Genomic DNA, 55,641 nt, shown 5'->3' on the forward strand with positions numbered 1-55,641 from the left:
AATTTATTAGATCTAAATTCAATTCTTGTTACCATTCAATTCTTAGTTATTAATTAGATTCCATTATTGTTTAATTAAGTAAATTTCAATGCTTTATATTATGTTTAGTTTAAATTTAAATGGAAATGATTGCGGTATGATTCAAGGCTAAACCTCCATTAGAGGGGGTTGAGAAGCCTTGATGAAAGCTTGATTCCGTTTAACGTAGAGTCGCCGTGAATTTCTATTCCACGCCGTAAATAATTAGTTCACCATGAGAACGGGTTTAATTGTTCACATGCTAGTTATAAATTGGTAGAAATGCCATGTGTAATTAGGGATTAGGAAGAACCGATTGTTCGTGTAGCAGTTCACGGGATTATTACTTACTCGCCGCTAGTGGATTAAGTTGAGTTAAGGTGGAATCAATCCCCCTCTAACTCCTTATCATCGAATCAACGTAGCATTCCCTTAAGATTCGATAACCGACTAGTGCATTTCGTGGGTAGTTGCATCAGAAGTCTAATTCCTTCAGAAAACTCTCATTGACTTTAAGTAGAGTATTGAGACTAGAAAAACAAGCATAATGAAAGGACTAAGAGTGGAACGAATCACTCTACTCCACTATATCGTACTATTGATCGAGAGTAGAAGCTTTGATAATTGAGATAGTAAAAGATAGTTATAATTTACTTACGTTGTGAATTCATCACTCATTTCGTAGGTAGACTATTCATTTTATAGTTATCAAATGGCGCCGCTGCCATCTTAGTTTCACTTTCGTATTGTTTTCGTAGTGTTAGTACTGTTTTTAAAGTCCCATTTCACCCACCCACCCTTGTTGAATCATACTGTGGTTGTCCATTTTATAGTTGAAAAATTTCGGGCAATTTTTTAATCGATGCTCCTCGCGGCGAGCCTCACTTCTATGTTATCGATTCTTCGGACCGACCGCCCCCATATGGAGCGACCACCCTAAAAACATCTTGTAATTTGAAAATTACCGAGAAGCCCCGAAGCCGTGTTAAATTTTTCGATTTACGCTTTTGATTCAACTTTGCTCTTTCATATTTTTCAGTGTTCTAACCTCGCTATATACACCGAACAAGCTAAAACAAGACGCTTATTCATAAGTTTAAGCAAGGACGAATCAGGTATTCCTTTCTTCCACACCTCGCATCTCCTCGTTAGAGTTTTATACTAGTATATCGTAATTGTTTGGAGTGTTGCATGTTTAGTTAAGCTCGACTTAGTCTTGCATGAGATTAAGGTCTAGTAGAACAAAACACCAAACGAATACACAACAACAAAGAACAAACAAGTCTATCTAGTATACCACACACTACACCTCTAGCTACTATTTCACACACACCACCGATATAATGGGGAAGAAAGAGAGACTCCTCTCGGACTTACAAAGCCTCGAGCGATAGCCCCAAATCTTGCATCGCTCTAGCAGACAGGGCCGGGGATTTCTGATCCCTCCAAATATTTTTAATTTGTTACCCGCTTTTCATGGTTTAGACCATGAAAACCTTATCAAAGACACGTAGGATTGAACAAGTCTTAACAACATTCCACCATCCTACGGTTGTATGCGAACAAATTAAATTAAGGGTATTCCCTTTCACCTTAGCCGATAAAGGCGCCTTGGTTAACGCCCAAGCTTTAATTCGTGGACTTCGTGGGCTAAACTTGTTCATTTGTTTATGGAACATTTTTACCCACCCCTAAAGACGGATGAGATGCTTTCCAAGATTCATTTCTTTCGACAAAATCCTCATGAATCATTTTCGAGAGCTTGGAATCGCTTTCACCGATCCGCTTTATAGAGTGTCCACACCATAACTTAGCAAAAGACACGTTAGTTCAGGCCTTTTCAAAGGACTTCAACATCACCATAAAGAAGTCCTTGACATAATGAATGGGGTAGTTTCTTAAGTAAAGGAGCCTGAGGCTTATAAATTTTTAGAGGATCAAACTAAGCTTAAATAACAACCGGGGTAGTGATGATATCCCCGGCCCGCTAGTTCTTCTTCCACGCTTAAGGCTACCAAGATGTTTGAGGTTAAATCGATCCTCGAGCTTAAAACTCTAATTGAATCCCTCACTAAAAGGTAGATGCCATTTCGTACAACAAAAGTCAATCCCCGCTATGAATGTAAATTCAAATCCATGTACTTTTCGTTTGAGCCCCGAAAGCATCCCGATTCCCAATCGGCCCTATAGCCTATGAACACGGGCTTGTTCCATTAATAGTGAACCTAACGCCCTTTGGAGACAAAATCCCAACTTCGTTGGCGGAATAACCAAAACGCCACACCTCGCGGTACAATCATCAATATAGGCCAATAACGCAGAGCTTTAACCAAGCTCCACTACGACAAGGATTGTGGTCGTGGTAATTTTAATAATTATAACAACCAAGTGCAACTCGACAAGGTCAAGCACAAGGTCAAGGTAATTATAATAATTATAATACTAATAGAGGTATCGCTCCGTAAATAATAACTACCAAAATCCACCCATAAATAATTCACGGAAATAGTTCGATACACCCACCGCGGACCACTACACCCATACAATCGGATCGCCTTGACACCTTTATACAAGTGAGCCAAAAACTTTTCCAAACCATGGCTCAATCCAACCAACAGCTTCTACAATGTAAAAATAATTTAACCCAACAGTTGGCTCAGATAAAGCCCAACCCAAAGGTGTGTTTCCGTAACGCAATACCTAATCCTAAAACAACAAACACAAGCTTTTGAGGTCACCGATAATACTAGTAATGAATATGAAAATGTAGGTGAGATAAATGCCATCACCACTCTCGTTCGGGCAGAGTGGTTGATAACAAGGTAACTATGCCTATATAAGTTACCCCACCAAGAGTCTCCCTACACCTACTATTTTACTAGATACCGAAATAGAAACTGAAGAGCCTACCACCGTAGAGGTACCGGTTACAACACAACCTAAGAAACATAAAGCCACGGTTAAACATCCGTGTGATACCATTGCTAAAAATATAGACGTAAACCACCGTTTCCACAAAAATTAGCCATGTTAACTAGGGATACAAATTACGAGGAGATAGTGGACGTTTTCAAGAATCTAACTATAAACCTTCCCTTTCGAAGCTATTAAAAGCTACCATATCATGCTAAGTTTCTTAAGGAATGTGTACTACTAGGCGAAGACAAAATATACCAAAAGACGCTTTTTTTAACGAACAATTCCCAACCTTATCCGAACATAATGGAATTGTTAAGTACAAGGACCCCGGTCGCCCTATCAGATAATGCACCTTAGGAGATTCCTATACACATCACACAAGTTATTAGACTGGGGCTAGTGTTAACTTTACTCCCATTTTATTTGTATAGACAAATAGGTCTAGATAAAGATGCAACCCACTAAAATGACGCTTTGCAATTAGCGGATCGGTCTATTAAGTATCCTAAGTGGTGTAGTCAAAAATGTGTTGGTAAAAGTTCGTGATTTCTACTATCCGGCTGATTTTGTAGTCCTCGATACAAAAGTCGCTAACGACTGGTGTCCCATCATTCTAGGTGTCCTTTTTTGGCAACCGCCAATGCGCCATTAATTGATGGATGGTTCAATGTCCATGTCTTTTTGGCCATCTTGCCGTTGAAGTCAATGTTTTTAAAACAAGAACTCAGTTTACCCGATTCGTCTATGGATGGAGAGGTTAGCATGATCGAGAGCTTTGCTCGAGATTATTTCAACAACACGTTCCCTGATAATCATATGCCAAACATTCTTTCCTTTGGAAAGTCAGACTCCAACATTTCCATTCCTACACTAGTCAATACACATATTAGTGATGAGGACGGGATAGATGACTTTCTCAAAGATGTAGTAGACTACCATAGTAATGTGGATATGACCAACCTTGATGAGGAATTCGATGAGTTTCTTCTCGAGTAGGTGACAATTCACCCTATCAAGAACTAACTTGCACAACATCCACCTCGATTCCCCTCCTTCCACCCTTTCAAAGGAATCTCGAAGTTTGCACTCGATCCTTTTTGTTTCTCCCGCTTCATAATTTTTAAATCCTCCTAGCAAACGGATACTTCCGGAAGGACAAACTACTTGACACCTTCATTTTTAGAATTGAGATACCCCTACACACAACAATGAATGAGTTCAGCTGCTAAAACCACATCCTCGGTGGTAAGTGCTGCCTTTTCTACAACTTATCCATATCCACCATATTCTCCACACCCATTCACTTTTCCACACTTATTTACTAGAACACCCACTCATTCAAAAAATTAAAAAGAAGGTGCATGATAGGTTACACAATAGGGTAATCCGACTTCCCTTTCATATCACTAGGTTAAGTCATAGGGAAAATTGGTGTTTGATTGTGTTTGGATATGTTTTTCCGGGATATTTATTTATGGAATGATCCACAACTATTTCGATTGTTGATATATGATCAACGCATGTTCATACATATGTTTTAGATAAAGTCTTGAGTATCCCACTATAAACGACTCAAATTTCTGTGTTGGTGCATTTCCTTTCATTCCAATATATTGGTGAGTGCACCATTAAGGTAACCGGCCCTCCCTATGGAGTGTGTGGCTCAGAAGTACCGGATCCTAAGTCCACGGTTCACATAGTTCACGTTTTTCCACTCTTGCATGTTTTTCTCGGATTTTGAGTCATGTTTCTCTATATGGTGAATTATGTCTTTATTGCTTATTGTTTTTCCTTCTAAAAATAAATAAAAAATAAAAAATAAAAAAATAAACATAGTAATCTAGGAAGTCCCTGAATCGACTTTAAAAGACCTTTATCGCTAAAACAAATTTTCTAAGCTTCTCGTTGTAAAAAATTTGTTTGGGGTGGGGTGTTCGTGGTTTCCGCATACTAAAATGTTTTTGTCCCATTAGAGTTGCTTAGGCCGTTTTATTGTATTACTTATTCGGATTGACATAATCTATTAATTTAGATTTCATTCGTTTCAAGATAACTTACGCCATGCGACGATTTGAGGCGTTTTCCACTATCACGTATGTCATCTGAAGTCGGAATAGAGTGTTTTATGGATCATTTGATAGGAAATTCTCTCCTGATCATTTCCATATCTCATTCGCAAAAATCGGACCGGTAACTAAGCGGAATTTTGATTTGAAATTCATTAAAAAATCGAAAAAAATCAAAAATTTCGATTTTGGGCCCAACTCCGCCCACCAGCCACATGGAGAGCGCTGAGCGGGAGAGGCCACAGCTTTTACCTTCTCACGAACAGTTCATCGCGTTCTTCATCTTCCACCGCCATTAACGCCAAGCTTAAAGCTTAAACCTAAAACAAAAATCAAATAAAAAGAAAACTAAAACAACCCATGCCAAAAATCAAATCCCAACCCCAATCGACTTCCAAACACCAATCAAAACAAACTCCACCAATTTAACCCAAGAAAAACCAATTAAAAAGAACAAAAATTGGTGCGCGCTACGCCACCACACCGCCACCACCATCGTTTCCTTCAACGGTCAAGTTAAACCACCACTACCACACCTTCTACAAACCCCAAACCGTATTCAAAACTTCAAATGGCTCAACAACGCCAATCATACCGAGCAAGTTTCATCATCGACCATTTCATTTCCGCTTTTACGGTGACGAATGGCTAGTAGAGACTGGAATAGTCTTCGGTACTTTCGACCGAAGACTTCTACCATGAAGACTTGGTCCGACGGGTTCTACAACACCGTGGAGTCGGGAAGAGAGTAGATTTTTTGTGTTGGTGGTGAAGAAGAAGAGGAGGGAGTTGACGACGGATTTGTTATTGAGATTCTATTCGCCTAGAATCCATCCGATGCCACTTTACGGGATCCTCGCTTTGACGGGTAGAGCCGCTTGATATGGCTATATCGGCATCAACGGAGTTACAATCCAAACCGTTATTGTGGTTCGCCAGTATCCTTTCAGACCAAACCAACCGGCTACGTTTCAAAATGGATTGGTCGGAATGTCCTAGGCAAGGACAAGGTCATTGACATCGGTCCGACCTCGCCTCCATCGTCTTATTGGTACTCCGGGAGCGTAAGTATGATTTCTCGCGATCCGGAGTTTTTGGCCGGAATTATTAGGGGTTCGAAGGTCTTTGGCACCTCTTTCGGTTAATCACCAAGATCATGATTTATACATGGCAGACAACTGTTGGTAATTGATACATTTAATACAAAAAACTGTTGTCCTATAGTACTGATTACAAGAACTGTTGTACTATAGTACTAACAGAAAACAAATAAAGAAGAATGACCTGGTTCAAAATCAATGGATTTACAATGGTACAACTAGGATTAGGAACTCATATATCTACATACTGAGTGCTGGTTATTCTAGTCTGTAAGCTTTAGGAAAGAAGTGCTTTCACTGGTTTGTGATCAGAACTATGAATATGATCAAAATTGATTCAGGAATGTAAGGTTGCATCGACGTCCCCAGACTTTTCGATCTTGAACAAAATTCGATCAGTCCATGATGGTACTCGTACCTGGAAAGCAATTATGGGAAAAGAAAAACTAAGTATATACCGCTATGGACGTGTAACCAAACAAATCGAAAGAATGAGGAAACATGAGTATATATATATATACCTGTGGCGGATTATACCGTAGTTGTTGGGGATTACACGTCAGTCGGTTCCCATTCTGTGGATAACTTGTATGAACAACACTGACTCAGGATGAATCTCAAATATCACAAATAGCATACTTATCATTAACTGCATTTCAACATTTATTAACAACGGATAATAATGTGAAAGCGAGCAGTTAATGAAACCACAACCAAAGATTTACCGTATTTACCCAATGACGATGATTTTCTTGGCAATGGGTTCTTAATAAAATGGGAAGGAAGGATTCAATCTATAAACTCACGGTCTACCAGCGCTTCTTAGATCACTTTCTTCTCTTTATTGGGTTGTATCTCGTAAAGGTTTCTCTACTTTTGCGTTTGGATTTAATCCGCGAATTTGTTTGGTTACATTAGGTTAAGGTTTTCCAAAACCTTGATTTTGGTTTTATCTCCAAAAACCAAAATTGGCGAATGCTTGTAGCAAGGCCCTGAAAATATGCTGGCCAATTTCCTCTGTGAGTCGTCATGTTGAAGGCTGGACAGAGGCGCGCTTCGCTTTGGCCGGGTATGAATTAGCCACTATGTTCTTGGACTCTCGAGAAGCCGAAGTCGCATACTATCGGGCTTGCGTAGCCTTCGACTTTGCGATGCGAATTTGCCGTTCATCGGCTCGGTTTTCTCTCACGTGAGGGATAACTCAACAATCTCCCCCTCGAGGCGGTGGGGGCTACCTCCATGCAATTGCCAAATCAGCGGGGAGGTGTCGCCATTAAAATGATAGCGCGACAAACATCAAACTTACCTTCGGTAAGACTTTGGTCATCATATCCGACGCGGATTTTGCCGGTATGGATCTTCTCGATACACAAATGCTTGTCTTCCAAGTACTTCTCTTAATCGATGATAGCTTGCGTGTATGTTTTTGGGCGACCTAGAATGAAAACTTCGGTTAACGCTTTCGAGTGGATGGGCTCGTGACATCCACGTAGAACTACAAATTTGTTTTCCTTTATAGTTAGTTCCGAAGAACCTCTTCATCCATAGCAACTCTTTGCAACACTCGGTGGCTGCAATGATATCTAAACGCCGTAGTGGGAGGGCAACACACTTTTGCAACTTAGATTGCCAAGAAACGCTCCCCCCCCAAAGTAACCCGGATAACCGGAGGTGGACTTCATCAGTCGGCATCACTGCCATCGATTAATCGATTAGCCTGGTAAGTACTGCACTTCCACCAAAGCACAAACATGATTTGGAAGTGCCTTTGGAGATATCTCGATATCCACAACACGCTGATGTTCTTTACCGGTTGTGAAGAACCGCTTACCACTGACCCGAAAGCAATGTCCCGGTCCTGAGTACACACCATGGCATACATCAAAGCGCCCAGCTGGCGGATGCATAAGGAATCTTTTCCATCGACTCTTGCTCATGCTCACCCTTAGGACCGTCTCTTTGGTCATGCGGGCTGGCTGGCGGACAAGCGGTGAGCCGATCAAGCGATCCATTTGAATCTCTTCAACACCTTACCGATGTAGCTTTCTTGAGAAAGCCACAACTCCACTCTTTACATCACGGTGATCCGCGATCCCAAGTATCTCCTTTGCTTGACCCCAAATCTTCATCTCAAAGGACTTACTCAAGTTCTTTCTTGACTTGGATATCTTGTTGATGTTTGGGCCAACTATCGACATATCATCCACATCTGACAATAAAGACAATGAAATCTCCATCCGGAAATCTCGGGAACAAAAGCGCCTGATGATGGGAGCGGACTTCTTGTATCCTTGCTTCACCATAAAGGAGTCAAACTTTATGTACCCTTTATCTCGATTGCTTAAACCCATCTGAAGCTCTTTTATCGGCTTGCATACTAGGTCTTTCCTTGCCTTTTGACCTCAAACCCTGCGGCTGGTCCCATGTAGATATCTTCTTCAAGGTCTCCATGAAGAAAAGTTTGTCTTAACATCTAGCTGCTCAACCTCAGAGTTCATACTTAGCGGCCATACAATACCACCGGATAGAAGTCATCTTCACTCACGAGAAAAATCTCATCAAAGTCAATCCACTTTTCCTTTGACCGAATCCCCTTCACTGACAAAGCGAGCTTTGTGCCTTGGGTGAGATTGTTCTCCCTTATGCTTGACTTTGTATATCCACTATTCTTGAGAACTTTTCTCCCTGTGTGGGTTTCTCGACTAACTTCATAAGTGTGATTCTTATGCAAAGAATCCATCTCGTCATCATGGCCTTCAACCACTTTTCTTTGTCTGCACCTTCAAGTGCCTTCTTGATAGTACATAAGGTTCTCCACCATCCGATAAGAGCGTCGCGTATGTGGTGGATACCAGTTGAAGCTAGTCTCTCTCAATGGGAGGACCTCTTGCCCTATCTGGCGGTGCCTCGAGGAGGATACACTTCGCTTGCGCTCGGTGGTGGTTCATGCATCTCATCTGCATCTTCTATACCAATAGGTTCTATCCATCACGAAAGTGATAGGATTCTCATCACGGAAGCTTCAAACTCATGGTTCTGCGCATTCACCGATGCCCTACGGTGACGTTCCACGGTAGGAACTTACGGTTCTCAATCGACAAGATCATTGGTGAAAGCTTGTAGCTTCTCGCCCTCCTCAAAGTCACTATGGTTTGGTCTACTAAAGAACCAACATCTCGACTTCGGATTACCTTCTTGTTAATCGGATCATAGAGTTTGTAACCAAACTTTTCATCTCCATAACCCAGAAAAATGCAGCTTTGCTTGGCTTTGTCATCAAGCTTGGATCTCATCTTCGGAATATACCACAAATGCCGCACCCAAATACCTCAAGTATCCATAATCAACATCTCTGCTGACCATACTCTACGGATAATCACGGAGGCTTTCACGGGTGACGAGGTTGATCACATACATGCACGGTAGATTTATCGCGTTCTACCCGGTAACCACAGGTAGCAGATTGAGATAGCATGCATCTTATCCTCTCTACGATGGTACGGTTCATTCTGCCTCTCTATTCCATTCTCATTTGCGGTGTCTTGGGAGCGATTCGCTCTGGCCAATCCGTGACTCTGTGATACTCTTCAAATGGTGATGTACTCACCCCCATTATCGACGGCGAATACACTTCAACAACTTCCGGTCTCTCTTTCCACCATCATGTGGAATTTCTCAAACACGCCAATTACTTCATCCTCGGTCTTCGGGACTATATAGACCCATATCTTTTCGACGCGATCATGATGAATGTCAAAGAATGCAACTTTCCTGGTGGGACTTCACTCTCATAGGACCACATAAGTCAGTGTGCACTAGCTCGAGGGCCGATTGTCCTTTCGTGAGACTCCGAATCTTTTGGAAAGACACTCGCAGTATTTGCTCTACCTGCAAATGAGTGAGTACATGTATTTAAATGTGTACCTTTGATGTGCGGTATGGCTTTTGCTTAATAAGAACTTCCATCCTTTTATGCCCGTATGACCACGATCCTCGCATTGCCCACCGATTCGGATGAAGTTTTCTTCGGGTACGATTCGCCGGGCTTTACACACAACTAGCCTTTGTTTTGTAAAGAAACAAGTTTCTAAAAGACGCCGCTCTGATGGAACCTGCAATCGGGTTTCCATACCCGTTACTAAACGAGTTTATAAAGCCATCGTCCATCTAATTTTCCAAAATTTAAATTAGGCTTAACCGTATGTGGGGGAACATGTCTTACATCCGCGAGTGTCAGGTGTGTAGCCGACATTAGTTTCTGCACGAACATCTCAATGCCTATAATCTTGAGACTCCATTTACCCGTCCCACTTCACCATATTCACCGGTGTAGGTAGTGAAGAATCCCCGATGCGGTGTGGCGTGATAGGATGCTCTGTATCTATCACCCTCGTATCGACTACGAAGGTACTAAGGCAAAGACACACCACGATCGACACATTCCCACTGGGTGATTCGACTAGATGCGGTGAAATATCTCTGCTGTGTTTCGTTTCTGCACCATGTCTTCATGTACCGCTATTATTCTTCTCATCCTCTTGGTTCCGTGACTTTCATCTCGAAGTGGCCTTTGGCATGATAGTAACATTGCCTCGCTTCTTAGGAGTTCTAGCTTCACCCCTAGATTTACTTTGTCATCACCTCTGTAAAGCGAGATGGTTTTACGCCCGACCTCTCCCCGTTTCTCTTGTAAAAGGACCTGCGAGTTAGAAGAGTCGCTTCTTTGCACTCCTTCAGTCTCCTCATTCAACAAAGACGTGGTAGCCATCTCCATGGTAACAATTCCATCCTTGGGCCGCTCCATGTGAAGCGCGCTAATGTCTCCCAACTTTAGGAAGAGAGCCTAATAGAAACAAAGCCTCAACTTCGCCTCCCAAATTGATCTTCATCAAATGCATCCGATTGATGATATCAATACTTCATTAAGATGCTCGGACATTGAAGAACCTTTGGTACTTCGCGGTTCCAAACCTTTAACGACTAGCACTTTGTTTCCACCCGACTTCCTCCTCATAAAAGGTCTTGAAGTTTCTTCCATAGGTATCGTAGTCTCTTAGGCCACATGGTGAAAGACAGCCGCCGCTATCCATTTGCCGAATGTACCCAATAGCTTTTCTCGGCTGCTTTTTCCATTAAATTTTCGTGTCTTTTCCGGTTTTACTCCTCATTCTCAACGGAAGTGCCAAGTCCTCGCGATTATAGCAAGTCTTCCATCTTGGCTTTCCAGATGGTGTAGTTCTTCCTATTCGGACTCATCATGCAGTGTTCACGGAATGGTCCATCTCTACAAGTTATTTAACCTCAAATCTTCTCGCCGGGAATTTGGCCAAACACCTTCGACCAAGATTCGGATAACACCCCTGGCTATTCTAACCAAGGCTCGATACCACTTGTTGGGGATTACACCCAATACCAATCGGTTCCCACTACACGTGATAACTTGTATGAACACACTTCAACTCGGATGAATCTCAAATATCACAAACTACCTATACTAACATACTAACTTCGCTAAACAACTATTAACAATGATAATAATGTAAAAGGATTAAAAAGCAACAAACCACAACACAAAGATTTCACAGGTGGACTTAACGATGCTTTACTTCCACAAACCCGGTTCTTAATAAAATGGGAAGGAAGATTACAATCTCTCTCTTTTCTGATCTCTCTCACCTACTAGATCACTCTTATCTCTTTCTGAGGGTTGTATCTCGTGTAAAGGTTCTCTCTGCTTTTTAGTCCGGATTCCAATCCTTCGACTTGTTTGGTTCTCGTTAGGTTAGGTTTTCCAAAACCTTGATTTTGGTTTTATCTCCAAAACCAAATTCGGCGGAATACCGTAGCAAGGGCCCACGAAATATGCCTGGCCTTGAGGCGCCGCGCACTGGCCCGAAGTCGCTGGCGGGCGTCTGGACAGCGGAAGGCCAAGGGCGCTACCACTTTGGCGCCTCTATGTTACCGAGCTCTGAAGCGCTGCGAGGCGCCTATCGAAAGCTTGCGGGCGCTTCGACTTGAGGCGATACGGGTAATTTGCCCGCTCGGTTTCTCTCATGTGAGGGATAACTCCAACAGTAGTTACTACTTCCAACATTATACTTGTACGTTGGCTTGAATTTTAAATTTCCTTCGCAGTATCCATCAAATATCTGTCCCCTTTCAGCTTCCTGTAGGAGTTGATCTTTACTGGTGAGTTCCTGCGGTTGTCACAAGCAAGGCCCAAAATTTTGATATCGGTTAATATATCGGTGTACCCAAAAACCGAGATATATCGGATATCTCGGTTTTTTTGGTGACCAGTCCAAAGTTTCTAAAATATCAGATATTTCACCGATATATCTTGGATATCTCGCCGATATATCTCGGATATATCGGATATTTCAGAAATTTCAATATTAAGTTATTAACAATTGGTCAAAAAATCAACTGATATATATTGATTATCTCGGAAATATCGATTATATCGGCGATATAAACTTTCATATCGGAAATTGATATATATCCAAAGGAAAAAAGGATTCAATATTAGGTGGATATATATCGGAAATATCGATATCGGTGTACTAATTTATCGAGATATATCGACGAGATATCGGATATCTCTGGCCATATTTTGGGCCATGGTCACAAGGGAAACAGATTAATTAGTTATATGCATTTGTGTTTACGTAAAATTGGGTATAGTTACACATAATCACATAAATTTTTATGTTCAGAGGAAAAATAGCAAACTTTTTTTTTGTTTTTCCTCCATAAAACTGAAATTTGACATCCATCTCAAATTTGAGGCTAACTTTACAATTTTGACCTCTTTTTTATTAGTCTGACTAAAAGCCTTTTTACCAACAAACCAAAAAAACTACTTAACTAAATTCTTACTAAAAAGAGTAGTAGGTTAATCAAAATAACTAAAATTCATCCAAAATCTACAAATTTCCAATTAAAGTGAGATGAATTTAAGAGACCAAAACAATGTGAAAACATCAACTTCAAAACGGAAAAATGTATGTTGATTACAACTAATTTCAATACAAAACTTAACAATTTAAATCATCTCCGATAATTTTGAATATCATCTTTTAAGCTTTGTTTGATGTAATTCAAAATTGAAATTGTGAAAGGAAATGAGTTTTTTATAAGACAATTGTATTATTTGATTGCAAGACATCTTTGAGCAATACACACGCACCTTGCCCTGATGAGTGGCCTCGATTACGACACACACACACCCAATTTAAGACATTTAGATTTTCAGTATTATTTATTTGTGGAAGAAATTAAGAAGTTATAAACGAAAGGGTAAAAAGGAAAATAAAAAGTTTTAAAAACAGTTAATACACCCAAAAGTGACATGTTGTTAAAATTGGAGTAGAATCAAAAGATAATATTGGTCTTTCTCTGACAAAAAGACACTAAAAGAAAGTGTCTAGAGCCCAATTTCTAGTCACTAGAATTCGAAGTTAGCCATCAGAGGAAAATGTACTTTTACCATTTTCATTTTCTGCCAACTAGCATATCTTAACATCCATTTACCATCCGAGGCAAATGTACTCGTTTATAAACTCGAAACCAAGAAGAAAGAATTAGGTAGCAGAAGTGTGCATACGATGAAGCTGTTCAGGGGAGGCCCTGAGGTTGTGGGGGCCCAAGACAAACTCCACATGTGGGGCCTTTATATGTCAAAATTAATCAATTGATTTTGTAAAATTTGCGTGAAAGATGAGTCCAATTACGGGCATTGTAGTGTAACACATTCAGGAAACCAATTGGCTAAGAGTACTGCATGATTGAAATGAGCACAAATACTATTAGTAGAGTTAGTAGTGTCTGTTTTGGTAGGACGGGGCCCAAATTTAGTGTAACAATTTGGGAGCCCCAGACGGTCGCCTGTGCTCAGGGCCGCCCTCACATATCATTATGTATATGTAACTATGAAACAATGAGCTTACCTTATGAAGGTCTCTTTTGATCAAATTTCTGACCGGAAAAGTGTCCATTCCTTGTATTCTGTAGTTGAGATCTCCTAACCATACTGTAATTTGAGAAGGTCTTGCATAAGGGTTCGGATCATTGGAGAACAGCGAGTGTGAAATGTGCCGCAATTGAGCATTCCTTTCTTCCACATGACGTGCATGAGCTGCCAATAAAATGTATTATGTTTCTAATATTCTCTGAAAAGGTGTATGGAAATGCAATCTCTTGTCATAGTCCTAGACTCAATAGTCTGGATATGAATTGTATATAGTAATTATAGAATTGAAACAACCAGTTTCTGAGAGCCAACTTAAATACAATCCCATAGTCCTTCCATTGTTTCATCTTTTCATTGAATACTTCATATCTGGGTGGAACTGGATTTGCATACCGATCCGCTCAGGTTTGAACCCAACAGTAAGAGCAATGCGGCATGCCGAACAAAATGAAGCCTATTAATTAACTACTTTTGTCTTGTATTGGACAAACATTGTCACTATCATAGCAGCTTGATTGCTCGAGTTTAATTAGATGGATATGATGACTGAGTGTAGGTACTACTTCTTTGCACAAAACATGGGCTAAAGTAGACAAAAAATGCTGATAAATATAGTCATTATGGCAACCAGAAACAGAATTAGGCAATGGCAGGCCTCATTAAAAGAATGTCAGGAAAGAAATGTATTCCAATATAAACCTTGATATATACACAGACTAACAGAGGTCTCTTGGTTCGCAGGTATGAAAACTGGGTATCTGGCCAGAGACGGGGCCAGGAATTTGACTTTGGGGTGGCAACTCTTGTGTGTGTGTGTTACGAAAAAAATCTGTGGGTGTGTGTTGGGGGAAGACCTTTGTAGATTCAAACATTTTTTACAACAGTTTAACTAATTCTACTGTATAATAATTGTTTTTCCAAAATTCTGGGGTGGCAGTATCCATTCTTGTGTCTGGGTCATGATCAAAGTTATAGCAAGCAATGACCTAAAGCACAACAGCAACAACAAGAAGAAGAAGCCAAGTGATTCTTGTTCCGGGCACTACTGTTGGGATTGACAGGTTGACTACCATCGTGTATACTTGTTAGTGGCGGAGCCAGGATTTTTTTTAGGGTGGGCAAAATAATAGACAAAAAAATGATTCATTAAAAGAAAAAGACTCAAAATTCATTACACCAAAAACTTGTAAAAAAGACGAACTTCCAAAAATCAAGAAAACAAATTTAGAAAAATCTATTTCCAAAGATATGAACAACAATAATTAAAAAAAGAACTATGTCCAATTTAAGTTGAAGATTTAAGGATTATGATTTGAGATATAGGGTGTACCATTTGAGAATTTAGAATGTAGGAAAGAAGTGCAAATAAGGGAAGAAGATGAACTTGTTGCAAGACTGCAAGAGGAAGGGGTTTTTTGAAAAAAGAAACTGTCCGAAGAAGGTATTTCTTCTTTCTTTTTACTATGAAAAAATGATACGCACACTCTTCAGTTAATACATTTGGGGTAGCAAAGTTTTACACCATATATATTTATTTTTTTAAAAAAAATCTAATCATCATTATACTACTGTTTTTTTCCTGCCAAAGTTCAGGCTCCACGCCCTTGGCTCCGCCACTGCGTTGTTTTGTTTCGAGTAATATCTTTTTCTTTACTGATAATTTATTACATGCATGAAAGTAAAATTAATGTACTAAATAACATATTAGAAGTTTAGAACTAACCTGACAGATGACAACATATGAACACCAAACGGATTCCTTTGAAACTAATGCTGATTGCAACAGCTCCCTTCTTTCGCCTAATAAGTCCTCCCAATCCTCCAGTTGAGTACTTGTCTATTTTTTTATTTATTTTTTCAATCAGATCAAAGATGAACAAAGAGGTTTGAAAAAAAAAAAAAATTAGAGAAGCAAATGGTACTTATTTACCTCAAAATTTGGAGCAGAAATGTAACCGTACTCACCTTTGTTGATCAAGGGATCAAAGTTCTTTGGTCCAAAGACAAATAACTGTAGAGATTGCATGATTGATTCCCCTAGGAGGCTGCCCGATTTCAGAAAGAAAAATAAAAACAAACATTAGAAACAACCACGTACAATCCGCAGTCAAGATTGCTGACAATTCAATAAACTTTCTTCTTAAATTAAACTGAACGTATAATATCAGCATTTTAACAGAGAGACTTATATTCTTCTTTTGTTCGGTTTTTTTTTTTTTTCATTTTGCTTGATTGTTCTGTGTGTGTGTTTCATATAAGGGTGGAGTACCTGTGTGTTTCAACTAGAACTTCCTGCAATAGCTGAGCAATGTTGCATCTCGGAACTTCTTGCAAACCGATGACGAGTAAATCATACTTCTGTTCATCACCGACAAGCTGTGCTAAATCCCGAGACGAAACCTTGCCATTCATGTTCCAAGTCACTATGCAAACACGAAGTACTGAATTCGCTGAAAACTTGCCAGGCTTCTCCACCTCAATCGTTTTTATACCCTCATGAGTTGCATCATCGGTAGTCATGCTGCTAACCACTCTTTGCTCCGATTTATATTTTGTCCTGCAGAGTCATATTCCATTCCAGTTCAGAAAAGGGTTTCTGCCTCTATGCTACAACTTATATATTACTTTTGACACTGACAATGACGGTGATTAGGATGATGAAGACGGTAATTAAAAACCGATAGTGAGGGGAAATATTGCCAGTGCAACCATGAAATACAAAACTACAGCTAGGTCTTGAGCAACAGCACATTCTTGTGTGATTTACAACTATCAAAGAAAACGCTGTGATTGATAGTGCATATGATAACTTCTTTGAACAAGATCATAGACTTGAAAAGAAGCCAAGAAAGAAATGACAAATGATACCTATTACAACAATGAAATATATTGAAGTTTTTCATTATGTTTGTTTGTAACTTTCAAGCTGCAGCAGCTATTTGTCTTTGCAGATGAAGATTGATGTTTTTGGAAAAAGGCAAACTCTTGAGAAAGAAAGATATACTTGTAGATTTTGGAGGGTTTGATTCCTTAAGTAGGGAAACCTTTTACTGATAAAGACATCATATGAAAAGTCAACCTGTTTGAAAATCTCTTTCCCTCTCCCATGTGTTAGGTTGGGCTATTGACTAACTGCTACATAGATGTTCAAGCCAATTTGGAAATGACTCCTCAGTCTCCTTAGATATTTTATTGCTAGCCGCTCTTCCTCTAAATAACTGAAGTAGAATGATATATCTCATCCACTATTCCCACTAATTGGAGCTTAATTCATATAATTTGTGGTTATAGATTAATTTTTGTAAAGCTAACCAAAGATATATCCCTGAAAGACACAAACTCTTTTATAGAAAGACCTTTCCGCATATCCTTGGATGACACAAAACGAAAAATGACTTTTCTCTATATTGACATTTAACTTCCAATAATGTGATATGTCCATCCTTACAATGAAAGATCAATGTCAAAACTCCAATGTTTTATCCATATGAGAACTTTGTAAACCCAAAATTATTGCCTCTAATGCCAACATCACATATCCAAACAAACTTCTCCTTTTCCTATTGAAGCTTTGAATATCAAATGACAGAATGGAACACCACAAAAGTGTTTCCTGTGGTTACAAGTGTCGCGTCGAAAAGGGAAAAGACAAAACTATCAAAGGTTTGCCTCCTCTTCTTGACAAGTTATTCTGGAATTCTGGAATTTTCAAGAAGGTTTGGTGTTTAAATGATTTCGTGTTAATTCAGTAATTAAATTTTTTTTTGTCATTCTTTCACACACAGATCTGACATTGGAAAAATATTGTGAAAAGTTGCTATCAAACATGTGGTAGATTGATTATATGGTTGTGTTCAAACTTCAAACTACGTTGACATACACCCTTCATGCACGATGTTTTGAATATGGATAACAGTCTACTTCAACAAGTCAAAAAACTTAGCACGATCAATGACAAGATACGCAAGACCATTCCAGAAAAACAGATGTGTACAATACTACTTTCCATGATCGACTCCATGAGCAAGTAGTGAATAGTTTTCCAGAATCTTCATTAACTTACCATCTTTAAGTTGAATCAGTGGCATTATTAATTCACCAACTTTCAGTAATACTGGCTTCTCCGAGAATCAAATAGCTGTCTTCATATTGTTAATCTTACTTTTACTAGCTTCTCAGGTTTTAGTTGGTTAATTGTTTCAGATGATTTGATTTGCAGGCTATGCTCAACAGTAGACATGTCAAGAAAATATGTAAAATACACGGGTTCTGTGCTTGAGAGTTATTTTTTTATCCTGATTGTATGCTTCGACTTCGACAAGGTAATCAAGAAAATAAATAGTAAGGTTTTGGGTCTAAGAAGATACACAGATTTCCTCAAGCAACCAGTAACGCAATTTTTTTTAACCTTTTATACACAGGCTTGAAGCATAAAAGATGACTTCATTGCACATTAGTCATTTACTTCCAAACATAGCAATCACAACATAAAAACTGGAAATGCTACAACCTATCCTTTTTCTTCCCCTTATAGCCCAAGGAATATCCTAATAACTCAAGGAAATGCTTATGAGTTATACAACATAGCAGTACCTCTCATCCCACTGTGTCAGTAATAACAAGAATATACTGTCTTTCGGAGAACTGGAACTAGCTAGCCGTCATGCTGTCCGACTGGAGAAGACTTCCCTGCTGCTCTACATGAGGCCTGACAAAAGTTCTCCTCCACCAAACTTCAAATGCTCTTTGAAGATTTGGACAGTTGTCACCTGCCTTCAAGAACTTGCCAAGCCATTCAAGCAGAATACTCTGTTGCTCTTCCAGTGGAAGTGTCAGTATTGTCCGACCAATTCCTTCCTCCACAACCTTTCGATCAAATGATCTGCAACTGTGTTGTAACCAATAGTAGTCATCGATTAATGGCTGTAACCATGTTTCTAACAACAATTGTCGAGTGTCCTTAGATGGAAGTATTTCCCCTCTTCCAATCCCAACAAAGAACCTTGCAGTTATGCAGCTCACAAGGTGGCGAGACACAGTTGGCAGCTTTGGGTGTAAGCTTGCCAGCTCATTCTGGTTAGCCCACATTACTGCAAACTCGTCTGCAGCCTGTCTGTCAGCCAAAATGTCTAGCAACCAGAGGAGGTTATCTGCTTCAAGAGCTATCTGCTTCGCAACAGGACCTCTGCTGTCCATTGATTGATCAATAAACCCAGGTTGCGAAGCTGATTTGAATAGAATCAACAGTGAACCCAAACAGCATTTGCAAGAGTTATATATACTTCCATTGAGAACATCAGCAGAGCTTCCATCACCGAGAGGACTGTTGTTCTCCCTTAAGAGCCTTAATACCAAGGATTTCATCTCTCTCCGCCCCTCGCTCTTCATTGCTCTTGAGAACCAGCTCCATTATGTTGGCAAGTGTGTCGTTCAGGGGATACGATATTTCAGAAGTTATTCGTTTTAATACCGGAGTGACTCCAGTATTATCACTCCTTACCCGTAGGACGGACGAGACCACCTTTTCTTCTTCCTCTTCACCAACCCATGGAACTGCTTCCAAGTATTCCAGACATGACTCAATGCATCTCTGGAAGCCAAGTAATTCAGAGATCTGCAGATCATTTTATTCACAAATGGATTAAAAGAATTTTCATATGATTTCAAATTTCTATTGCTAAACAATAAAAACTATTCCTTCAAGAAAGATCACTCGACACTACAATCAAAAGAAACAGAAGAGACCCATTTATTTGCCTGAGAAAGTTATTAAGCTCTAATCTGTATATCTGAGTGTTCTCATTTTTCCGAACGGGAAGTGAACTTGTATAAAGGTTGTAACTGTGTCACACAAGAGTCTAAAAATACTCGAAAGCACTACCAAGAGCTGACAATTTCTTTCTTCCAAATCATGTAATTTGATAACAAATATATTACTGGGCTTGAGAAGATGGCCTTTCTTGGTTTGTTTTTAGTTATTATATTTTTTTCCCTTTTCATTAAGAAAGTGCAACTCAAATGGTTAGCAAACTATGAAGCAACTAGCAGAGTAACCCTCTCATCTTCCAATTTCTAGTTTCACACTCAATCAACATACCCTAAGCCCTAATGATCCACGAGTAACAAATTCTGAACCCCAGAATGCCTAGCCTATTCCAATCAACACAACTGAAATTGATCTGTGCATGAGCAGTTAAATGGATTTCATATTAAAACGAACAATCATCAACCCACAATTCTTAATTCTCAGTTAGAACACCAACACAGAGAGCGGAGGACTACAGAAACTAACAAATCACAACCACTAAATAGAGGAACTTTATCAAGTATACTTCCTTGGAAGAGTGCCACCATCACTCAATCATGAACCCATGAATAAATCAAAAGTGTGGTAAGAACTATGTGCAGTATTCATGTAGTAGTAGCACACTTTACACCATTGCCTACTGTTTAGGGTTGGGATTGAAGGACTCCATATAATTTTTTTAAGAGACAACAAAAATCCCAGAGTGTATCCATTGCTTTATTAGATCGTGCCCATTCTCTCAATCATATGCTTTTAAAAAAGGTAGAAAGTGAACACATTCAAATCACTGAATGTATGCCATGTACACTTTCAGATTCAGTGTGTGCCCATGCCATTACCTGCTACGATCTTGTAAGTTAATGATGCTTTGATATGTGTGGAAAGTCGAAGCTATCCAAATTCTTTTTAGTTACTATTTGCATCATTAATAGTTTTAGAATTACTACTGTATGAAAATATAGTGTAGCATTGTTAATAATTCTTTTGTTACTATAACAATAACTCAGTTATATACTTATATCCATCAATACTTGCAATTTGAGTAAGTATCTTGACCAAATTCATATGTTACTGCCTCGAATTGGAAATTATGTACTACTATTTTGTCGGACATGAAAAAGTTCTTAATTCTGGGAAAATGTTTCCGTCCAATAAAGAAACTAAGAAACACTATAGTAATGCTCAAACGTTTGTCAATGCCGAGGCTTGAAAGGGTCACAGAGGATTAGACTACTTAACTTTCAACAAAAAAATGGTATAGACACAAGAAAAGATGGTATAGACACATGCACTTACGTAGATATCAAACTAATAGAAGACAACAAGTGAATATAACAAAAAGTAGAAAACACTCATATGTAAACTTTCTAGAGAGATAATGCATTAACTAAGTAACCATGGTGTATCCATAATAGGAACCTTTAAAAGCAATTGGATATAGCTATGCTGCATGTGCTTCTCCAAACGGTGCTAATTTGTGTGGGACAGTTATTGAACACCAACACCCCCTTCCCCCCTACACCTTCAGGAAAACTCATATTCTGTCATATAATTTAAAAAAAAAAAAAACTATATTGAGATGGTTACAAGATGAACTTTTTTCTTGATAATTGAATCAACATTGATCAGTTGCAGTTAAAAAATTGTAGTATACATACCACAAAGTCCTATTATAATTTTTTCCCTATCAAGTATGAATGGAAACAACAACGGCAGAATTATAATGAAGGTATAAAATACCTTGAGGACACGGAGTACCCTAGGAACACTCTGCTTAATCAGCCTCTGCTTCATTTCTTTGCAATACATCAATCCTACAGTGTCAAGATAAATTTCCACGTCTTCACAATCACCAATTTGAAGGCAGGACAACGGAGGCTCTTGCTGAGATAGCTTATTGGCGAAAAAACTGCTATTTTCAATAAGCACAGTCCTGTGAACACTCATCTTCACAGAAAATCCTTGCTTCCCAGTAAGAAAAAGCTTTAAATCACTGGTTCCAGGATCACCAAACACAATCGAGACCTTCTGCCGTGTACTATCATTGTTTGGCTTTGGCGTTCTCTCGGCTACCACAGATGGACTAACACTAGAAGTATCTGAGCTTAAATTTTTTTGATCATCAGAAACTAATCTTGACCTCGACGAATTAGGAGCTAGTTTTCTCTCATTTTGGGAATTCTGCTTCTTTTGCATAGATATTTTTGGAGGTGGGGATGAAGATCTAGACTTGTTTGGGAGATTTTGAGCTTTGAGTGCCTTTTGAAACATGACGGGCGAAGGACAGCACCAAAATCCTTCTGGTGTTACAGCAATTGGAACATTTCTGATCTTTGTATGACCTTGATCTACTCTTGAAACTTTAGTTTCAGCCATAAATACAAAAGTGCCGATGATTCGCAAACTAGATCATTCACCAAATCACTTAAACAACATCAAGAACCATGATCAATTTTCCAAAATTTTCTCAATTCATGAATTGGTTTCCTTCGAAAGTCACAGAACTTCAAAGTGCTGCCAGAAAATCATCAAGTGCATAACAACAGTCAACACTGATTACTCTTTCTCTACAAACAATTGCAAACTACATACCAAAACATAGTTTACACTTCACCATCCACTACAATTCAAGTCCATTACCCAAAAAGTGAATATCAACCAAAAGATCCAAACTTTGAGTCAAATGGGCATCTCAGAAAACCTCATAAATAGCATTCTTACCCAAAAAAACAGTGATACTAGACTACCCAACATCCAACTCCAAAAGGAATTTCAACAAACTACCAATTACAACAAACTAGAAACAAGAATTTCCACTTGTACAACAACTTCAACTACAAAATGGTGTTTCTTAAATAATAAAAAAACACACTTACCAAGCTATACCATAACTAGCATTTGCTTCAAAATCTCTTAAGCCCCTTCTCTTTAAATTTACCAAATGAGTGTCTTTATAATGATTGTATCAAACTTGGATGTTAAGCATCAAGGAAACCAAATATAGAAACGTTCAGAGAGAGAGATGATTGAGTGTTGTTAAGTGAGTTTTGAAGTCTAGTGAAGTTAGAGAACCAAGGAGGGAGAGAGAGAGTGTGAGTAAAGGGTGTTGCTTTATTACCAGCTTGGAATGTTTGTTTGCTTTTTTATTATGGAGTGTGATGAGCTGAGCATCACTGCAAATATTCTTTTATGATCATCATCCTCAACCATCACTGTTCAAATTACCACGCTTGTATTCTTTTTCATCTTTATGGTTTCTAGTGTGATTCTTCTTCTTGGCTGCTTTTTCAGTACCGTTGGAAGGTTTTCTATACCAAAAAAAAAAAAAAAATCTATCAGTGTCAGTGTGTCACGAGATGACTCTTTGAAAATTGGGACTAATCTACAGACTACAGGAGAATCTACGTAGATAATTTACTCGACTTATTTCACATGTCACTGTGTCAGAATCAGTGTTGATTGTTCGTGGTGTTCCTGATAAGTTATTTCGCACTATAGATTGGACAATTGAAAAGTTGATTTTTTGGGATGATATAGTGTAATCCACCGAGGAATTTTCCAGTGATTCTAGTTGATGTGTCACCCCACCACAAGTTGTTATTAAATCACGATAAATTCTTTCGTACAAATATAACACCATACAAAGATATTTTCTGTTTGCTTTATAAATAGAGTTGGTCGTCTACTTTGTGGGTGGTTTCTTTTTTTGATAATTTATATTGACATGAATATATGCTCTTGTCTGGTATAGACGTATAGTGACTTCTTACGGTTGTGGTCTTCTAGAACATCGGCCAAGGTTGGTTTAACAATACATTACAGTTCGAATTTCAAAGTTCAAACAAATGATATGGTAAGATCGTGAGACACAAATTATTGGGTGGTCCTTAAGATAAGTGTACTGTGTATTTTAAGGGTAGGGACACAGCAATGGAGAATCACAAGAGTACTATTTTGCAATAGTAGAAGGATAACATAATCTTGGCACAAGAACAAATAAAACTTGATATGTTGGGTAGCTTTGGTTACTTTTTGACTTTGCTTTGCATCATTGTTCCCTATGGAATGGGGCAAGTCTCTCAATAATGGAGCTTAAAATGATTCTTTCAGGACAAAGTGAAGAACATTACTTAGAAAGAAAGATAAAGTGTAAAAGGAAAAGCAGATAACCTCTGTTCCAGAGTGGAAGTGTCTCTCAATTCTGTCTCCTAGTCGGCTAGTATAATTTTGATCATTGAACATGGACTTTAATTTAACGGGCCAGAACGTACCAAAAACTGAAAAGACCCGGCCCAACCAAGCCCAAATTGCATGAAGAATGAAGATGTGGCATTGTGGGACCCATCATATCTAAAACACAGATGAACCAAACAATTTACACACACACACGAAAAAAAAAGTCACATTCCCTACTAGCAATGGAGCTCTTACTACAACCTTGTCCATTAACTAGTCTACCATCTTCTTCTTCATCATTATCAAGGAAACTTTTAAAGGCAAAGCATACATTCCTCACTGCCCAGAAACTCACATTCATCTCTAATAATAAGAGTTATTACCCAAGTGCTAGAAAGCTGGAAGTATCTCATTTTAGAGCTCAAGCTTCAGGTATGAAACTTACCTGGAATATAATATGAATTTTTATTTTTTGTTGACATTGCTATATCCAAGACGAACTAAAAATCTTTAGTTTCTGAGACATTTTGGCTCCTTCTTTTAATTTGTGCCGCAGAATCTGCACAAGCTAGCGCGAAATCTATTTCCGTAACAACAGATGCCATCAACCAGGACATTGGCTCAAAAGATGAAAATCTTGTGTTTGTTGCAGGCGCAACGGGCAAAGTTGGTTCACGCACTGTGAGGTTGTTAGACTGTTCTTTTCCATCATATGAATGTTAATAGTGAAATGTCTGTGCCTAAATATTAAAATTCTGAACAGGGAGCTTCTAAAACTTGGTTTCCGAGTTAGAGCAGGCGTGAGGAGTGCTCAAAGAGCAGAAACTCTGGTGCAAGTATGTTCTTCATAAGTAGTTATGTTCCTCTACCAATTAGTCATGAAAGAATGTCAAGACATATGAAACAAAATTTCATTTGTTTGCAGAGTGTTAAACAATTGAATATTAGTGATGGAGCTTCAGGTATGAGAACTCAGGCAAAGCATTTTTTTTTTTAATCTTTTTGTTTTATTTTAGTGACAAAGATAGAATTTTACATGCATAGTTTCTCTTTATCTTTGTTTCTGTAATACAACTGAACAAAAGAGCAGTATGGATGTTAAACATTTTCTGGTAATGTAATGTCTTCACAGTTCTAGTAACAGATAATATTTGGTCTTTAGCCCAGCTGTAGAGAAGCTTGAAATAGTAGAATGTGACTTGGAGCAAGATAGGATCGAACCAGCAATTGCCAATGCATCTGTTGTAGTATGCTGTATAGGTGCCAGTGAAAAAGAGGTTTTGATGTCACTGGACCATACAGAATCGATTATCAAGCTACTAAGAACCTTATTGATGCAGGTAATTCATTTCAGGACTACTGAATCCTATTGTTGTTATCATGATACCTGCCCTTTTCACTGTTTAAGTGCTGTTTGATTTGCTCCACCCATGTTTGTATTGAGAAGCCTGGCATTATAGGCAATGAAAAAGTTAATCCCTGTACAATAATGCATAGTGCTTATAACTTTGCAGCAACTGTAGCTGGAGTTGATCATTTCATTTTGCTGACTTCCTTGGGAACAAACAAGATTGGATTTCCTGCAGCTATTCTAAAGTAAGTAATGGGCTACTTCATCAATTTTGTAAAAAAAAAAGTACTTTGATCATTTAACTTCTTCTCTCTCCATCATATACTCTTTAAGAGAATTGGCATTTTTGGATAGGTGGATCGTTAAACCTCTCCTATCCAATGAGATTGCAGGTTTCTTCGGAGTTCTTATCCCGATTCTTTCAAAATTTTCATACAAAATGATAATGCAGGCTTCCTCCTGGTGCCTATCCCTGTCTGTTCTCTCAAATTCATATGATATATAAAATCTCATCCTTGCACTTTTAAGCCCCCTAAACCTCTCAAGGCCCATCATTCGGATTGTTCTTTTTATTTTTTGTTTTTAGGTCAGTTGTCCTCCTATTATCATTTAACTCTCAAAATTCATGCGTAATGATCTTTACGTTCATTGTATTTCTCATAGAAATTTACGAACAGACTTGTTTTTTTCTGAACAATATTGTGCATGTTTTTGTATTGCTATTTAAATAGCTCAGCCTTCGACAAAGGTGCTCTAAGCTAGTGCATTAGTTAATATTTCTTTAGTGCTATATATTTACCTACTTGTACTGCTGCTTGCGAAGTTTGTTTTGGGGGGTGCTCATATGGAAAAGAAAGGCAGAAGAAGCACTGATAGCCAGTGGTCTTCCTTACACTGTGAGTGCTTGTTCACATAATGTAGTAGATGTATGAGTGTGCACTTTAACTTCAATCTGATTGGACTCGCTTTTTGATTAACATATTTGCTGGTTCTCAGATAGTGAGGCCTGGTGGAATGGAACGGCCTACTGATGCTTACAAGGAAACACATAATGTTTCCCTTTCCAAGGAAGATACTTTATTTGGTGGCCAAGTGTCAAATCTACAGGTATTACATTGTCTATGTCATGTATTCTTAATTATTTTCTGGGCTTCCTTCATTAAAGATGCAATGGTGCATGTCATATTACGCCCCTTTCTCGGCAATGCCTTCAGCTCTTATTCTGAAAGTTGAGATTCCAAAAGAATTTTATGGGAGGGTCAGGACAAACATTAGGTTGTATTGATCAGTTCAATGGACTTACGTATATATTGGGTGAAATACTTGATCTTTTAACGTCTCTGTCTCTCTCTGGTAATTAATGTTATGTCAGAGGGAAGAAAAATGAATTTTGATATCCATGGCTCCTAAGTACTATCCAGTTCCATAAATTCAATAAATGCTGCAAAAATCTACTGTGTTTTTCTCTTATTAGTTACTCATCAATTATGATTGAGTTCACAATTATAAAAGTTAGAAAAAAAAAAAAAATGAAAAATGAAAAATGTGATAGTGTTAGCCTGCTATGGCAGCGAAGTTATTAGCATTTTTATTTTTTCACTGGGTTCATTTATTACTCTAAAAAATTAACAAAAATCTAGTGAGTCTATCTTTATTCCTCAGCTAAATTGGCAATCCTGTCATTGGGACCGCATGGTCACACTGCAAAACCCAATGATCCGTTAATATAATGATGTTCTTGATGGGAGTGGGTTGAATACTGAATCTCATTCATTGTGTTTCAGGTTGCCGAACTCATGGCATTCATGACAAAAACCGAGACCTTTCTTACTGTAAGGTGGTGGAAGTAATTGCAGAAACAACAGCACCATTAAGTCCATTTGGAGAGCTTCTTTCCAAAATACCATCTCAATGGGTGGATCGCTCCTCAGTGAAGGTAGTCTCTTCATGCTCACGGCTCACCTATAACCATCTGTATATCTTTTTGTGCTTCCTTTATTTGTAAATGCCAAATGGCTGATTCTCACATCAGATTCCATGAAAGTAGTGTTGGTGGAGAACTTTTTCCAAGATCATCACAATTATGTTACTCATGATTATTGTTATTATAATATTAGATTTATTCTTCGGAAGAAATAGAACTAGTCATTTTCCAATTGAAAATCATTTAGAGTGATGAGTGCACATGAGGGGAGATTTCATAACATGTAATTGTCGTGAGGTGTCACTTGGCTGAGGATTTGAGAAGAAAGAGTGACCTGTTGCATTATAGGTTTTAGTGTGAAAGGCATAGGGGAATTTTGGAATGTTTTTTTGGGATGTGAAGTTTTCATTGTAATGCTAAGCATGTCATCGGCAGGACACCAAGTGTTGATAGAGTGAACTTTGTCAAAGGAACGTCGACTAATCATGGGGACTTAGTTAAATGGTCTTACTTTTAAGAGTGCCAAAGGCAGGAACAACAACTTGGATATCAAAAAAAAAAAAGAGGAAAATTAGAAAGTTCAGTAATGCTCAATATTGAACCTGTTTTCGGATTCTGGTACAGAAAACTGAAGGAAAGAAAAGCTCAATTATGAATATTATTGATTACATGTTTACATTGTTTTTGTTTTTAATTATGAAGCACACACTGCAAGTGGGACTTACCCTGCTTCACTGCAGAGTATTGTTCCTACAACCACAAGCTCTGTTGTTAAGAAGGGGGCCACCCAAACAAAAAAGAGGATTATGACGCCATCTCCCTATATTCTGTGAGCCACCCAACTTATGTTGCCTCCCATGCACTGCATTTTTCCTCATTCTCATGCAATATATGTTTCTTAGATATGTAGATTTGAAACCACCAACAACTCCTACTTCCATCCCAAGCATTTCTCAGACTACTATAAAAGATACAAGTGATAAGGTGGCTGAGTCAAAGCCCATCCCTTCTTATACTCAGGACAGCTCGATAAAAGAGGAAGAAGTAAAGCCTGTCTCTTCTTTTGCTGAGGACAGCTCGATAAAAGAAATAAAGAAATTGAAGCCTCTCTCACCTTATAGCGTGTAAGAACATTTAATTCACGACGTCCTTAGTATTTTTTTCCCCTTAAATAATTAAATCTCATTTTCTCTGAACTGATAGAATTGATTATCTTCAGATATGATGATCTAAAACCACCCACGTCACCCTCTCCAACAGCACCTACCCCTGGTACAAGCGGACATGTAATTGTCATTACAAGCAGTATCAGAGCCCGCTATTGCAGCTAGTCAGATTGATGTTTCAGCCTTAACCACCGAGGCAAGATCATCCACTGTAAAATTGCATGACACAAGGCCTCTTTCTCCTTATTTTGTGTAAGAGTTCATCTATATCTGTCCTGACTATTTATAGTAATGAAATGGTGTCTTTGTAATCTAAGATAATTTCTTTCAGTTATGAGGATTTGAAACCACCAACTTCTCCAACCCCAACCTTTAGTGCTCCCAGAAGAGGATTTGTTGTTGCTGCACAACCAACGAATGAAGCTGTGCCCTCATCTGAATATAGCAATATAACAGGAGAAACACCTACCAAGGTGTTGGCTGAAGTTCAACTCGAAAACAAGTTATCTTTCACCATATCCTGTGTAAGTCTTTAGTAATTACTCATTACTTTACTTATTATTGTCATTTTTTGCAGCGTTATAACCCTTTTCGTGGTACAATTTTTTTTATACTTACTTGTTTTGTTACTTACCCACATGCAAATCATTCTCAACGTTTGAATGCCAACATTTTATGATGATTTCATCCTCAATTTCGTACCTTTCTTTGTGAATTTTATCTAAATGTTAATTGCATTTTTCTTGTTTCTGGATTTAAAATGATTTGTTCTAGTTGTTATAGTCTCGGCTCATAATGGACATGGCTGTCTAAGCAACTTTTGATCATCAGACTAGGTCAAGATTTTGTAAATTACGGGTTTCCTATTGACCCTTTTCAGCTTCATACTATGCACTGTTTACATCCTAAGTGAATGAATCTGGTGCAAGCATCTTCTTTTGGAGTCTTTTTTTAAACGAATGTTTTCAGATATGATGATTTGAAGCCTCCCACTTCTCCATCCCCTTATGCGCCAAAGGTTTCACCCCTCTCAACATCTACTACAGAAGCTGGATCCCTGTCATCTCCCAAGCAAGACACAGGTATAGCCGAACCTCCAACGTCTGATAAACTGGTGGAGACAAAGCACATAACTGAATCAAAACCAAGGCCTCTTTCACCTTTCACAATGTGAAAAGTTCTTCTTTATCTGCTGTAGTTATTGTTACTAGAGACTAAAGTGTCCTTTATATAAGCAATATTCAAGGTTAACTAATCTTGGATATGATAAGCTTTGATCAAGAGAACTCATTCCTACAAGCTTTAAAATGAGAATTACTTTTACTCATTCAGATGGAATGACATTATTCCATCTACAATACCTAGTTGGAGTTGTTTACATATATGCCATTGTGGGACAATATTTATGCTATATTTGTATTTTATCTTCTTTTAACAGGTACGAGGACTTAAAACGCCCATGCTCTCCAGTTCCGTCTCCAAAGCAGTGCTAAAAAGACCTTTTGTTGATCCATTGAGGTATGAAGCATCTCGAAAGTCCGTTTAAACGGGTTTTTGGTACCTGTTTATGTGTTTAAAGGCCTTGACATCGCTTTAAATGTTGCCCTGGGATTGCTTAGGTAAAACATGACAGCAAAAACCATTTTGTTAACTTGTATCAGCTCCTTCAGACTTTATTATAACAGCATCAGGCTTTCATAGGATTTTCGGCTGAAGAAGAGAGTCCGAATTTTTATTGTTCTTGTTGTACTCTTTACTGGTATTTAGTATATTGGAAATGGAATGGTGAATTTTGTTATACTGGCTTTTATATAAAGCGTAAGAGATACTTTCAATTTCACGGTTGCATATGAACTTTTTGTTTCTTGTTCTCCTCTTTTGTCTACCTCCCTTGTGCATCTTGCCATCCTTTTTCCAGTCATGGAAAATGATTGAAATCCAAATGGATGGATTATGGAAGTAAAGTATCATCGTATAAGTGTCACCCTCGATTTACACCTTTGTAGTCCTATAAAGTTATAATACCTTCAACATTTGCATTTCTTCCAATACCGGATATTGCATTTCGCCATTACCAAACACTCCCGCAATGTTGTGAAGTCAAGAGGAAAGTATGACTAGGGCGGTAGTGTGCGTTAGCAACATCAAGTGAAATGCTAAATTTGTCGTTTATAAAATAAAATTGCATTTTGCAATTTGCAATTTGCACCACACTTTGGCAAAAGCAGCCCTTATGGCATAAATTACAGTGTTGGATGAAAAAATAAATAATATAAAGTATCATTGCTCTCGTGCTTTTGGCTGTTGACAGTGATGGATATGGGGGAGGGAGGGGGCAAAATTTTGTAAAAACAATTATTATGCACTAGAATGAGTTAAAATGCATAGATTCAAACATTTCTTAGACCATATATTTATAATATTCTTTGCTCCGTTCCGGGCTGAGTGGCTGTTGAAGTTGGAGATTACCTCGTGAATCGAAAAAAATACAATAACAATCCACGGTCCTTGGTATTCTGCCTTGTCATCTACTCCCAAGTAACAAGGAAATAGTAGGGGCTGATATTTATTACTCATAGATTGCTATCCTTCTCATATCACAAATCCATTGTAGTCCAGCCCGGTCAGGATACCTGGCTTTCACCCAGGCGACCCGGGTTCAAATCCCGGCAATGGAATTTCCTTGTTCTTTTTTATTATTTGAGGGTAATGGACAGGTTTACGTCAGCTTCAAAAAATTGTTGACGTATGTGAGTGAGTATGTCCAACCAAATTATCTGGGCCCCTCTTCCTGTTTGCCTACATTAGTTCATTAGTTCTGCCCTACCAGTGTTAGTGCTCGCTGAGTCACATGAGACTTGAGAGTAACACTTGCTGCTCCAGAGCTCCAGTCAAGTTAATTGGGAGTTTGGGTGTGTTAATATCTTTGTATTTAACACTTGCAATCTTACTTCAAATGCATTGCTTCGAGTTTATCCGGGGAACATCACCAGTTTTAGGTGTTCATTTGGTTTTCCATCACAAAAAAAACATCCTTGCATAAGTTGCATTGCTTTGTGAGTTTTTATTCCCTCTAAATTATTTTGTAATCCTTTAGTGTTTGTACTTTTAATATTTTGTATATGTTCTACTTTATAGTGGTAATAAATTTTGGAACTTAGTTACTACTTGTTTCAGTTTTAGAAATCTAATTACTAGTTGTCTAGTTGTTAATATGATGTCGTACACTTGTACTTGTTTCATGGTACTGTTAACTCTCAGAAGGTGTTGCACTTAGTAGAAACAATGACCAACGTTAAGGAAATGGACATATGGATATCTCTTAATACATCTTGCAAAGAAGGACCTACGCAATGAACCGAGGGTTTGTTTTCTGTGTGGAGATGATTTTTTTTACCATGGAGATCATCCCCATGCATGAAAAATTAGCTTATTTTAAGATGTCTAACTTGATGGTACAAAGCGCTGGTGGTTCTTGCAACCCTCCTTTGACGAAGTTGAAAATTTTCGATTGAGATGATTTTTTTGGGAATGAAAGCCATGATTAAGAGATCATATATATCCACAAAAAATAGTGCTAACTTCTTCGTTTAGTATTTAGGGGCTATTTGTTTTTTTGGGTTAATTTATAAGAGGGTCTTATAAGACTATGTGTTATAAAAGGATCTTCTAAGATGGTTTTATAAAGTGGTTTATTTTTCATTTTAAGTTCATCTTATAATCACTTGTAAAAATAGAAAAAACAAATACATGACATCTTATAGATGGTTATTTGACAAATATAACCATGTTTCACATCACATTTAACTTGAATAGATTAATTTGAAACAAGTGTATAATTTGATTTTCGGTTTCAAATCAATTTTGATAATTAGAATATCGATTTTAGCAAACTACCTTAATTGGCGGCGGTGGTGGTAGTGGTCTTAATAGCACTGTGGTGGTAGTAGTGGAGGTGATGATATTGGTCTTAATAGCACGGTGGTAGTGGTGGTAGTAGAAGTGGTGGATGTCTTAATAGCACGGTAGTGGTGATGATGATAGTCTTAATAATACGGTGGTAGCGGTGGTGGTGGTGGTAGTGGAGGTGATGATATTGGTCTTAATATCACAGTGGTAGTGATGGTGGTGGTGGTGGTGGTGGTAATAGTCTTAATAGTACGGTCGTAGTGGCGGTGGTGATAATAATGGTGGTGGTAGTGGCGGCAGTGGTGGTGGTAGTTTTAATAGTTTGGTGGTGGTGGTGGTGGTAGCCGGTGGTGGCTAGGACAATAAAGTTATTTGGAGAAGAAGATAATGAAAAGGGAATAAGAGATAAATGAGGCTATGGGTATATAGACGGGGTGTTTGAGTCATTTTTCAAGTTATAAAATTTATAGAATTGAAGTAGATCCAATTTTGGTACTTGTAGAATTGGAGTCTCTTATAAGACATTTCTAGTAGAATGCCTCTTATAAGAGGCAAAAAACAAACCAAAAAAATGTCCAAAATCATTGGGCCACATCTTATAAGAGGTTATAAGACCTCAAGGTCTTATAAGAGGCAAAAACAAATGACCCCTTTTTAGTTTCCTACTTTGCAAGTAGGGATGTAAATGGGCTTGGTCCAGGGTGGGTTTGCCTTCCCCATCCCCATTCTGGATTTCAATGTCATTCTCCATCCCCACTTGAGAGGGGGGGATTCTCCATACCTGCCCCACCTAGGTACCAGATTTCTCATACCCGCTCCACTCCCTATTAACCAGTTTAGGGTGTGTTTGTTATGATGGAAACACTATGGAAATGAAAGAAAAATAAGAGTGGTCAACTTTTTCCATAGTTTTTAAGGTGCTTGTTTACCTAGGAAAAGAAAATAGTTTTTCTATAGGGAAACAAAATCATAGAAATGGAAAAGATTTTGTGTAATTTAGCTAACCCTTGGAAATTTTGAGGAAAGGAAAGGAAATGGATAGCTAGAGACTCCCTACTAGTACACCCAACAATACAATTATTTATTTCCATAGTTTTTGCAAACAAATATGATATTCATTTATTCAGTTTTTACTTTCATTTTTTCAGTTTACCAAACACATACCATTTTTAGAATTATTTCATTTCTATTCCATTCCATAGTGGACCACTAATTTTATTTCCTTTTCTTTCCATGAGCTAAAACTTAACAAAATCACCCTTAAAAATCCTTATTTATACTCATCTAATTAAAGAGAATTTATGAATTTGGCATTAGCCTAGTGGAAAGATAGTCATGGTTTCAAGAATGAGGTCGTGAGTTTAAATTTTGCTCTTGTAAAATTTTAACAAATATACATAATACATGCATATTATATACACTAAATACTTAAATGGGGCTGGGGCGGATAGAGGACCCTATTTCCTGTACCCGCCCCATCTCCGCTTGGATGGAATCAGGGATTCTTCATACCACCGCCCCATTAAGGTCGGGTCTCCATAGAGCCCCGTCCCATGGGTATTTTTTACATCCATATTTACAAGCGAACTCAAGTGGGACCTAATGGGCTTTCTGCTTTTTTATTTTAGGTTGGGTGTGTTGAAGACTGACTTAAAGTTGATGCAAAAGTTTTTTTTTTTGGATTAAGGAGTATTACCCCCTCCTAAATGAGCCAATTAGGATTCTTCCCAATAGATGAGAAATTAGGGTCCCACACCTACACCCAGACCCTAACCCAAATACACAAAAAAAATTTGACTTTTTTTTTTTTTTTTGTAGTGTGTTAGGGGGGAGGGGGGAGGGAGGGATCAAATGTTTTGATATTAAAGAATTGCGGCAAATGTTTAAGATCAAATGTATTGTGCTCTTGGTTACATTGCGGCAAAGTTTTGGCTTAGTTCACCTCTGTTGTCCTAGTACAACAATATCAGACATGTAACCTCGCTTGACTCTTGCATCACAATCTATCAAGCTAATTTATGCAACCCAATGCATTATATCTGTTAGTGTGTTTTGTCAAACTAAAAGAGTTGCTTCTTGGTAGTTTACGTCGATGTTCTTATACATGCTACAAGATTTTGATATTTGTTTTAATGGTTTCTAATTATTTTTACGAACAGTCCATACACAGGAAATGGTTAGATGTGTTCCAACCCGAAGGGGAGTTTTCTTGCAGAGCTCCGATAGGCTTACAGGTTTACCTACAGAACTCATCAATAATATCCTCACGCTTGTGCCCATAAGGGATGTCGTAAGAACGAGTGCATTATCACGGAATTGGAGGTACAAATGGATGTACATTCCAGAAATAGTATTTGATTCTCGTTCTATCCCACTATTCCCACCTTCAGCCTCACTGCAAGGACAAAGAAACCTTGTGGATTTCGTTACACATGTGCTTTCATTTCACTCTGGAACACTTCAGAAGTTTGGAATGAGTGGTTATTTGGAATCTTCTTGTAATGATGTTGATCGCTGGATACTTCTTTTATCGAGGAAATCCGTAAAAATGATTACCTTAGAATTTCCACAGGGTAACCAGTACAAGGTCCCTTCTGCTCTGTTCTCTATTCAAACATTGGAAGAATTGAAGTTGAAACGTTCCATATTGAAATTGCCGTCTCATACCATAGGTTTCAAAAATTTAGTCGATCTCGATCTTTGGAAAGTAACCCTTACAAATGAGACAATTGCAAGTATTATAGTCGACTGTCCACTGGAAAAGCTTACTCTAATTTATTGTGATGGTTTCTCCTGTCTCAACGTATGTGCCCCAAAGCTTATAATGTTTTTTCTATATAGCCCATGTGGGAGCATCTACTTTGATAATACACCGCAATTAAGAATTGCAAGTATCGAAATGCTGCCGATGATGGTTGGTGGGATTCCGCTTCCAAGGCACCTGGTGACAAGCAGATTGGATGCTCGTCTGACTGGTTTAGTTAATGTTCAAGAGCTTTGTATTTTCAAGAATTTCATGAAGGTAATTGTGTACATATCCTGGACTTAATTTTCGTAACTTGGTTGCTGATAATTATTATAATAGTGCCTTCTATTGATGGAATCTGAAGATCCTGGCTGCTCATATTATACCGGAGAGGTTGTGCTTTACCTATCATATTCTTACCACTATGTTATTGGAGATGAACTTTGAGAGCCTAGTTGAGAATTCTACTGCTCTATGCCTGTTTAGAAGCTCCCCTTGTTTGCTAACATTGCATGTTACGGTGAGTACCAGTTCAGTAGATGATGGTTCTTGCGATAGAGAATTTACTGGAATTTGTGTTAAATTAATGTCCAATTTCTTCCATTATCTTGTATTTTGCAGAGTGATTTTTCTGGACAGCATACCCTTTTTGGGCAATGGTCGTTTTTGGGAATCTATACCACATGAAGAGATCATTTTTGCTCGACTTAACAATCTGGTGTTGAGTGGGTTCATGGGCATGAAGAATGAAGTAAGTTTTGTCCAATTCGTTCTCAGGTGTGCAGTGATGCTTCATACTATTAGAATTACATGGGACGCAACAGTTGAAAAGGGCACTAAAAGAACAGGTACATTGGAGAATATGATGCAGTTCCGAAGGGCATCACCAAGAGCAAGAGTTATATTCTCTGGCTGAAATTGCATTAAGATAAATGGAAAAAATTAGATTAATTTCGTTTTAGATAATAGCTTTCAGCACATTACATTATCTATGTTGCTTTGTTTTTGCGTGGATTGAAGTTCAGGTAAGTTGTAACTAACTAGAAGCTGCCTCTCAGCTGCGTCTAGGAATAGCTCATCATTTCCACTAGCTGCAACCTTATGGTGCATTTCAATAGGTACTAAAAAGCATAAACTCAACGGCAAAAGTGGCTTAAATTTCCTCGTTTGCTTAGTCAATGCAACCTTAGCATAGTAGTAAATGATGGAGTGGTCTAGGATCTTTCATGCGGCACAGGCAGTCTGTAGTTTCAACAACTTATAATGGACATTAGTCTTACTCAACATTGGGCTCATAAGAAATGGGGAGTTAATAGAACATATTTTTCTGGGGGTTGTTGAGGAATACTGCATGTCTATGTTCACCGGAATACCGGATTAGAGCGTACCTGTGGCTGTGACACTTAGTAGTTTTGAGATCAGCAAGGTGTTGGAGTTATCCCTCGCATGAGAAGAAAAGGAGTTCAGCCTGCATGGAGAAGGCCCTGGCCTTCGACTTGGTTTGCCCAAGGCATGCCCGCCCATGCCTATTTAAATGAGAATTCTATTTTTTGTGAACCGCGAGTTTGCAATACAAGTTGGGGTTTTTGGCAAAACCTAACTAAGTTAGAAGACACGAAAATACACAAGAACAGAGAGAGAAACCAAATCTTGAAAGCAATCAAGATTGAGAGATAACCTTTACAGAGAGACAATCCTGTAAAGAGAGAAGAGTGATCTAGTAAGGTGAGAGATTGCAAGGACTGATTGTAATCTTTTTTACCACTTTATAAAAGGATTAGCTCTTGTGGAAGTAGACACCATTGACAGAACCACGGTATATCTTTGTATTGTGGTATGCAGTGGCGGAGCCAGGGGGCCCCAGGGTACGCTATGGCTCACCCTGAATTTGGGTAGAAAAAACAATTAGTATTGGTAAAACTGTAAATTTTCACTTTCCTATAGGGCTTCAGCATACCCATTATGCTTTGAATTGTCAATTATGCCTACAAAGAGTAAAATACAGTAAGTGTATCTAGTTAGATAGGCTAAGGTTTTAAAAGTAATTTTGGAATTTATTAGTTGTTTGACTTGAACCTGACGCATTTGAAACGTTTCACACTTACACTTCAACTGAAAAGATTGTAGTGCACTAGTGCTACTGTAAGTTTGTCATATAAATGTTTGCATGCTCCTCTAACCATCATAGGCCATGTGGCATTATATTTTGACAAAAGAACAACAAAAAATGAGAGTAAAAAAAGGAGTAAAAGAGTATAGACATTTAAATGCACCTTATCAATTAACAAAACAAACAATTTGATGAACTAACCTATGCAATTAATGATCTTGTTTACTCCTTAGGAAGTATATTAGGTGTGAGTTACGATTGTTCTTTTAAATTAAAATTTTTTGTTACGTAAACTTTAATATGATTTTGAATTTGAAAATTGACAAACTAAACTAACAGTACAATTGTTTTTTTTTTTTTGCATTAAAAAAAAAACTAAAATGAAAATTTGACAAATATTAAACTAAAGAAAAAAGTAAAAAAGATACGTGTACACTCGAATTGAATTGTGCTGAAAATTTGTAGTGCTAATCGGCTCACCCTGGAATAAATTCCTAGCTTCGCCACTGGTGGTATGTTTTTACTGCTTTACATTATTATCTGTTGTTAATAGTTGTTTAGCGAGTTGGGCATGTTAGTTTGGTTGTAGGGAATATCTAGATTGTTGTCTGGAGTTGTTATTGTTCAAATACAAGTTATCTGTGTAGTGGGGAATCGATTGGTATTGGTATAAACCCCAACAAGTGGTATCAGAGCCTTGGTTGGATTAGCCTAGGGTGTTATCCAAATTTTGGTCAGAAGGTGTTTAACAAAACTCCTGAGAGAAGATTTGAGTTTAAATAATTTGTAGAGATGGACAATTTCGTGAACACTCGCATGACGAGTCTGAATAGGAAGAACTACACCATTTGGAAAACTAAGATGGAAGACTTGCTTTATTGCAAAGACTTAACACAACCCATTGAGAATGGAGGAGAAAGACCGGAATCGGTTGCTGCGGCTGAGTGGAGCAAGCTTGACAGAAAAGCAATTGGGTACATTTGACAGTGGATTAATGACAATGTCTTTCACCATGTATCCCAAGAGCCTACAGCTTTTGGCTTGTGGAAGAAACTCGAAGACCTCTATGAGAGGAAGTCGGGTGGAAACAAAGTGTTGGTCATTAAGAAGTTTGCTAACACGAAGTACCAAGAAGGTTCTTCAATATCTGAGCATCTTAACGAAGTACAGAATACCATCAATTAGATGCATTTGATGAAGATTAACTTGGGAGACGAAATTGAAGCTTTGTTTCTATTAGGCTCTCTACCTGAAAGTTGGGAGACATTAGCAGTTTCTCTACACGGAGCAGCCAAAGATGGAATCGTTTCCATGGAGATAGCTACCACATCTTTGATGAATGAGGAGACTAGAAGGAGTTCAAAAAGCAGCTCCTCTCACTCAGAGATCCTTGTCACATAGAAACGGGGGAGAGGTAGAAGCAAAAAACCATCTCGTTCGAGAGGTGATTGATAGGGTTATATACTAAAAGCATTAATTTTGTATTAACTCTAATTCTTTATATTTTGAATGAGAATCATATGGGCAAATGTTATGCATATTATATATGTTATTAGTTATATGCATGTGTTTAATACTTTATGTTGTAGATGATATGGTGTGTGGTGACACACAGAAGATCATATCATCAGTACCTTATAAAGTATAAGTAATCGTTCACAACCTAGATGGATTTGGACAAACCATTGGTACGGTTGTAGTATAATCTGGTATTAGTCTATCTTGACTATAAGATTACACTAGTACACTGTGTGTGTGTTGAACAGGACCAAGTGAGGTTGTTTCTCTTTATACTGACTATACTAGAGAACAAACGCCTATGTTATTATGAATGCTTGTCCTCTTAATCTGGATATAATAACTGGCACTTACGTGCATTGTACATTGCTCTAAATCATCAATGAGTGAGATTCATTTGTGAATCAACAAACTCGATGGATTGGGTAATGACATTATATGTAAGGTGTGTTGTTGATTATAGAAGGAATTCGTGTCCCGCAAGAAGTTGGGCTGATGATGTCCCCTTGAGGAGCTCATAAGGATTGTCATGTAAACCCTGCAGGTGGATTTGATCCGACATGACAATGAGGTTGAGTGGTACTACTCAAGGGCATAAGAAGTTGATTAATGTAGTTGTCAGTAACTTGACTTAATCAACGGGCATTCGATATCTTAAACACAGGGAGATCAACAAGCATATAATATGGAGCCCATAAATGCTGATACGTAATTTGGGATTAGGGCGGTAGTGCAACAATGGCCTTTAGTGGAATAAGTTATTTGTTGATGGACTTGGGCCGTGTGTTCTGGGCGAATATGGGAAGCCCAAGCCCGTCAGGAGGCCCAACCTTAATTTCTCCTCATGGTCCCTGTTGTAGCCTATATAAAGGAAACCTCTTTCTTTGGCCGTTTTTTTCTACACAAGAAAAATCAAGGTTTTGCTCAAGAAAAATAGACCCAGAAATCGGCTCCAATTTTGTGAGTGAGAGAGGCCAAGAGAGAAAGAAGAGGTTGGAAGATTGTTGCCCACACAACGTCCACTCTGTGCATAGGAATACAACATAAGATCAAGACGTTGATTTCAGATTTCATAGCTATTGGATTCTCAGAGATATCAAGAAGCTGATCTAAAAGGTAAATTTTTTTATCCAAAACCATGAGAACCATTAATTCCGCTGCGCATGGTTTTCACGGTTTGTAGAAATTTACATTATGAAATAACGGTTCTTACAGTGATGACAGAAGTAAATCTAGGGGCGAAGCTAGAACTCCTAAGGCAGAGAGGCAATGTTACTATTGTGCCACCAAGGGTCTTCAGATATGAGTGCAGAACACTGAAGATGGATGAGAAGAATAACTGTGTACATGAAGACATGGTACAGAGGAACAGAAACATAGGCAGAGATATTACCGCACTAGTCGACTATCTAGTGGGAATTGTGTCAGATTGTGGTGTGTGTTGTCTTAGTACCTCAGGCCAGGATACAGAGTGGGTGATAGATATAGGAGCATCCTATCACGTCATACTACACAGGGGATTCTTCACTAACTACAGCTGTGGTGAATATGGTGAAGTGAAGATGGGTAACAGTGGAGTCTCGAAGATTATATGCATTGGTGATGTTCATGTAGAAACCAATGTCGGCTACACCATGACACTCAAGGATGTAAGACATGTCCTTGACATTCGGCTAAGTCTAATTTCAGCTGGGAAGTTAGATGACGATGGCTTTGTAAACTCGTTTGGTAATGGGGTATGGAAACTGAGCAAAGGTTCCATTGTAGCAGTCAGAAGGAAGAAAACTTGCTCTCTTTACAAAACACAGGCTAGTTTGTGTAAAACATAAGTGAATGCGGCAGAAGAAGAAGCTTCTTCCAAACTGTGGCACAAGAGACTGTGTCATATGGGTGAAAAATGGATGGAAGTTCTTGCTAAGCAAAAGGCCTTGCCAGACATCAAAGGTACACATTTAAATAGATGTACTCACTGTTTGGTAGGAAAGCAACACAAGGTGTCTTTCCAAAGATTCCCATCTCACAGAAAGGACAATGTTCTTGAACTAGTGCACACAGACTTATGTGGTCCTATAAAAGTAAAGTCCCACGGGGGAGCTTTATACTTCGTGACCTACATTGATGATGCATCAAGAAAGGTATGGGCATATAGTCTGAAAACCAAGGACGAAGTACTTGGCGTGTTTGAGAAATTTCATAGCATGGTGGAAAGAGAGACATGAAAGTTGTTGAAGTGTATTCGCTCAGATAATGGGGGTGAGTACATTGGGCCATTTAAAGAGTATTGCCAGAGTCATGGGATTCGTCATGAGCAAACCGTTCCCAAGATACCGTAATAGAATGGAATAGCAGAGAGAATGAACCGTACCATTGTAGATAGGATGAGATGCATACTGTCTCACTATAAGCTACCTAGAACCTACTGGGTAGAAGCAATGCATACAGTCGTGCATGTGATCAACCTATCGCCGTCGAAGCCTCTGAATAGTGACTATCCAAATAGAGTATGGTTAGGCAGAGATGTTGATTATGGATACTTGAGGGTATTTGGGTGCAAGGCATTTGTGTATATTCCGAAGGATGAGAGATCCAAGCTTGATGACAAAGCCAAGCAGTGCATTTTTCTGGGTTATGGAGATGAAAAGTTTGGTTACAAACTCTATGATTTGATTAACAAGAAGGTAATCTGAAGTCGAGATGTTGTGTTCTTGGAAGACCAAACCATAGCAGACTTTGAGGAGGGTGAGAAGCTATAGGCTTTCACAAATGATCTTGTTGATTTAGAACCAGAAGTTCCTACTATGGAACGTGCAGAAGGCATTGAGAATGCAGAGAACCATGAGTTTGAAGCTCATGACGAGAATCTCATTGCTCATGATGGGATAGAACCTATTGGTATAGAAGATGCAGATGAAGTGCATGAACCACCACCTGAGCAAGCAGAAGTGTATCCTCTTGAGGCACTAGTAGATGTGGCAAGGAGGTCTGACAGAGAGAGACAAACTTCAACCAGGTATCCACCACATACGTATGTTTTACTATCTGATGGTGGAGAACCTATGTACTATCAAGAGGCACTTGAAGATACAGACAAAGAGAAGTGGTTGAAGGCCATGCATGACGAGATGGATTCTTTGCATAAGAATCACACTTATGAGTTAGTTGAGAAACCGACAGGAAGAAAAGTTCTCAAGAATAAGTGGATTTACAAAGTCAAGCATGAGGAGAACAATCTACACCCAAGGCACAAAGCTCGCCTTGTTGTGAAGGGATTCGGTAAAAGGAAAGGGATTGACGTACTTTGATAATATTTTCTCTCCTGTAGTGAAGATGACTTCTATCCGGGTGGTATTGAGTATGACTGCAAGTATGAACCTAGAGGTTTAGTAGCTAGATGTTAAGACAACTTTTCTTCATGGAGACCTTGAAGAAGATGTCTAAATGGACCAGCCAGAGGGGTTTGAGGTCAAAGGCAAGGAGCACCTAGTATGCAAGCTGATAAAGAGCTTGTATGGGTTGAAGCAAGCACCGAGACAGTGGTACATAAAGTTTGATTCCTTTATGGCAAAACAATGATACAAGAAGTCTGCTTCCGATCATTGTGTGTTTGTTTAGAAATTTCCAGACGGGGATTTCATTGTGCTCTTGTTGTATGTGGATAATATGTTGATAGTTGGCCCAAACATCAACAAAATATCCAAGCTGAAGAAAGACTTGAGTAAGTCCTTTGAGATGAATGATTTGGGTCAAGCAAAGCAGATACTTAGGATGCGGATCACTCGTGACAGAAAGAGTGGGAAGTTGTGGCTTTCAAGAAAGCTACTACGATCGGAAGGTGTTGAAGAGATTCAACATGGATCGCCGGCGATCGGTTGTCCGCTTGGTGGCCAGTTCCGCATGACCAAAGAGATGTGTCCAAAGGGTGAGCATGAGCAGAGTCAGATGGAAAAGATTCCTTATGCATCCGCAGTGGGCAGCTTGATGTATGCAATGGTGTGTACAAGACCGGATATTGCTTTCGCCATTGGTGTTGTAAACTGATTTCTATCAAATCTGGGGAAGGAGCATTGGGAAGGTGCTAAGTGGATATTGAGATATCTCAAGGGCACTTCCAAATTGTGTTTGTGTTTTGGTGGCAGTAAGCCCTTATTTTAAGGTTACACTGATGCAGACATGGTAAGTGATGTTGACTCGATGAAGTCCACCTCTGGTTATCTGGTTACTTTTGCAGGGGGAGCATTTTTTTGGCAATCTAAGTTGCAAAAGTGTGTTACCCTCTCCACTATAGAAGCCGAGTATATTGCAGCCACTGAGTGTTGCAAAGAGATGCTATGGATGAAGAGGTTCTTCGACGAACTAGAGCTAAAGAAGAAACAGTTTGTAGTTCTATATAACAGTCAGAACGCCATCCATCTGAGCAAGAATTCGAGTTTTCATTCTACATCTAAGCACATACATGTGCGTTATCATTGGATTAGAGAAGTACTCGAAGACAAGTATTTGTGTATCGAGAAGATCCATATCGACAAGAACGGGTCGGATATGATGACCAAAGTCTTATCAAAAGGTAAGTTTGATATTTGTTGTGCTACCGCCGGAATGGTAGCAGACTCCTCTTGTTGATTTGGAAATTGCATGGAGGTATCCCCCCTCACTGTTCGGGAGGGGGAGATTGTTGGAGTTATCCCTCACATGAGGAGAAAAGGAGTTCACCGCATAGAAGTTCGAGCGCATGCGCGCGCCGACTTGCCTTGCCCAAGGCTCGCATCAGCGCCATGCCTTGGTCAACCTCTAGTACTTTAAGGGCGCCACGCGCTCGACTTGGCCTTGCCCAAGGCGCGCCCCACGCCCATGCCTATTTTTGGCAGAATTCTATTTTTTGTGGATCGCGAGTTTGCAGTATAAGTTGGGGTTTTTGGCAAAACCTAACTAAGTTAGAAGACACGAAAATACACAAGAATAGAGAGAGAAACCCAATCTTGAAAGCAATCAAGATTGAGAGATAACCTTTACAGAGGGACAAGCCTGTAAAGAGAGAAGAGTGATCTAGTAAGGTGAGAGACTGCAAGGAGTGATTGTAATCTTCCTTCCCACTTTATAAAAGGATTAGCTCTTGTGGAAGTAGGCACCATTGACCAAACCATGTTTTATCTTTGTGTTGTGGTATATATGTTTTTACTGCTTTACATTATTATATGTTGTTAATAGTTATTTAGCGAGTTGGCCATGTTAGTTTGGTTGTAGAGAATATCTAGATTGTTGTCTGGAGTTGTTATTGTTTAAATACAAGTTATCTGTGTAGTGGGGAATCGATTGGTATTGGTATAAAACACAAGGATGGATTTGGATTGCTTTAAGGTTGATATGGAAGGTCTTATTTATGCAGGCTGTTGGGGCATGGGAAGGTGTTTGAGGACAGGGTAACTTTGTCACGGGGTATGCACAACCGTACAAGTGTTCAAATTATGCACTACTTAACAAGTGATTGTACAGCCAAAACCAAACCATTGCGAGCACTTGTCTTGTCCAAACTTCTCTTGTATTCCCTTTGTTCTATGCCCCTTGTAGGGGAGCGATATCCTATCATGCACGCTGCGGCAACGTAGTTTAACTTCGGGACATCGATCTCCAAGACCGAATCGCGGAGCAGCTCCTCGAGAACACGAAGGGCAAAGCTTAACTCAATGCATCGACCTCAAAGACCGACCTGCGAATAGCTCCTTTCAGGTAGGTGGTACGAACAAAGATGTCTCGGTACGAGCACATGGCTAGAAGGCGACCTCTCGGGTAATGATCACCACCAGGGGTAATCATTACCAAAATCTTGATTGTATTTCCCACCACCGGGAAATAGGGGTGACCTCGCCAACACCCAATCAGCACACGACTTATAATATAACCAGCTCAACACTCATTCACGATCTCCACCTTACACGTGTACCAGAGACACACGTGCCTTCCAGATGGACATTTCCTTAAGCCTATAAATACCACCTGATTGAACTACGTCGGGCCTGATTCCTCTCTCCCCAGAAAAAAGAAGAAAAACCAACAAGAGGATACGTAGGCAGTTTGCTCAGAAGCGAACTCGACCCCAACAGAAAACCCAAAACCCACCTTTACATTGGCGCTGTCTGTGGTTTCGATTATTTGAGAAATCACGTTACCCTAACCTAAAAATTTGCAATTCTCAAGCCCACGAAGCATGGTCAGTCTCGAAGCTCAGGTTCAAAACCTTGCTGAGCAACTAGGTGTAACAAACGAAAGCATTTCTTTGCTCCGGCAAGAAAATGCTACTTTACGGGCCCAAGTTGACACTTATCAACAAAGAACAAATTTGTAATGTTGCCGAAAACGGCATCAACGAGGTTAATCAGCAGATTAACGAATTGTCACACCGGATAGGCCAGAGTGCAGTAAAAAAAGATGCCACCCACATTGTGCAAAAGATGCTCAAGACATACCGCTGGCGTCCCGTTCGGTCGTGGCGTTCTCGGTAAATCTTCTCCTCAAGATTTTATCCGACCACATTCCCCATGTATGATGGCAAAGACTCGTCCCGGTCAACATGTGGCTCGATACATTCAGAGTTTGGCCCTCTACGATTCTCCGAAGTATGATCATCTTCATCGGTCGATTATTTCGGCCGGCCCCAAGGATGGCGCACTTGATTGGTTCTTTTCTCTCGAGCCGGATTCTATTAAAACTTTTGAGCAGCTTACCGACCTGTTTGCCAGCCAATACGTGCATAACAGACGTAAGAAGGCAGATCTTGATTCGCTGTTCCAGCTATCATTCAGAGAAGACGAGACCATTCGCCAATTCTTAGGGCGGTTCAAGGCCAAACTGTTGTGTATGGAAAGTGGACTGAAAGAGTCTTTTGCCACACTGGCATTTTCAAACGCCTGTCGAGTGTGTAATACCGACCTCTCCAGATCGCTGATGAAGGAACGCCTAAACGCTTATCCGAATGCAGCCGGGTTGACAAGTATATCAAGTTGCAAGAAAGTTTGCAGTCCAATGGGTTAGCCGAAAACCAAGAGGTAGCAGCGATCTCTGATAATTCCCCGCGTGCAAAACAGCGATCCAGGTCGCAGGCACCAAAGGCAAGAACCCGACAAGATAACAACAGAAAGTTCGCTGTCTTGACACGTTCTCCTAGTTACATCCTAGACAAGATCCAGCGAGCCTCGTACTTCCGCCCCGATGTGAAGCAGCCAGTCGATCGACCTGACAAGCCATATTGCGCATTCCACAAAGCCAAATGTCATGAAACCAATGCATGCTGGGGGCTTAAGCACTATCTTCAAGATCTTGTCGAAGCCGGTCACATTAAGCATTACACCAACATTTATGACGGTGATTTGCGTCATAAGCTCATGGCTCGACGAGTGCACAGTCGATCCCCTCCTCGCCGAGTGCGCAGTCGCTCTCCACCTCGCCGAGGACGTACTCGATCTCCACATCGCCACCACCATCAAGACTTTCAAGTTCACCCCCACAATAGAGGTCGTCCCCAAGATCGTTCTCGTCACGAGCGAAGACAACACTCCTCCGATCGTGACAATGCCCGAACAATTCACATGATTACTTTCCCCGATGATTCAGTTACTTCATCCAGAGAGAAAAGATGTCGTGTTGGCGCTCTTCAAGAAGTATATCATTTCACTTCCCAAGCAGCACATGCTCCGCGTCACTCAGGTCGCCATTCAGGAGATATCATTTTCACAGAGACCGACCTCAACAAGGTCTGTCTTCCTCACAATGATGCATTAGTCGTCCACGTCAAGATCAGCGACTGGACCGTCAAGCGCGTCTTGATCGACCCGGGGAGTTCATGCGACATTTTATTTTACCACACTCTCCAAGAAATGAGTTTACCCAAGTCAGTTCTGATAGACCCGATTGCCCCCCTTTATGGGTTCAATGGTTCTAGAGCCGACCCAGTCGGTGATATCATCCTTCCAGTATCAGTGGGATCTAAAGAGGACAAAGTCAGCTGCAATACGCGCTTCAGCATCCTGGACATCCCATCGTCCTATAATGTCATCTTAGGACGACGATGGATCCACCAAATGCAAGCTGTACCATCGATGTTGCATCAAGTTCTCCGTTTCCCGGGCCCCAGAGGAATGATGGAACTGAGAAGCAATCAACTGGAAGCATATCATTGTAACCAAATCTTGTCAGCAGGAAAGACCGACAGTGCACCACTCCACACAGGTAGTGAACCCATCAATTATACAATGGCCAACGACCTGGTTGCAGAGGTCAGAGCCAACGCATCAAAACAGTACGCTGGGGGCTCCACTAAGAAGAGGAAGTCGTCCACTTACACTCCAAAGGTCAATCCAGCCATTGCCGTTTCATCAGAACGGATTCCCAAAGTCGCCTCAGTTGGTATTCATGCCGCAGTCACGCTCCCAGAAGACCCCTCTGCTATTGTTGTCACACCCGTTAGCAACCAGATGGATTCACAGGCACGTGTTACATCACAAGCCTTCCTGCCGACGGTCACTCCAGCCCCTCTGAGTATGACCACAGAAACTATTCCAGTTCCTGTTCTTGTCACCACAGCTGCCGATCCAGTTCGGACGCACAAATGCACTCTCCCTCAGGTCGTTGAAGTGCCACCACGCGAAGAAGTGTCGCCGCCTAAGTCAGCATCTCAACAGGTCGACAGAGAGCGAGTGAACTTAGGAACTGATAGTGACCCCAAGTTTGTATATGTAGGGGCAAACCTTGACCTACACTCAAAGCTCAACTTGTAAATTTTCTGGCTATGAATAAAGATGTTTTCGCTTGGTCGTATATCGATGTGCCAGGTATAGACCCTAGTGTAGCATGTCATCGGTTAAATGCGCCTAATGCTAAGCGGTTAAGCCGCCTCATCGATTATTTCTCGCTTTTCAAAAGCCATTAATGACGAGGGTCGACAAACTCAAACAAGTCGGTTTCATCGAAAGGTGGAATACCCGATTGGGTCGCTAACATCGCGGGCGGTTCCAAAAAGAATGGAATGGTTTGCCTTTCGTCGATTTCGATTTCACGAATGTCAATCAAGAAACATTGAAAGGTAGTTTTCCCCTACCATGCATTGACCGACTGGTCGATCAGACTTGCGGACATGAACTCCTTTCCTTTATGGATGCATATAGCGGATACAATCAAATCCCACTCGCGGAGGAAGATCAAGAGAAGACCTCGTTCATTATTGAACAAGAAATTTATTGTTATAACGTCCTCCCGTTCGGTCTTAAGAACGCTGGAGCGACATATCAGTGCCTCGTAACTGACATGTTCCAGGACATGTTAGGAGAAACCATGGAAGTTTACATCGACGACATGGTCGTCAAAAGCAAAAAAGCGGTCGACCATATTACTCACCTGGAGCAAGCGTTCTCCAGATTGCGTCGCACTCGAATGAAGTTGAACCCAGAGAAATGCCTCTTTGGAGCGTCCTCTGGTAAGTTTCTCGGTTATCAAGTGTCACAACGCGGGATCGAAGCAAATCCTGACCAAATCAGAGCGTTCTTAGACATGCCTGATCCACAGACCAAGAAGCAGATACAGAAGTTGTCAGGCATGGTTGCTGCACTTAATCGATTCATATCCAGAGCGTCAGACAAGTGTCGTCCGTTCCTACAACTCCTCAAGAAAGGCGAGCAGCTCTCATGGAACGACCAATGCCATCACGCATTCGCCACTCTCAAAAAATACCTCACCACGCTTCCCATCTTAACCACACCAGTAGATGGAGAGACACTGGGGCTATACCTGGCAGTATCAGATTTCGCGATCAGTTCGGTTCTCTTCAAAGAGGAGAACAACTCAGGAAAGTCAATCTACTTCACAAGTAAGACGCTCACGCCAGCTGAGAAGAATTATTCTTTCCTTGAACGAGCCGTACTTGCTTTGGTGTATTCGGCAAGGAAATTCAGGCTGTACTTTCAAGCCCATCCAATCAACGTACTGACCGACCTTCCACTGAAGAAACTCCTCCACAAAGAAAACAAAACTACTCATATGGCCGTATGGGCCGAGGAGCTCGGTGAACACCACATGGAGTTTGTACCTCGCATCTCTCAGAAAGGTCAAGTCGTCGTCGATTTCCTCGCTGATTTCCCTGTTAAGGACCCACACTGGGAACCGGACATGGAGCTCGCTGTTATCAAAGAACGTGTCAAATCCATCTGGTCTCTCTTTGTTGATGGCTCTAGCAATCCCGGAGGGAGTGGTATCGGGGTCGTTTTAGTGTCTCCCGAAGGAGTTATGGTTGAAAAATCAGTTCGACTCGACTTCGCATCTTCTAATAACGAGGCAGAATACGAAGCGCTAATCATGGGCCTTCGTATGGCGCTACAGCTCGGTGTGCAAGAGCTCCAAGTTTTTAGTGACTCGCAACTGGTCGTTCGCCAGATTGCTAAGGAGTACACTACTCAGGAAGGTAACCTTTCGAAATATCTTCAGGTCGTTCATCATTTGTTACCTTCTTTTAAGAAAGCTACCGTACATCATTTTTTGCGTGATGAGAATCGTCACGCAGACAGCCTAGCTTACCTAGCCACTCAAACACCGAGTTGTGCTCCACGACAACTCCTCATCGAGGTCGTCGATCGACCTGCATACCAGGTCGAACATGCCCTAGTTATAACCGATCTGTTCCCTCTCTCTCTCAATCAGCTGCGCCAGACCTGGATGCAGCCCATCATGGACTACATCCAACAGGGCACGCTCCCTATAGAGCGTGCCAAAGCCAGACAAATCCAATATCAGGCGCGTCGTTATTGCGTGTTACATGATAAGTTATTTAGGAAATCTGCTGGTGGACCGCATTTGCGATGTATTACTCCAGAGCAGGGATAATTGATATTTGCCGAAATCCATGAGGGAGAATGTGGAAACCATGCCGGCGGTCGCTCTTTAGCCCACAAGGCAATTTCCCAAGGCTACTTCTGGCCCCGTATGCAGACTGACGCCAAAGCATACGTTCTCAAGTGCTTAAAATGCCAAACGTTCGGCCACAACATCATTCAGCCCGCACGCGTGCTGATCAATATAGCAAGCCCATGGCCATTTCACATGTGGGGCATGGACATTATGGGACCATTCGTCCCCCAGAAAAGCACTGGTTTTCGGTTCGTCTTAGCGGCAACCGACTATTTCACCAAGTGGGTCGAGGCCATTCCTTTAGCACATGTCAAAGAATCGCATGTCCGAAATTTCATCTGGACTCATATCATCACCAGATTTGGGTTGCCACATACACTCGTCATGGACAATGGACCCCAATTCAGAGGCCAAACCGTTAAAGAATTTCTCGCAAAGTGGAAGATAGTTCATGCATTTTCTACTCCACAGTACGCTCAGAGTAATGGTCAAGCGGAAGCCAGCAACAAGGCCATCTTAGAAAATTTGAAGAAAAAGATTGAAAAGAACAAGAGCCAATGGCTGAACCAATTGGAAAACATCTTGTGGGCTCATCGCACACAGCTCGGTCCAGTACCGCGAATCTCCATTATCCTTGTGTTATGGCACAGAAGCTGTCATTCCCACCGAACTGACAGTCACTACGACTCGGTCCGAGCTCGTTGAGACCGGACACAATGATTCTGTCCTAGCACGAGAGGTCGATTTGCTCGAAGAACGGCGTGACTTAGCCACCATCCGAGTCGCATCTTATCAACAAACCCTGAAGAACTCCTACAATAAACGAGTGCATCCTCAATCTTTCCAGCCTGGCGATCTAGTACTAAGAAAGACGCAAGACGACTCCAAGCTAGCCCCTAATTGGGAAGGTCCGTACATCGTAGAACGTGTTGTCGGCAATGGAGCGTACTGGATAAAAACTCAAGAAGGGAAATTGTTACCTCGCCCATGGAATACTTATCTGCTGAAAAGATTTTATCAATAAAACCTTTGTTGTTGTAGATTTTCTTTTAAGCATTGTAAATGTAAGGTTAAATTTTTATGCTACCTAGTATAAGTTATTCCATTTATCGGCATCAAAACGTCCTACAGCTCGCATCTGATGAACGACCAGTATACTTTCACGATTAACGCACCATAAACTCTTCGTAAACGAGAACGCGCTCTGCAAGCAGACAGCTCTCCGGAGCTCACAGGCTACATAGCCTCTCCAATTCTTGTCACGTCGAGGACCTATATTTCTAGGATCGACTAAACGAGAACGCTCTCAGCGAGCAGACAGCTCTCAGGAGCTCACAGGCTACATAGCCTCTCCAATTCTTGTTACGTCGAGGACCTATATTTCTAGGATCGACTACACGAGAACGCTCTCCGCGAGCAGACAGCTCTCAGGAGCTCACAGGCTACATAGCCTCTCCAATTCTTGTTACGTCGAGGACCTATATTTCTAGGATCGACTATACGAGAACGCTCTCCGTGAGCAAACAGCTCTCTGGAGCTCACATGCTACATAGCCTCTCCAATTCTTGTTACATCGAGGACCTATATTTCTAGGATCGACTACACGAGAACGCTCTCCGTGAGCAAACAGCTCTCTGGAGCTCACAGGCTACATCGCCTCACCAATTCTTGTTACGTCGAGGACCTATATTTCTAGGATCGACTACACGAGAACGCTCTCCGTGAGCAAACAGCTCTATGGAGCTCACAGGCTACATCGCCTCTCCAATTCTTGTTACGTCGAGGACCTATAAGTCTAGGATCGACTAAACGAAAACGCTCTCCGTGAGCAGACAGCTCTCCGGAGCTCACAGGCTACATAGCCTCTTCAATTCCTGTCACGCCGACGACCTATATTTCTAGGGTTGACCACAAGGCATGACACATATTTCTAGAATCCTACGCAGAACGCTAGTTACACACAAGTACACCGCAACATGCATACGGAACATCACCAATAAAATTATATGACCATTCCTCACAACAACTACATCCACCGATCTGCTGGGATTACCCAGAAAATCCAGATCGGTGATCATTACAAAAGTTAACCAAGTATCGAACTGCCACTTTCGTGGAAACCAGTTCTCTATAGGAAAAAGGGCGAACTGCTCAGGCAAGCCTGAAAACACAGCTCTATTGTTAACTCTCGTATAAGAGAGGAAAATGTAAACACAACTTACAACTCATGGCTGACAGAGCCAAATCAAGATCACCTTATCAAATCTCACTTATGACATGCTTATCTTCCGTGTCGCGCTAGTCGGCGATATGCCGAGCCGACCTCTCAAAGATCTGCGATCCCATGCCCTCGTTCATCGCCGAATCGTTTTCTTCAACAAGATCATACTTCTTCGTCAGAGCGGCGTGAGGGCGATACTGAGCTTCGATATCGCCTTCTTCGCTTTACGTGTCACCTTCTGGCACTTCTTAGCATAAGCAGTCACCACAGCTAATTCCCTTTCTAACTCCGTCACGTCAGTCACTAACGCAGCATTCTTGGCCATCACATTCTGGTACTTGGTAGTCATCACTTCTAGTTTTCTCTTGTCTGCCGCCACGCAGCTCGCATACACCCTAGCTCGAAGTGCGGGTTCTCATCCATCTCCGTGTTTTGTACAACATTTTTCAACTTATCATATCCTGCAAGAAACTCCACGAAGCAAGTTAAAGAATCAGTTTGCCTTAGTGACTGACATAACAATCTAATGTGTCTGAACCTTACCAAGCAAGCAGCCATATCCATCGTCCCCAGCAACGTATCCATGTCATCATCCTTCACCTCACCCTTATCACCATCCAGTACGATCCCCTTTAGGGGCCGGTCGCTATGGGGGCGAAGAGTGGAAGCCTTCTGATCGGCGTTTCACCATAACGCTTCTTCCCGATCTTCCCATGTAGTAGAACTCGCTCCCCACAACACCACAGCGCGGGGACGAACTCTCACCGCCGGCCGGGCTTAAACTTGCCTCAGTCGCTACACTCATGAGTGTGACGATCAGGTTAAGCCTAACCCGCTGCGGCGACCTAAACACAATGCCGCCCGCTGCACGTCCAGCCCTCCTAGGTCGTTTATGACCCTTTGCCTCTACAGCAGTAGCTTTCCTCTTCCCGCGATCACCATGCACGTGAGGTTCAAACTCCATCCTTTCCATTATCAGCGGAGAAGTTTCCCTCATGTTGTCCTTTCCCCTCGCGTATGGATGACATCTCGCCATGATAAAACCTAGGAAACAAACGTACTGTCACATGAGATACAGTTTTATCCCAAACTTTTCTCAACGAAAGAATACTCACGGAAGAGAATGAACATACCTGAATAAGCAAAGAATGGAGGAAATGCCAAAGAAACGAAAGCGAAGCAAGAAGACAGACTGAAGCTTTGGCACGAAGACAAGCAAATACTTGTTTTGGTATTCGATGAGCCGTTTTTATTCAATAGGAAACGTCTTTTCCTAAGCGCCTCATAATTACCTTGAGATGACAAACGCCATCTGCCTGCCATCATTATGTTCCTTGAACCGCTCGTATCCCTCCACGTGTCACGCACGCGAGGGAACACTGCCGTTAGCGGCACTGAACACAACACAATTCGACCTCCTCACTACGAACATTTTCACTCAACCATGGTTCGTATATCTCCAGGTTCGGGACATTAATCCCATACGCTGCCCTCAGTTCGGGGAACGAGTCTGCAGCACGACGGTTTACACTTCTAAGGGGCACATCACTTGATGACGACATCTCCCCTCGACCTGACGTACTAGCCACGCCACCGTCTGACCTAGATCGGGTATTACCCTCATCTACCCTAACTTCCTCATCCAACTCAGCCTCAACTCCAGCACTTACTGCTTCTTCGTCCTCATACTCTCCACAACTTAATGATATCTCCCGAACTTCCTCTGATCGAGTATCATCAGAATCAGACATTATAACGAGTCTTTTTTATCAATTACGCACGCGTAAACCCTACAACCTTACAATGACCTACGTATTTAACAAATCGCACTTCAACGAGAGGAATGCAAAGTGAAAATGGAAAGATAACAGCAGCAGAAGCACTCACCTGAGGAACCCTAGCTTGCGTTTTTGCGGAAGAAGCAAACACAAAATACCTTTTGTGATTCTCCCAAATTTGATTTTGTATAAACCGCCCGTTCACTTACCAAGAAGTTATGATTACAGCCTATGCTCTAGCCCACACACGTGTTCCAAGATACTGTCTTTTCAGCAGTTCTATATAACGCGCTGACACGTTTCTTCCTCAACTGCTACGATTCTATCACGTGCATATCACGCCACCGCTTCCCTTTCCCGCCAAATTATCAGACCACATGATTCAAAAGTTGCGCCGTCCTCGTCGAATCGTCCACCACAGCTCGCTCATGTTCCACGCGTTCTTCCATTTTTTTTCTCTCAGCAGAGCGTTTCCTGTGGCATAAACACTCTACTAAGAGGGGGCTGTGTAGGGGAGCGATATCCTATCATGCACGCGTGCAACATAAGGGAACTCAGGACATCGACCTCCAAGACCGACCTGTGAGCAGCTCCCACGAGAACACACATGTGCGCAGTATAAGCGAACTCAGGACATTGACCTCCAAGACCAATCTGTGAGTAGCTCCTTTCAGGTAGGTGGTACGAACATAGATGTCTCGGTACGAACACATGGCCAGAAACAGAACGCTTCGGATAAGGTTACCACCAGGGGTAATCATTACCAGGATCTTACTTGTACTTCCCACCACCGGGAAATAAGGGTGGCAGCACCAACTCCCAATCATCACATGACTTATAATATAACCAGCCCAACACTCCTTCGCAATCTCCACCCTACACGTGGGAAAGGAACACACGTGTCTCTCGATTGACATATCCTCAAGCCTATAAATATCACCTATTTGAACTACGTCGGGCCTGATTCCTTTCTCCCCCAGAAAAGGAAAACCAAAAGAGGATCGTAGGCGCCGCTCGATCGAGTTTAACTTCGGTCCCTCCAAAAAATCTCAACTCTCTTCCCTCACCTCACGCAATCACCAAGGAAAACCAAAACCCACCTTGAAGCGCGTATTGCAGCTGACTTTGTCCTCTTTAGATCTCACTGATACTGGAAGGATGATATCACCGACTGGGTCGGCTCTGGAACCATTGAACCCATAAAGGGGGGCAATCGGGTCTATCAGAACTGACTTGGGTAAACTCATTTCTTGGAGAGTGTGGTAAAATAAAACGTCGCAGGAACTCCCCGGGTCGATCAAGACGCGCTTGACGGTCCAAATCGGCCGATCTTGACGCGTGGACGACTAATGCATCATTGTGAGGAAGACAGACCTTGTTGAGGTCGGTCTCTGTGAAAATAATATCTCCTGAATGGCGACCTGAGTGACGCGGAGCATGTGCTGCTTGGGAAGTAAGGTGATATACTTCTTGAAGAGCGCCAACACGACGTCTTTTCTCTCTAGATGAAGTAACTGAATCATCGGGGAAAGTAATCATGTGAATTGTTTGGGCATTGTCACGATCGGAGGAGTGTTGTCTTCGCTCGTGACGAGAACGATCTTGGGGTCGACCTCGATTGTGGGGGCGAACTTGAAAGTCTTGATGGTGACGGCGATGTGGAGATCGACTACGTTCTCGGCGAGGTGGGAGCGCATCGCGCTTTCGGCGAGGTGGGGATCGACCAGGCACTTTCGGCGAGCCATGAGCTTATGACGAAATCACCGTCGAAATGTTGGTGTAATGTTTAATGTGACGGCCGACAAGATCTTGAAGATAGTGCTTAAGCCCCCAAAGATGCATTGGTTTCATGACATTTGGCTTTGTGGAATCGCAATATGGCTTGTCAGGTCGATCTACTGGCTGCTTCACATCGGGGTGGAAGTACGAGGCTCGCTGGATCTTGTCTAGGATGTAACTAGGAGAACGTGTCAA

At 40.6% G+C, this 55,641-nt stretch overlaps 4 protein-coding genes and 1 non-coding gene across 5 annotated transcripts; 3 read left to right on the top strand and 2 right to left on the bottom strand.

Moving 5' to 3' along the window:
• Window positions 1–12,090: 12,090 nt before the first annotated feature.
• On the bottom strand, window positions 12,091–17,075 carry LOC147501466 (type IV inositol polyphosphate 5-phosphatase 11-like). Its single transcript, XM_086604315.1, has 6 exons — window positions 16,944–17,075; window positions 16,345–16,632; window positions 16,041–16,120; window positions 15,799–15,912; window positions 14,053–14,240; window positions 12,091–12,300 (listed from the first exon to the last, which is right to left on the bottom strand). Exons 1-6 carry the CDS (start codon window positions 16,976–16,978, stop codon window positions 12,091–12,093), a joined length of 915 nt encoding a protein of 304 aa, XP_086460441.1. The 5' UTR covers window positions 16,979–17,075.
• Window positions 17,076–18,605: 1,530 nt separating this feature from the next.
• On the bottom strand, window positions 18,606–23,347 carry LOC147501467 (BTB/POZ domain-containing protein At3g50780-like). Its single transcript, XM_086606524.1, is given in 3 exon segments — window positions 18,606–19,454; window positions 19,456–19,689; window positions 21,622–23,347. Coding segments are annotated over 3 exon segments (1,599 nt in total). The 5' UTR covers window positions 22,258–23,347; the 3' UTR covers window positions 18,606–18,725.
• Window positions 23,348–23,568: 221 nt separating this feature from the next.
• LOC147501468 (protein TIC 62, chloroplastic-like) lies at window positions 23,569–30,333 on the top strand. Its single transcript, XM_086606525.1, is given in 17 exon segments — window positions 23,569–24,489; window positions 24,614–24,743; window positions 24,821–24,893; window positions 24,983–25,019; window positions 25,225–25,332; window positions 25,335–25,397; window positions 25,572–25,653; window positions 26,232–26,304; window positions 26,405–26,515; window positions 27,193–27,214; window positions 27,217–27,344; window positions 28,073–28,161; window positions 28,235–28,456; window positions 28,552–28,604; window positions 28,639–28,750; window positions 29,468–29,580; window positions 29,937–30,333. Coding segments are annotated over 17 exon segments (1,677 nt in total). The 5' UTR covers window positions 23,569–24,242; the 3' UTR covers window positions 29,951–30,333.
• A 769-nt stretch (window positions 30,334–31,102) lies between these two features.
• Window positions 31,103–31,176, top strand: TRNAE-UUC (transfer RNA glutamic acid (anticodon UUC)). The gene has a single exon. It is a non-coding gene; the product is annotated as a tRNA-Glu (tRNA).
• An 11-nt stretch (window positions 31,177–31,187) lies between these two features.
• Window positions 31,188–36,161, top strand: LOC147501470 (F-box/FBD/LRR-repeat protein At1g13570-like). Its single transcript, XM_086603799.1, has 4 exons — window positions 31,188–31,554; window positions 34,567–35,429; window positions 35,518–35,673; window positions 35,775–36,161. The coding sequence occupies exons 2-4, from the start codon at window positions 34,581–34,583 to the stop codon at window positions 35,838–35,840; spliced, it is 1,071 nt and encodes a 356-aa protein (XP_086459925.1). The 5' UTR covers window positions 31,188–31,554; window positions 34,567–34,580; the 3' UTR covers window positions 35,841–36,161.
• The last annotated feature ends 19,480 nt before the right edge of the window (window positions 36,162–55,641 follow it).

The sequence above is a fragment of the Coptis chinensis genome, chromosome 4 (genome assembly GCF_015680905.1).
Source record: "Coptis chinensis isolate HL-2020 chromosome 4, ASM1568090v1, whole genome shotgun sequence".
NCBI classification, from domain to species: Eukaryota; Viridiplantae; Streptophyta; class Magnoliopsida; order Ranunculales; family Ranunculaceae; genus Coptis; species Coptis chinensis.

Excerpts from the sequence above, each read along its gene's own strand:
- LOC147501470 (XM_086603799.1), top strand. The coding sequence starts at position 34,581 with ATGGTTAGATGTGTTCCAACCCGAAGGGGAGTTTTCTTGCAGAGCTCC. Across the intron at positions 35,430-35,517 it reads TTTTCAAGAATTTCATGAAG|ATCCTGGCTGCTCATATTAT; the intron begins GTAATTGTGTAC and ends TGGAATCTGAAG. Across the intron at positions 35,674-35,774 it reads TGCTAACATTGCATGTTACG|AGTGATTTTTCTGGACAGCA; the intron begins GTGAGTACCAGT and ends TGTATTTTGCAG.
- LOC147501466 (XM_086604315.1), bottom strand. The coding sequence starts at position 16,978 with ATGAAAAACTTCAATATATTTCATTGTTGTAATAG. Across the intron at positions 16,633-16,943 it reads ATATTTCATTGTTGTAATAG|GACAAAATATAAATCGGAGC; the intron begins GTATCATTTGTC and ends ATGACTCTGCAG. Across the intron at positions 15,913-16,040 it reads TGATCCCTTGATCAACAAAG|ACAAGTACTCAACTGGAGGA; the intron begins GTGAGTACGGTT and ends ATAAAAAAATAG.